The 72,089-nt window shown below is 41.0% G+C and overlaps 1 non-coding gene and 1 pseudogene across 1 annotated transcript; one reads left to right on the top strand and one right to left on the bottom strand.

Moving 5' to 3' along the window:
• Window positions 1-32,336: 32,336 nt before the first annotated feature.
• Window positions 32,337-43,067, top strand: LOC103122094 (regulating synaptic membrane exocytosis protein 1-like; annotated as a pseudogene).
• A 5,993-nt stretch (window positions 43,068-49,060) lies between these two features.
• Window positions 49,061-49,163, bottom strand: LOC132540055 (U6 spliceosomal RNA). Its single transcript, XR_009551329.1, has one exon. It is a non-coding gene; the product is annotated as a U6 spliceosomal RNA (small nuclear RNA).
• Between the last annotated feature and the right edge of the window lie 22,926 nt (window positions 49,164-72,089).

Here is a 72,089-nt window from a genome sequence, read left to right as displayed (position 1 = left end):
CCATATGGTTAAAGATAATATTGTCATTTAAAGTGATGTCCTGACCTTATGATTCAATCCTAGTTGATTTATTTAAGAATAATTTTTGGAACCTATTAGGTACTGAAGGTTTTTTTGGTGAATGAAATGTCTCCAGTGGAGCTTAAATTCCAGTGGGATAAGAGTAACACTAGACAAATAAGAACGTTAAAAAAATGTTGGGTCTTGATGGTGCTATAAACTCAAAATGATAACTCAAGAGGTGGAGAATGCTGGCAAGGCAGAAGTCCTTGTCTTTCTCCTCTGTTTTTCTGTCTCACACCATCTGTGAAAAAGAACAAGGAAAAGAAAAGAAGAGAAAAGAAAAAAATGTCACCAGTGGACTTGCTATGCAAAATCCAAGTGATGAACCCGTTACAAATATATATATATATATATATATATATATATATATATATATATATATATATATATATATACTGTTACAAATATATATACATATCTCCAAAGCTTTACCCGAAGGCATAATGGGCAGAAGAGATACTATTTTATTTAACTCATTCATTCATTTTCCCACAACCAATAGAGCAAGACAGAAACATGATAAAAGAAGTTTTTCATTACTATGTGTACTTATTCTTATATAATGGATGGTTGCATTGTTCCACACTTCGAATGTCACATGGCAGGTCGGTTATGAAGGAAGTCAGCTGGAGTGCTTGAGGAGAGTTTATCTCAAGGGTGAAATCTAGCATTTAAACAACACAATCCAGCTCTGTTGAGACCATTTACCATATGGCCATCTCCCTTTTCTGAAATCTGGTGGGTTTGTCTAATTTTTATATCACTTGGCATTGCTGCTAAATCTCTCATCAGTGTTCATTACTTTCCATGTCCAGACAGCCCTCATTCTTTGCTTAAGTCTCTTATTCCTTCTTCCCTGTGCTATTTGCTGACTTTTTCCTCTTTTCTTGAATTCTTTAAATGTAAGGGCTTCCCGGGCAGGGGTAGATAGCACAATGGTTATGCAGAGACTCTCATGCCTGAGGATCCAAAGTCCCAGGTTCAATCCCCTGCACCACTATAAGCCAGAGCTGAGCAGTGCTCTGGTAAAAATTAAAAAATTAAAAAAGTAAGGGCTTCTCTACACAAGATTCTGCTCCTGACTTTGTGTTTATTCCTTTTTCTTCCTGTACACCTTTTCAGGGTCAGATTATTGTTTGCCTTGGCTTCACCTACCACTTAGATAGGTGGGAGAACTCCCACTTAGATGGGAACTTGCTATTTTCAGATGATCTGTAGGCATTTCTGTGTACCACATCAGACGGATTACTAATGATTTCCACCCAGGCATATGTTTCCCTTCTTGTATGCCGTATCTCACTGAATTCCATCATGCTAGAAGTTTCAGTCAACATCGTTCTTTCCACTTTGTGAAAGGCTTACTTGGGCCCCTGATCATTCTCAACTCCTGGTGGTCCCATCTTTTTATGTTCTCATACAATATATGATTCATAGGTGGTGAAAGGGTATGCTAGAAGTGATGGTGTGTGAATTCTTTGGGCTGATGGTGGTGGTACTTATGGGCTATAGTATAGTTGTTGATATATGGGTATGATTTCTCATCTCCACATGATAGGGGTCTGCAAAATATTCTCACCCACAACTTAGGCATTCTTCCATCATCATGCACCAGGTCCCCAGTCCCCTAGCCATTCTCCCCCTTCCCCATCTTTCCCAGAGTTCTTTGCTTTGGTGCAGCACAAAGTACCCAGCCCATGTTGGGGTGTGTGGAATCTAAGATTAAGTTGGTAAGGTAAAGTGCCCCTTCACCTTACTTAAGATCACTCACTCACCTTGGAGATGCCCACTGCCATGTCATAACAATGCTCAGGCAACTCCAAGGGGAGCTCAATTTGGGAAGAAACAGTCTTTTTGTTAATTAGTATCACGCTGCCAGTCATATAAAGAATCTACCAGAAAGTAGATCCTCTTGTCTCAGTCAAATCCTCAGATGGCTGAAGCCCCTGACACTTTAAAAGAAAATTTTAAAAATATTTATTTATTTTCTCTTTTGTTGCCCTTTATTTATTGTTGTTGTAGTTGTTATTTTTGTTGTTATTGATGTCATCATTGTTTGATAGGACAGAGAGAAATGGAGAGAGAAGGGGAAGACAGAGAGGGGGAGAGAAAGAGACACACCTGCAGACCTGCTTCTCTGCTTGTGAAGCTACTCCTCTGCAAGTGGGGAGCTGGGGGCTCGAAATGGGATCCTTATGCCGATCCTTGTGCTTTGCACCCGCTGCGCTACTGCCACTTTTCTTTAAAAATTTTTTAATTTAATTTATTAAATAAAAATGAGAAAATATCAACAAAACCATAGAATAAGAGGGGTAAAATTCCACACATTTACCACCACCAGAGTTCCATATCCCATTCCTTCCACTGGAAGCTGTTCTTTATTTCTCTAGGAGTATGGACCCAGGGTCATTATGGGATGCAGAAGGTGGGAGGGCTGGCTTCTGTAATTGCTTCTCCACTGAACATGGGCTTTGGCAGGTTGATCCTTACTCCCAGCCTGTCCCTAGCTTTCCCTACTGGGTGGGGCAGGGCACTGGAGAGGTGGTGTTCCAGGGTACATTGGTGAGGTCGTCAGTCTGTGTGTGTGTGTGTGTGTGGTGTTGGTGTTAAAGTAGCATGTGCAACTTGGTGTTTGGAATGTGTAATCTTTTGCTTCCTCCTTTCTTGTGGGACTTGGTTCAGTAGTTCTTGTAAGGTGGGTTGATTGTGGTAAATTCCTTTAGCTCTTGAATATTTGAGAAAACCTTTGCAGGATACAATATTTTTGGCTGGAATTTCCTCTCCTTTAGAACTGTGAGTATGTCATTCCACTCTCTCCTTGCCTCTATAGTTTGTGAAGAGAAATTTGATGAAAATATTATAGCTCTGCCTTTGTAACTTCTTTCCTTTCCCTAGCAGCTAACAAAATTTTTTCCTTGTTGTTTTGATAGTTTTACAATAATGTGCCCTGGCATTGGTTTTTTTGTATTTATAAATCTGGGTGATTGTGCTGCCTCTTGAAAGAGGATTTTCTTTCTTTTTTTAAAGGGTTTTAAAAATATTTATTTATTTATTTTCCCTTTTGTTGCCCTTGTTGTTTTTTATTGTTGTTGTAGTTATTATTGTTGTTGTTATTGATGTTGTCGTTGTTGGATAGGACAGAGAGAAATGGAGAGAGGAGGGGAAGACAGAGAGGGTGAGAGAAAGATAGACACCTGCAGATCTGCTTCACTGCCTGTGAAGTAATGCCCCTGCGGGTGAGGAGCAGAGGCTCAAACCAGGATCCTTATGCTAGTCTTTGCACTTAGCGCCACGTATGCTTAACTAGCTGCACTACTGCCTGACTCCTGAAAGAGGATTTTCTAATGGTTTCCTACGTGAGGGAAGTTATCACCTAAAATTGCTCTGAAAATGGACTCTGGGCCTTTGGCCTTGTCCTCCTCCTCAGATATACCTATCAATTTTATATCCGATCTTTTGATGGAGTCTGCAATTTCACAGAGAGTTGCTTCAGTCTTTCTGAATCATCCCTCTCCCTCATCTTTGAATTGAAAGAGTGGGGGCCATATCGTCTAGATTGGAGATTATTTCTTCTGAATATGTGAGTCTACTTCCTAGACCTTCTACCTGGGCATGAATTGCAGTAGAGTGTCTTTTACTCCCTGGAGTTCTGTTTGAAAATTTTCTTTCATGCTTCCTAACTGCTTAGTGAGTTCTGGCTGAAGTTCTTCTTTCAAGATTTGAAGATTCTTAGTGAACTCTGTTGTAAGTTCCTTTCTTGTGTATTTTAAGTCCATAGTAAAATGCTCTTTTAATTCTTGGAGAGTCCTCATAATGAGCTTTCTGTAGTCTGTCTCTGAGAATCTCTCTTAATCTGTAATCCCTTGGATTTCCTGTTTTGTTTCTATCTGGCTGGTATGGTGTGGTTGGCTGTTGAGTTCTGTTTCTCTGCTTGCATATTTTTTTTTTTGTGCTGGTTATTGATGACCAGCAGGTGGTGCTATTGTGGTCTCTAGGTTTCTCTTGTTTGTATGATCTGTGGTAGGTGAGATGGGGTGGGGGAAGTGGTTTCTTTGGGCTGTTTTGTGGTCACAAATGCCCTGCTTTATGTGGTGTCCTAGCCTTAAATTCAGAAGGTTAAAACCCCCCAGAGTCAAAGATTGAGAGGTCTTAAGCCCCTTTTGCTTTTCTTCTGGTACTAGGAACAATGTTATTTGCTTGTTGCACTTAGAAATCATCAAAATGACACAGCTCAGTGCCTGCACCATCCAGAGCTCTGATTTGACTTCATTGCTCTTCAACCTGCACCCCTTTTCACCTCAACTGCACAGGAGATCCCACCTGAGTCTGTAGAAATTTCAACTGTAGATTATGACTTCAGGTGTGTCTCTTGCATTTGTTTTTTGTTTTGGGAGGAGAAGTGATTTGACCCCAGTTATTCCATGGCCATACCTCCCAGAAGTCTCTGCCCTTGACACTTTGACTGCAACCTTATGAGAGGCCCTGAGCCAGAACCACCAGCTAAGCTGTTCTTGAATAGAAGGGGAGGTGACTCAGTGACTAGAGTGTATCCCTTGAATGAATGATACCCCTAGTTTGATTCCCAGCACTGCATATGATGGAGTGGTGCTTTGGTCTCTCTCTCTTAAAATAAACATATCTAGGGAGCCGGGCCGTAGTGCAGCAGGTTAAGTGCACGTGGTACAAAGTGCAAGGACCAGCATAAGGATCCCATTTCGAGCCCCCAGCTCCCCACCTGCAGGGGAGTCACTTCACAGGCAGTGAAGCAGGTCTACAGGTATCTTTCTCTCCCCCTCTCTGTCTTCCCCTCCTCTCTCCATTTCTCTCTGTCCTATCTAATAATGATAACATCAATGACAACAACAATAATAACTACAACAACAATGAAACAAAGGCAACAAAAGGGAAAATAAGTAAATAAAAAAGAGTGTACCCTCTTGCCAGGAGCCATTTCTCTGCTTGATAGATGATAAGCTTTGAAACAATGGAAGCCCTCGAGACAAGTTTCACTTCCCCTGGGCAGGCCATTTTCCCCTCAGGTAGACCATTTATCAGAAACAGTGACACAACACATAGTTGTGGTAGCAAACATGATTTCATCCATTGTATGTTGCAAGGAACATTCCCCCTTTGAAGATTGCTCCCCCTCCTCCTCCTCCAGCACTTTCCCCCTCCTTCCCCAAAGCCTTATAATGCCTGTGTTCACAATAAAATTTACAGCTTGATCAGAAACTTGACTTGCTGTCATTCTTCGTGTCTCATGTTCCTTCATTTCAGGTTTCATTGGGTTCCTAGCCCCTGTTCACCGCCCTGCTGGTCGGGGCACCCTCTTTGGGGAATTAAAAAAAAACATATGTAGGCTCAGGTAGCTCACTTGGATAGAGTGCCTGTTTTGTCATGCATTTGACCCAGGTTTGAGCTCAGTCCCCACTTTACCTGAGTTGTTGTGGTGGTATCTTTTCCTTGCTCCATACCTCTGTCTCTGGCACTGTCTGTAAATGTCAACTTTCCATGGCAAAGTCCTGTGACAAAAAAAAAATATAGTAACAGATAAGCTGTTTTTTTTTATTATCTTTATTTATTTGATAGAGACAGCCAGCTATCAAGAGGGGAGGGGGAAGAGATAGAGAGGAAGAGAGACAGAGAGACAGCTGCAGCTCTGCTTCACCACTCATGAAGCTTTCCCCCTGCTGGTGGGGACCAGGGACTCGAACCTGGGTCCTTTTGCATTGTAACATGTGCACTCAACCAGATGTGCCACCACCCAGCCCTCTTTTATTTTTTTAAGTTTCTTTTAAAAAATATTTATTTATTTATTTATTTATTTTTTATTCCCTTTTGTTGCCCTTGTTGTTTTATTGTTGTAGTTTTTATTGATCTCATTGTTAGGTAGGGCAGAGAAATGGAGAGAGGAGGGAAAGACAGAGAGGGAGAGAGAAAGAGAGACACCTGCAGATTTACTTCACCTCTTGTGAGGTGACTCCCTGCAGGTGGGGAGCTGGGGGCTTGAACTGGGATCCTTATGCTAGAACAGGTAAGCTGTTCTTAAACTTCTTGACTCATGGAAAACTGTTAATACACACTTATTCTTTTAAATGGATACATGTCACAGTGACTTATTGTGTACTAAAACTCTTATAAACCACATTTTATTAGTTATGATTATGGGCATTGCAGTCTACACACCTCCTAGGTATAATCTGTCTTTTTTCACCTCCACTATTGTTGTTCTAATTTTAGGTCTATCGTCATATTTTTCCCCCTAGGATATTGCAATATCTCTCCATTGCTTTCTTTGCCTATAATTAACTTCTTTTCTGGCCTCTAATCCATCCTTCATATTGCCATCAATTATCTTTCAAAAATATAGATCTGATCATGAAATAACTTCTTTGCCTTGTCAGTCAGGATAGCTTGCAGTAATAAACTAACTCTAAATTATAGTGGCCAGGACAAGAAAAGGTTTCTTTTCTACTCCTTCCAAGTCCACTGCCATTCAGCAGAAGGGTTCTGATCATTATAATTACTCAAAACTGAGCCTGGTAGAATAGCCACTATATTACCATTGCTGGTTACTACTGGAGATGATAGAGAGTATGGCACAACTTATCCAGGCCCTTTCATTTCCATCTGGAAGTGACCCACTTCATTTTTTTAAAATTTAATTTTATTTATAAAAAGGAAACACTTACAGAACCATAGGATAGGAGAGGTACAATTACACACACTTCTCACCAACAGAACTACATATCCCATCCTCTCCCTTGATAGCTTTCCTATTCTTTGACCCTCTGGGAGTATGGATCCAGGGTCATTATGGGGTGCAGAAGGTGGAAGGTCTGGCTTCTGCAATTGCTTCCCCACTACACATGGGTGCTGGCACTCACGTGGAGTGGCTCCAACCAAAGGGTAAGCCACTGACCCTCCCTCACTGGTTCTAGGGACTGCGCGATTCAGAAAGGAGGCCTTGGGGAGTATTCTGGTACAAACACTCATTTATTTGGAGATGGCTACAGGTTTATATAGAGAGTTAAACAAAGAACATTTTTCAAGTATGTCAGAAATTACAGGTTTCTTAAAGGTCAGCTTGCCCCTATGGTAGGGGGCTGGTATGACAAGAATTGATGCAATACATAAAGGTCAAGAAAATTAGCCTCCATGATGCAGGCAAGTTAATTATCCAAAGGCATTTGAGAGAAGCATAGGGGTTAAACCAGTAAGGTGAGGTAGAGGAGAAGAAAAACAAAGCTTGATGTAAATCACAGATATCAAAAGACACAAGAAGATAGGATTTGGGGTTTTCATTCTCTGGTGTTGAGGAGGTGTACAATAGAGTGTGTTCTCCTTTGTGATCAAAAGGTGAAGTGGATGTGTGAACTTTGAGTGAAGCCTAAAGCAGGCAACCATTTGGCCTGCTGAAGCAGGGGGAATTAAGTGTGAGAGGCTTGTAGGCTTTCTGTGAGCTTGAGAGACTAACAAGGAGAAACTGAGTCTGGAAGACTTTTCTCTCTTGGCTCATCTCTCTAAGGAGAGAGGCTAACAAGTGGGGGTGTATTTCCAGACCTCCATCCAAAGGTGGGAGAGCTCCCCTAAGCTCTAACAAGCTTTCACATAGTCCCACATATGGGTGTTGGCAGGTTGATCCATACTCCCAGCCTGCCTCTCTCTTTCCCTAGTGGGATGGGTTTCTGGGAAATCAGAGCTCCAGGACACATTGGTGGGGTCGTCTGTCCAGAGTAGTCTGGTTGGCATCCTGGTAGCATCTGGAACCTGGTGGCTGAAAAGAGAGTTAACATATAAAGCCAAACAAATTGTTGACTAATCACGAACCTAAAGGCTGGAATAGCTCAGATGAAGAGTTGGGGGGGGTGTCTTTGTTTTGTAGAAAGCTAGTAGGCATATTTTAGTTATATTCCAAAGGGCCCTGTGGCTATACTAGTTTCTTTTTCTCCTGAGCCTGAAATCTGATATGCAGGTGGATCCAAGTTATTGTATGGAGAGATGATGTTAAGGCTGGAAAAAGGACCAGAAAGCTGGATCAGGGAAGAGAGTAGCTCCCAGATATGAGAAATGTGTATAAATATTGTTGACTGTAAACTCCATTGATTTGATGTGATTTGGGACCCATATTCAGCTTAGGAGCCTATGTGATGATCTCTGCATCCCTGTAGATCTGAGCTCACATTCTGTGGTCATGAGTAGGAACGTTCCACATTTCATTGGTTAAAACAAGTTGCATGTTTCACTTCTAATGTTTGTGAGCAGATACATTATATCCTATTGTGTATCTGCTTAAAACTGGCTCCCCAACATAATGGACTGCTTTGTGGGCCTCTATAGGACCTGGCCTTCAGTGTGGATCAACAATGGTAGGTAGGGACTGTTTCATTCTTCAAAGGGAGGTTGGATAATAAACTTTACCTACCAGCTGAGAAAGATGGGTCCTGAAATTAGTGCAGCCTAGAATGTTCCTAGCCATGACTACAGAATGTGAGCTCAGACCTACAGGGATATAGAGGTTACATAGAGTGTTGTGATGAATATGGGCCCCAGATAAAATTAATGGGGTTTACAGTTAACAATATCTATATACTTTCCCCATATTTGGGAGCTACTCTCTCCCCTGATCCAGCTTTCTAGTCATTCTTCCAACTATGACACCATCTCCCCAGACAATAACCTGGGTCCACCTGCATGTTAGCTATCAGGCTCAGGCAAAAACTAGTAAAGTCATGGGCCCCTTGGAATATACCTAAAATGGACCTACTAGCTTTTTCCACGATGGAGACCTCCAAATCTTCATCTGCATTATTCTTGCATTTAGGTTCATGATTAGTCAACAATTTGCTCTCCTTTCTATCTTTATTTATTTATTTATTTATTTATTTATTTATTTTTACCAGAGCACTTACTCAGTTCTGGTTTATGGTGGTGCAGGGGATTGAACCAGGGACTTGACAGAGCCTCAGGCATGACAGTGTATTTGCTTAACCATTGTGCTATCTACACCCCCTTTGTATCTTAACTCTTTTTAAGCCACTAGGTTCCAGATGCTACCATGATGCCAACCTGACTTCCCTGGGCAGATGACCCCACCATTGTGTCTTGGAGCCCCACTTCCCCAGAGCCCTGCCTCACTAGGGAAAGAGAGAGAGAGGCTGGGAGTATAGATCGACCTGTCAACTCCCATGTTCAGCAGAGAAGCAATTACAGAAGCTAGACCGTCCATCTTCTATACCCTAGAATGATCCTGGGTCCATAGTCCCAGAGGGATAAAGATTAGGGAAGCTAACCTTAAGACAGAAGGAACCTCATTTCCACAATAGAGCCTATATTTCCCCCAGTCCTGGAACCTTAGGGTTGGGCCCACTTTCCTGCATGCTTCTGTCAATTCACATCAAGTAATATTTCATCCGCTGATCTCGACCGCAACCTTATCAACGCAACGAGTGCCACCTCAGCATGCTTCACTTCAGACTGTGTCCATAGACTTCAGGTGTGGAATGACAACCCTTCAGCTTCATCACTTGGGTGAGACCTTTCCTTTCATAGTATTCTAATTCCATTCCAGGTGGTCCACTTCCTAATAAAGTCCCCAAACCTAGATATAGACCAGGTCCCCTGAGATAGAGCATATGTTCACACGTGTCCATAAACCAGGGAAAAATATATACCTGAAAGCAGAAGTACACAAGAGTCTGCAGTGAGTAACCCCCAACACTGCATCTGCACTATTCCATCCTTTAGGTTCATGATTCTTCAACAATTTGTTTGGCTTTGTATGTTAACTCTCTTTTCAGCCACCAGGTTCTGGATGCCAGCATGATGCCAACCAGACTTCCTTGGACAGACAACCCCACCAATGTGTCCTGGAGCTTCGATTCCCCAGAGACCCACCTTGCTAGAGAAAGAGAGAGGCAGACTGGGAGTATGGATGGACCAGCCAATGCCCATGTTCAGCGGGGAAGCAATTACAGAAGCCAGGCCTTCCACCTTCTGCAACCCACAATGACCCTGGGTCCATGCTCCCAGAGAGATAGAGAATGGGAAAGCTATCAGGGGAGGGGATGGGATACAGAGTTCTGGTAGTGGGAGTTGTGTGGAGTTGTACCCCTCCTATCCTACCATTTTGTTAATATCTCCTTTCTTAAATAATAATAAAAAAAGATTAGGGAAGCTATCAAGGGAGGGGATTGGATATGAAGTTCTGGTGGTGGAAATTGTGTGGAAATGTACCCCTCTTGTCCTATATTCTTTTTAATATTTTCATTCTATTTAAAAAGTTTTTTATTGTATTTATTTATTTATTGGATGGAGATAGCCAGAAATCAAGAGGGAAGTGGGGGATAGAGAGGAAGCCAGACAAAGAGACACCTGCAACAGTACTTCACCACTCGTGAAGCTTTTCCTTTGTAGGTGGGGACTGGGGACTCTAACCTGGGTCCTTGGTCACTGTAACGTGTGAGCTCTACCAGGTATACCACCATCCAGCCCCAATATTTTCATTTTATAAATAGAAAAAAAACATTAAAAAAAATTGGTTCCCCATTGACTTTACACTAAAGTCAAATCCCTTCCCAGAGCATTTGGTGTCCTTTATGATTTGGGCTTAGTACACATTTTCAGCATCATCTACTTCCTACTTCTACAATGCTATATTCCTATATTCCAGTCATACGATACACTCTTATTTCCAGAACACACTTTCTTTCTTCTATCAATATCTCTTTGTACATACATGTTGTAAAATTCTCCTGGCAGACAGATATTCATCTTTCAAGAATCTATTTTTACCCCTTTATTTATGGAATCAGTACAAGATTCCTTAAATAGTTATGTTTTGCTCTTTGATTTCCTTCCACTATGTAAACATCTCCGTTAAAACATTCCTTTCATCATACCACATGGTACAAAACTGCTTGATTTTTTTTTTAATTAAAAAAATTATTTTCCCTTTTGTTGCCCTTGTTGTCTTTTTATTGTGTTGTAGTTATTATTGTTGTTGTTATTGATGTCGTTGTTGTTGGATAGGACAGAGAGAAATGGAGAGAGAAGGGGAAGACAGAGAGTGGGAGAGAAAGATAGGCACCTGAAGACCTGCTTCACCACCTGTGAAGACACTCTCCTATAGGTGGGGAGCCAGGGGCTTGAATTGGGATCCTTATGCTGGTCCTTATGCTTTGTGCCATGTGCACTTAACCCGCTGCGCTACCACCTGACTCCCAAAACTGTTTGATTTTCATGTCTGTGCCTTCTCTTTTCTTGAGCTCCCTTAAGGAAGGAACAGTGATTTACATATGCATGGTTGTGACAAGCACAGAGTCTGACATATCATTTGAGTTTAAGAAGTATTTGTTGATGGTGCCAAGCTGTCTGTGGCGCACCTGATTAAGCACTCACACTGCAGTGTGCTAGGACCCAGGTTCAAGTCCCTGGTCTCCACATGCATGGGAAAATCTTCACTGTTGGTGAAGTAGAGCTGCAGGTATCTGTCTCCCTCTCTATCTCCCCTTCCCCTCTCAATTTCTGCCTCTATCCAACAATAAATAAATTAAAGATAAAAAAAGAAAAAAGTAATCAGAAAATTAAAAAAGGGGAGTCGGGTGGTAGCATAGTGGGTTAAGAGCAGGTGGCCCAAAGTGCAAGGACCGGTATAAGAATTTGAACCCCCGGCTCCCCACCTGCAGGGGAGTCGTTTCACAAGTGGTGAAGCAGCTCTGTAGGCGTCTATCTTTCTCTCCCCCTCTCTGTCCTCCCCTCCTCTCTCAATTTCTCTTTGTCCTGTCCAACACCAATAATAACAACAACAATGACCATAAACAAGGGCAACAAAAGGGAATAAATAAAAAATATTAAAAACAATTAAAAAAGTAATATTTGTTGACAATAATGAAAGACCTCATTATACCTGTGAGAATCTTATACTTTATAAAGTACACAAGCAGTAAGTGTTGGCAAGGATGTGGGGAAAAAGGAACCCTGCTACACCAACGGCAGGAATGTTAATTGGTCCAAACCTTGTGGAAAATAGCCTGGAGAATTCTCAGAACACTAGAAATGGATCTAGTGATTTCTAATGTGATCCAGAAATTTTTCTCCTGGAAATTTTTCTCCCAAAGAAAGCAAACACATATCTAAAGAGACTGATGCACACCTATGTTCATAGCAGAACAACTGTAGCAACCCGAACTTAGAAGCAATCTAGATGTCTAACCACAGGTGAGTGACTAAGAAAGTTGTGATGACTATATGCACAACAAAATACTACTCAGCTGTTAAAAAATAATAAAGCCAACTCCTTTGCTTCATCTTGAATGGATTCCTAAGGAAGCATTTAAGAGAGACAAGTCAAGTAGAGAAAGACAAATGCTGGATAACCTCACTTATGCATGGAACTATAGAACTTTGCCCTCAATGTGGATCAACAATGGTAGAGAATGCTCCATCCTCTGAAGGGAGGCTGGACAACATATTCTATGTTCCACCTGAGGAAGATGGGTCCTGAAATTGGGGCAGCTTGGAACTTTCCTACTCATGACCATAGAATGTGAGCTCAGATCTGCCCCGGCCAGTGGGGCGGTGAACAGGGGCTAGGAACCTCGGGACCTGGAATGACAGGGACAAGAGACACGAAAGAATGACAGCAAGACAGGTTTCTGATCAAGCTGCAAAATTTTATTGTGTTCACAGGCATTATAAGGCTTTGGGGAAGGGGGGAGTGCTGGAGGAGGAGGAGGAGGGGGAGCAATCATCAAAGTGGAATGTTCCTTGCAACATACAATGGCTGAAACCATGTTTGTTACCACAACTATGTGTTGTGTCACTTGATTTCTGATAAATGGTCTACCTGAGGGGAAATGGTCTGCCCAGGGGGAAATGAAAACGTGTCTCGAGGGCTTCCATGGTTTCAAAACTTATCAAGCAGAGAAATGGCTCCTGGCATCTCCTCCTTTCGTTATAATTTAACTGAGTCAGGAAATTGAGGGTGAGGGGAAGAGACCTTAACAGCAGTTTTGGTGGGCATTAACCAGAGGGGAGAAGTATTGACCCAATTCCTACCGTGGGGTGAATGCAAAACCAATCTTCCCGCATCTTATAAGGCTCTTGGTGTCTTTTTGGGGAGGGGAGGCAGAGCCACAGTTTCCAGGGAAACAATTTTTGTTGCTGACACCAACCTCCATGCAAATCAGGTTTGCTTCACGGGGGACTCAGAGGCGGACTATAGGGTCCTCCCCCTGCAGTGCTTTGCCTTGCACCCCTTACTGGTGTCCTTGTCCTGCCAAGGTTGGATGTCTCAATGCATAATTCTGAGTTTTATGCCATCCGAAAAGGAGGTCTGTCATTCTCAGGTTCATCCAGGCCTCTATCAGCCAAATCAAATCTGTGATAATGTATTTGCAAAGGTTTTGATGCCAAGGAGTCAATCTGCCGTTTTATAAAATCAGTAATCTTATTGAAAATAAAGGGTCCTAAGGTAATCATTAACAAAAGACTAATCAAGGGTCCCATAAGGGGCTCTGTAGTGACTCAAGACTATTTGTGGTTGAGTCTATAACCTGTTTTAATTTGTCAGAAAATTCATGGGAGGAATATATAGAGTGTCCTAGCATGCCACCAGCAAGTCTAAGGGAAGCAGTCAGTGGATGTTATGTCCAGGGGAAGAAACACAGCACGTCTGGTCCTCTGGTGGTCGTCAGTGCCAACTGATGAAATTTTTCTTCATAGAGGGTCAGCTGTGGAACAAGCAAAACTAGGAGGCATGGACCAGGTAGAGAAGAATTGACATGAAAATATAGGATGGTGTTGTACCAAAACACAGAGGAGGTGCATACACATTAGAAGAGGTTCCTTGAACATGAGGAATATTTTGAGAAAAGTGAGCAGTCAATAAACATGCAAAGATGAAGTCAGCAGTGGTAGGTCAGCAGAAAGAGAAGACTTGGATAGGCTGGTGTGGTTAGCTGGAGTATATACTGCCACGGTGTCCTTTGTGGTAAGGACTTGCCAACAGGGACTGTGGATTTTGCAAGAGCAATAACGTCATCCACCATAATAAAAGGAAAACAAACATGGACATCCAGTGTTGAAAAAGGAAAAAGAATATGTCTTTATGGCTGGAAGGGTGGGTGGCTTTGTCAATGAGATACAGTAAATGGACAATTCGAATTTTTGTAAATATTAAAAAGGTTTAGTATAGTTACTTCATTGACACTTTAGCCAACTGAATACTGGGGGGTGCATTCCCCTTCTTTTTTTATTAATTGACCGTAAGGGTTTTAGTTTTTCTTGTTTGAGCTGTAGCCCACATAAATTTGGAAAAAATATCAACTGAGAAAAAAAATGTTTTTGTTTACTAAACATGGGCAGGTGAATTACATCAATCTGCCAGAGAGCATTGGCTTTTATCAATGGAGATTAATCTTAAAAGTCTGAATAGCAGGATCTTAATTAAACAATGCAGGAGCCAATAAAGTGCTCTCACTATGGCAGGTAAAGCGTTACAATTTTAAGAGGCTTGAAAAAAAATGAGAGAAAAAATTTTACGATATGAGTGACTTTAGGAGTCATCATACACCCATAAATAAAAAATGAAAAATGTTTAGTTTTAAATCTTACCATATGAGCAGTCAGTTCTTCATGTGCAGATGTACCTATAATTATTTACTTAGGGAGAGAAATTGTACCAACTTAATTGATGATCTAATGGTTAGAATTGGCTTGAGTTTTATGATTTTAGAAGGCTCTTTATTAAAATATACCAATATGTTATAGAAAGTCAATACCTAATGTGTTGACATGATAAAATGTTTACCATTTTTTAGCATTATTTTCAAGTGATCAAACAGTTTAAGCACACTATTATAACTTTAGTTTACTAAGATCTTTATTCATCACAAGGCTATCATGAGTAACCATAGACATAAAACTCTTAATAGATTTTGCTCTTTAGAACTCTAATATGGCAACTTAAAAGGCTAAAATAAAACCTCATAGCTTAAATGTTCAAAATATTAATTTTGTTAAATCAGGATTTGTCAAAACAAATATATCAGACCAGAAGCACCATGTATTACCTTAATTTATCAAGAATAAACCTCTGGCAGTGTCTTAAAACAAACCAGATAATTTTTAAAAGCAGAAAGATATAAAGAGGAACACCAGAGCAAAAGCCTCTGGCATGTAAATAATTAACATAACCATTGTGTTATCTTTTACTAACCCAAGCCAGTTTTGCCTGTTTAGTTGAGAAAGTATTTTAAAACCTTTTTTTTTTGAGTCACTTAAAACAATTTTAAGTAAAACGTTAAACTTTTTTTGTTAGGATCTTTGCTTATCACAAAGCTATCACACCCTTAGGGCAGCTATGAACAAGGGTGGGTACACAACTTAATTTATCTTTTGCTTTGATTTGGATAGGTAACTTAAAAGGCTAAGATAAACCTCATAGCTGAAATGTTCAAAATAAATTTTTACTGTTAACATTTCTTTTAGATGACCATTTTACACTCAATAATTTTGTTGAATCACATCTGCCGAATAAAAATTTTTATCAGGCCAGGAATACCACATTTAACCCTTTTTTCTTGGCAAGGCCACTGCATTACCCAGACTGGGTTATTAGAAAGCCAGTCAAGCATGGAATTTGTTACAAACAGTGGCAGTTGGTATTGGGGTGCTGGTAAGATTTACAATTCTCACAAGAGTGAGAGAGGCATTTTACCATTCCTAGATATCTAAGAAAATCTTTTAACTAATGAATTGATGCTGATATTAGCTATCAGAAGGACGAAACTGTCCTATATTTTACTCTGGTAAAGGTGTGCCAACTCTATGAGTTGGGATCTTTAAAACCACATTTAGCTTAACTAAATCTTATTTAAAACTTAAAACAAACTTTAGTTACTTAGGGGTTAACACACATTAATGAAAACAAGGTACAGACTTAAAACAGACATTCTTGGTGAAAAGAAAAATTTTCCCTTTGAAAAGCGGCTTTTGGATTTCTAACTCACAGCCACTCCACCCCCCCCCCCCAGGGGCGTTTGTGGATTAGGGGATGATTGACTGAAGTCTTTGCCAATCTGTGGAGCAGGAGCTCTGTGCTGTGATTGGCTGTGTGGATGGAACAGGTGGGCTTAGTTTACCGCCACGCACGGAGAAGCTCGGAGAAAAATCTTTGAAAGTTCTTTTTCTGGGCTAAGGTACATTTTACAGTTTTAAAGAAACAATTCATTAAATTTCTATCAAAAGTGTGTACTGGTTCTCTGATTAATAGCTTTTAAGTTAAAGAGAATGTCTTGTTTGATTGATTTTATTCTTTCTCTAAAGAATAACTTGCTAGCCAGATAAGATCTCACTCAGAATTGGTTTAGCGCTTTCTGAGAGTAGAGGAAAAAAAGCTGGATCTTTTTGGCTGGCTAATTTTAAGATAATGCCAAATCAAGAGCCCACAGTTCTTTAACTAATTGTAAATGCTCTCTCTCTCTCTCTCTCTTTTTTTTTTTTTACTAATTTTCTAAGGGAAGCTGTTTTTTGTGCTAGTTGCGGGGGGTCTTAAGGTTGTCAAAGAGGGGTAAATCTTAACTGGAGGGCACTTAGCAGGCAGCCTCAGGGGCTGGGTCTCCTGAATCAGGCATGAGAATAGAGACAGACTCACAAACAGAAGGTGGCTGGGAGTGTCCCTGTAAGACTTTTTCTCCCTCTCTCATGACTCACTGTACATCAGGACAATGTTTATAGACTTTGAGTATATCATTTACTAAATTCCAATAAGAAAAAGCCTGGACTGGAATCTTTTCTGGACCAAAGGTCTCATAAAAATCTCTTAAACAGTTTCCTACTCTAGCCTATCTTTTTTTATCAATAGTCCCCTCTAAGGGAAAACATGGACAAACATCACTCACAAAATAAAAAAAAACTTCTTGAGATCTTTTTGAGATCTTTTTTCTTAACCCTTACTCCTCGTGTCTTGAGGGACTCCTTGAGTCCTTTAATAAACAGATTTTGTTTACTAAATTCCTGTCCCATGGTAGTGCTTACCTCGCCGCTGTGACACTCCTCCAGATGCGACTCATGGCCGGGCAGTTCCGTGGTGATCTATGCGAGCCTTTGCATTACCCCCTAGGCCATAGTGGCTCAGTGAATTCGGATAGGCCTACCCCCTTGATCAGCGGTGTTTTTCCAGCTATGACATTTTCTCTCCAGACAATAACTTGGATTCACCTGCATATCAGATTTCAGGCTCAGGAAAAGCAAAAAACAAAAATAATGATACAGTCATGGGCTCTTTGGAATGTAACTAAGATAGGACTACTAACTATCTACCAAACGGAGCCCCCCCCCCCAATGCTTCATCTGAACTATTCCAGCTTTTAGGTTAATGATTATTCAACAATTTGTTTGGCTTTATATGTTAGCTCTTTTTTCATCCACCAGGTTCCAGATGCTAGCATGATGCCAACCTGACTTCCCGGGGCAGACGACCCCACCAATGTGACCCAGAGCCCTGCTTCCTCTGAGCCCCATCCCACTAGGGAAAGAGAGAGGCAGGCCAGGAGTATGGATTCACCTATCAATGCCCATGTTCAGCGAGGAAGCAATTACAAAAGCCAGACCTTCCACCTTCTGTACCCCATAATGACCCTGGGTTCATGCTCCCAGAGCGATAAAGAATAGGAAAGCTATCAGGGGAAGGAATGGGATACATAGTTCTGGTGGTGGGAAATGTGTGGAGTTGTACCCCTCTTATCCTATGGTTTTTGTCTGTGTTTCCTTTTCTTAAATAAAAATTATAAAAAAAAGAAAAAAAAGAAAAGAAACAAGGACAGAAAGGGAAAATACAAAATGAAATGTGAACTGGGTGTGTTACTGCACCGAAACAAAAGACTCTGGGGAAGGAGATGGAAGGGGTGAAAGGGTGCTGGGGTCCTGGTGTACAATAGTGGAAAAGACATCATTTGGGGGGGGTAGTGAGAGTGATTTGCAGACACTTATCACAGGGAGATGAGAAATTGTACCCATGTGTCAATAACTGTACTGTAACCATGACCAACCGTCCATAAGATGATTTGGAAAAAGAGAAATATTTGTTAACTAGGGTAAAACTTGGACTAGACAAAGTATATTGCTGCAAGGCCAAAACTGTGGGAAGGGTGGGGGAAGGGGACTGAGCGGGTATTGGGGACCCAGTGCACAATGGTGAAGGAAGACCTGGACTATTGATGGGATTGGTTGTGGACGCTTATGATAGAAGGACGAGAGATTGTACCCGTGTGACAATGCCTTGCAAATCATTACTTCCCTTCAATAAAACATAAAAAAGAAATATTTGATGAATGAATACATAAATAGCCTCTCACCACAACCTTTGAAGGTTAATCAGATGCACTCTGCTCTCTGATCCATGAAGTTTAAGGTATTCTTGTCATTTTATTTCATTCCCACCGTATCACTGTTTTTGTCACTTTCTAATAAAAGACTGACTCTGACTTAAAAACCCAAGAACTATGCTCGTCATGCCCCATGAATTTCTTTTTAAAGAATTTCTTGTTAGGTAAACTTAAGTGGCTTTGACTTGAACTCTCACTTTTGAGTCTCAGCTAATTCCAGTCACATTAATTCTGATGTTTATTACACCCTCTCAGCACCAGCCACAGTGCTTGCTTGGTACTGGGGATATGAAGACAGATGACAGTGTATGCTGTGAGTCTTTGTCTTTAAGCTGATCTAGGGATAAACTTACTTTTTCTGCTTTTAAAGAAAGCTCTAGAGGGGGCTGGGCAGTAGCACAGAGGCTTAAGCACACATGGCAAGAAACACAAGGACCAGTGCAAGGATCTCGGTTTGAGCCCTGTCTTCCCACCTGCAGGGGGGTTGCTTCATCGGTTGTGAAGCAGGTCTGCAGGTATCTGTCTTTCTCTCCTCCTCCCTGTCTCCCCCTGCTCTCTACATTTCTCTCTGTTCTACTCAACAACAATAACAGCAGTATCAACAATAACAACAACAAGGGCAACAAAATGGGAAAATGGCCTCCAGGAGCAGCGGATTCATAGTGCAGGCACTAAGCCCCAGCAATAACCCTGGAGGCATAAAGTAAAATAAAATAAAATAAAATAGTGCCATATAAAATTACTCTAAAAATACTTTAGTGGGGAGAGGGAGCCCATCTTCCCAAGACCTATTAACATTCAAACTGCTTCTTGGGAACTTAAGTCACTTAAGCTGATTAATACCCAAGGACATCAGAATAAATGATATTTTAGGGCAGGAATCTGGGATACAGAATGGATACACTTGTTGAGCCAGAGTTGCTCAGGAAGGATACTAGGAGTGGAGTGATATCTTGGTGGGGACAGGGAGGAGATGGTACACTGAAGTAGCCATCAAAATTAGTGATGGGCTGGTGAAATAGCTCACTTGGATAGCGTGAAGCTTTGTCATGTGTGCCACCCAGATTTAAGCCTGGCCCCACCACATGAATGGAATTTTATTAATTATAAAATCTTTAAAAAATTATTTATTATTGGATGGAGACAGAGAGAAATTGGGAGGGGAAAGGGAGGTAGAGAGGTAGAGAGACAGAGAGACACCTGCAGCTCTGCTTCACCACTTGTAAAGCTTTCCCTCTGCAGGTATGGACCAGGGACTTAAGCCTGGGTCCTAGCGCACTGTAGTATTTGAGTGCTTAACCAGGTGTGCCAACACCTGGCCTCTGAAAGAAATTTCAGTGCTGTGGTCTCTTTCATGATCTCTCTGCCTCTCTTTCTCTATTAAAACAGTTAATAGTGACAACATGTATGATTTTTTTGGGCATCTCAGTCAGTTCTCTGCTGTTTGCTATTCATTTCCCCCGTGTAAATTAACTTCTATTTTCATCTAGAAAGGTTTTTTTTTTTTTTCTTTCAGTTGTAGTATATGTCTCAAATGACAGAAGTTTTTTTTATTAATGGGGAAAAACAGTTCTTCAAAGGCATTTCTTTACCTATTTTTCCTTTTCACTTTAAGTTCCTATTTCCTCATTGTCTTTTTTTTTTTAAAGACTAATTTATCAATAACAGAGGAGAAAGAGAACCAGAGCATTGTTCTGGCCCATACAATGCCAAGGATTTGAAGTCAGGACCTCATGATTATAGGTTTAGTGCACTAGACACTGTCATCTCCTAGGGCTGTTTTCTTTTTGTATTTAGCAATAATCTTATTACATCTTTTCACCTTATCACTTTGACTATCTTATTGTTGACATTAAAGAATATTGTCTAAGAACCTTGGTGTAAAACCCATTTTAGTTATTGTGAATTAAGAAAGACTTTTTTTTTCTGCCTCTAGGGTTATTGCAGAGGTTCAGTGCCTGCACTATGAATCCACTGCTCCTGGAGGCTATTTTTCCCCCCCCCATTTTATCAGATAAGACAGGGAGAAATTGAGAGGGAAGAGGAAGATAGAGAGGGGAAGAGAAAGATAGGCATCTGTAGACCTGCTTCACTGCCTGTGAAGTGATCTCCTTTCAGGTGGGGAGTTGGGCTCAAACAGGGACCCTTGTGCGGGTCCTTGTACTTTGGTGTGCTTAACCCATTGCGCTGCTGGCCAACCCCCAAGATAATTTTTTAAAATAATTTATTTGTTTATTCATGAGAAATTATAGGAGAGAGAAAGAACCAAACATTACTCTGGTACATGTGTCGCTGGGGATTGAACTCAGGACCTCGTGCTTTAGAGTCCAAAGCCTTATCCACTGTTCCACCTCTGGGACCAAGATATATATATATTTCCCTGAATGGAATTAGTTTTAAGATATACGTCTAGGACCTCTACTTCTTCTTCTTCTTCTTCTTCTTCTTCTTCTTCTTCTTCTTCTTTTTGCAATCATGATTGTAAATGAGTGCTTTTTTTTGATCAAGGTAATGGAATCCACTTTATAATGCCTATTATCAGAATCATCTCCTCATCCTCCTCTTCCATCTTCTTCTTCTTCTTCTTCTTCTTCTTCTTCTTCTTCTTCTTCTTCTTCTTCTTCTTCTTCTTCTTCTTCTTCTTCTTCTTCTTCTTCTTTTCCTTCTTCTCCTCCTCTTCCTCCTCCTCCTCCTCTTCCTCCTCCTCCTCCTCCTCCTTCTCCTCCTCCTCCTTCTTCTTTTATGAGAAGGAGACACTGACAAAACCATATGATAAGAGGGGTACAACTCCACACAATTCTCACCACCAGAATGCTATATCCCATCCCCTCCCTTGATAGCTTTCCTATTCTTTGACTCTCTGGGAATATGGACCCAAGGTCATTGTGGGATGCAGAAGGTGGAAGGTTTGGCTTCTGTAATTGCTTTCCTGCTGAGCATGGGCATTGACTGGTAGATCCATACTCCCAGCCTGCCTCTCTCTTTCCCTAGTGGGGCGGGGTTCTGGGGAATCAGAGCTCCAGGACACACTGTTGGGGTTGTCTGTCCAGAGAAGTCAGGTTGGCATCATGCTAGCATCTGGAACCTGGTGGATGAAAAGAGAGTTAACATATAAAGCCAAACAAATTGTTGACTAATCTACAAAACAGAGGCCCTCCTCCCCCAACTCTCCATCTGCACTATTCCAGTCTTTAGGACCTCTACTTCTTACGTCCAACACTCTCCACAAATCGTCTTGCAGGAATGTTCCTAGGACTAGTGTATTTCAGGATGAAAGGCACTGGCCAGAAGCTCATGATGTGAGATGTGACTTATTCCACCCCTGCTTTGCTATCCTCAGTGTTTGCTACATTTTCAGGCTGGCAGACAAATGGCTGGAAGTATTTCAGGCTAGGATTACATTGGAAAAGGGCCACCCGGAGAGTCTTTATTATAACTAAGAGGAAGTCTCCAATGAACTCCTCCTTACATCTCATTAATCACCCTGGGGTTCTTCTTCCATACCTGAACCAACCACTCCTGAGTGGGATTACCCTCAACTGGAGTCATATTCCTAGGAGGCCCTTTGGCTGTGTTCTACTTGGCCAAAATTATGGCTCTGCTATATATAGGAAGACAGAATGGATGTTTGGTTGGCAAACAGCAGAATACTCTGTCAAACCAGCAAAAATTCAGTGTGATACAGATGACAGAAAGTCTTTTTTAAAATTTCTTTATTGGGGAATTAAACAGAAGGATGAATATGGGATGATCTCACTCTCAGGCAGAAGTTGAAAAACAAGATTAGAAATGAAAACACAAGTAGAACCTGAAATGGAATTGGCATATCACACCAAAGTAAAAGACTCTGGGGTGGGTGGATGGGGAGAATACAGGTCCATGAAGGATGATAGATGACATAGTGGGGGTTGTATTGTTGAATGGGAAACTGGGGAATGTTATGCATGTACAAACTATTGTATTTAAACTATTTTGTATTAAAAAATTCTTTATTGGGAATTAATGCTTTACATTTGACAGTAAATACAATAGTTTGTACGTGCATAACATTTCCCAGTTTCCCATATAACAATACAACCCCCACTAGGTCCTCTGTCATCCTTTTTGGACCTTCATTCTCCCCCCTCCACACACACACCCCAGAGTCTTTTACTTTGGTGCAATACGTCAATTCCAGTTCAGGTTCTACTTGTGTTTTCTCTTCTGATCTTGTTTTTCAACTTCTGCCAGAGAGTGAGATCATCCCATATTCATCCTTCTGTTTCTGACTTATTTCACTTAACATGATTTTTTCAAGGTCCATCCAATATTGGCTGTAAATTTTTTTAAAATGTGAAGCTTTTTATCTTATTTTTAAATTTTTTTGTTATTGGATAGTGACAGAGAGAAATTGAGAGAGAAGGGGAAGATAGAGAAGAAGAGAGACAGAGAGATACCTGCAGACCTGCCTCACCGCCTGTGAAGCATTCTCCTGCAGGTGGGGAGCCGGGGGGCTTGAACAGGGATCCTAACCAGTCCTTGAGCTTTGCACCAGGTGCACTTAACCCCTTGTGCTACTGCCCCACTCCAGTAAGTCACCATTTTTTATAGCTGAGTAGTATTCCATTGTGAATATAGACCACAACTTGCTCAGCCACTCATCTGTTGTTGGACACCTGGGTAGTTTTCAGGTTTTTTTTTTCCATAATACTTTTTAAAAAATATTTATTTATTTTACCTTTTGTTGCCCTTGTTTTTTTATTGTTGTTGTAGTTATTATTGTTGTTGTTGTCATCGTTGTTGGATAGGACAGAGAGAAATGGAAAGAGATGGGGAAGACAGAGGGGAAGAGAAAGATAGACACCTGCACACCTGCTTCACCACCTGTGAAGCGACTCCCCTGGAAGTGGGGAGCCGGGGGCTCCAACCGGGATCCTTGTGCTGGTCCTTGCGCTTCACGCCACGTGTGCTTAACTGCTGCGCTACCACCCAACCCCATTTTTATTTATTTATTATTGGATAGAGACAGGGAGAAATTCAGAGGGGAAAGAGAGGTAGAGAGAGAGAGAGAGAGAGAGAGAGAGACACCTGCAGACCTGCTTTACCACTCATGAAGCTTTCCCCCTGCAATTGAGGAGTAGGGACTCGAGCCAGGGTCCTTGCACATTGTAACATGTGAGCTCAACCAGGTGTGCCACCACCTGGCCCCTATAAGGAAAATTTTTGAGATGGAGGTGTTAGCAAGTGCCTTATTAAGTGCTTGATGAGTGACTGTGGCAATTCAATACTCAATGCTTCCATTTTAAAGTGACATTTTCAGGGCCAACAAGACAGCACACCTAGATAGTGCATCATCAGCCTTGTAATATACATGATCTATGTTCACGCCATTTATACAGGGAGAAACTTCAGTAATGTGGCATCTATCTTTCCCTAGCAAAAACAAAACAAAACAAAACAAAAAAACAAACAAACGGTTGGAGCTGAGCAGTGAAGCCTCAGTGACTACATTAAAAAAGGGGGGGTTAGCGGTAGCAGCGTGTTCAGCGCACATGGTGCACAGTGCAAGCACGGGAGTAAAGATCCCAGTTCAAGCCCCTTACTCCCCACTTGGAGGGGTGTGGCTTCATGGGCAATAAAGCCCGTTTGCAGGTGTCTTATCTTTCTCTCTCCCTTCTCTGTCTTCCTGTGCTCTCTCAATTTCTCTCAGTCCTATCCAACAACAATGACAGCAGTAACAACAATAATAATAACAAGGGCAACAAAAGGGAAAAATAGCCTTCAGGAGCAGTGGATTTGTAGGGCAGGCACAGAGCTCCAGCAATAACCCTGGGGGAAAAATAGTGATACTTTTCATATTCCTATCCAAAAGGGAAAAAGTACACATTGTGTAAATAGGCTTTTCTCAAAACTATTCTCATTCACTTTTTCACGTCTTGGAATGTGTGAAAAACTGTGAAGTTGTGCTTGGAGGGAGTCATGGACACTTTGTGGCCACTTCCTCACTCCTCCCATCCTTTCACTCACAAGTTCTTGCCTGCTATGCCCCACTGACCCTGTTTGCTCCCACCCTAACCCCAGGCACACAGGGGCATTTTGTTAGTCTGGGGACACTATGAAGACAGTGGAACACTTCAATCACTGTGGTGGCAGAGGGAAATTATTGAGGAGGAAGGGTTTTCCAAAGTCCTCATGTCAATCTAGAAGAAAGAGTAGACATCTTCCAGGTGAGCAAAGCAGGGAATGATGGCCGAAGAAGAAAAAGCATCTGCGAAAGCATAGAGTTTGGTCCCTCTGGGTGAAACAGAAGTCAGAGAGCAGCAGGACAGAATGGGGGAGTGGGGAGATTTCTGAATCTGGAGAGAAATGTCTAACTCAGCAGATGGATTATTTAGTAACAAAACAGCAGATAATACTCATGTCTGCATGCGGTTCAAAGTTGCTGAAAAGAAACGCTTTCAACTATCAGTTTAGATGAGCTGTGCTCTTCCTCCCATCCACTGCTGTGAAGAATCAAGAATCTGCAGGTCTTCCCCACTACTCTCAAGAAAGCGTGTGGTCTGGATCCAATTCTACCTATTATGCTCATCCTGTTGGTTTCTACTGCAAATGTGAATCAATGAGAAATCCAATGTGACTAAATACCGCAGGCTGTATGATGTAGCAAAAGGCTAATTTACTTTTGATCTACTACTTATGTGTAAAGATCTGACTCAGAGTATCCTGTTTTCTCTCCAGGGACGAAAGGCAGCTAAGTTGATGAAACACTGAGTATTATACAACAGAACTTGGACTCCTTTCTTCTCTCTTCTTTTCTAACTCTTTGCTCTAAACATCTGTTTACCCCTGTGGAAACCTAAACTATCAGAAGACCAGCAATATAGCAACCCTATAGAACCATATCTAACTATGAAACTTCAACACATAGGGAGTACTCTCCTACTCACTGTGGCTTCCTTAACCACTCTGATCATTCTTTCTTCTTCTTTTTTTAGCTTTTCTACATTATTTTTCTACATTATATTTTATATATATTATATTTTCTACATTATTGGGACTAACACTATAGTTGTTGACACATACTTACATGCAGTCAAAACAGCCTACAGAATCATTTATAAGGAGTCAGGCGATAGCACAGCAGGTTGAGGTGGTTAAGCAGGTTAAGGCAAAGCGCAAGGACCGATGAAAGGATCCTGGTTCGAGCCCTTGCCTCTCCACCTGCAGGGGAGTTGCTTAACAGGCAGTGGAGCAGGTCTGCAGGTGTCTATCTGTCTCTCCCCCCTCTCTGTCTTTCCCTCCTCTCTCCATTTCTCTCTGTCCTGTCCAACAACGATGACTTCAATAACAACAACAATAATATTACAACAATAAAAAAAAAACAAGGAAAAAAAAAGACTTAAAAATGAAAAAAAAAAAAAGAACTTTGGCTCCTTAAGGAGTTGACAATCAGCTTCTACTGGAGTAAATACTTATTCCTAGCTGATGGGTTTCCTGTGCAAAGGGATTTTGGTGGAATTCTAGAACAGACTTGGGAATAAAATAGTCCTCAGAATCTTTTTTTTTTAATAATTTATTTCTTTATTGGGGAATTAATGCTTTACATTCAACAGTAAATACAATAGTTTGTACATGCATAACATTCCCTGTTGGGTAGTATGCCACCTCCCCCTGGCTTCTGCTTAACCATATGCCTATATAGGGATTTACTGATCCAAAGTGGTTCAGTGATAGGATTCTCGCCTGTTCCGCCCCCTCCTTGTCACACTCTGATTTTCACCAGTCACTTTTCTCTCCACCCTCTCTATATCACATCCTGTTTCCACCCTACTTGGAGAGTATAAAAACAGCTGCTCTTCTGATTAAAGACACTTGGAAATTGCTTTCCGGCTCCGAGAGTTCCAGAGTGTATCTCCTGCGGAAGTTGGTGCAGCACGAGTTCCTGATCCCTCTCTCACACAGCAGCCTAGATCAGCTCCAGTTGAGTTCTCTCCAACCCAGAGAGCACTAGCTCGGGAAGAAGTACCCTCAGGCTATCCCGGCATCTGGCGCCCGGAACAGGGACCCGTAAGCAGCAGATTTACAAGAAGACATCTTAGATAAGTACACACCTTTTGGGTATCTGCAATATTGTGTTAAGGCACTGTGATTTTTTTCTTTCTTATTGTTTTCCTGAGATCTCTCCACCATGGAAAATCTTTTCCAAATCCTGCATTCTTTTTCCAGTATACAATTTTTATATATCTGGGACATTTTTCTTGGGGCTGCACCTTATATCCTGTTGATCATCATAGCAGCTTTTAAGGGATATATAGGGCAACCTCTCAAAAGGCTTAAGGACCTAGAGGCTGAGGTCCAAGAGATAAAGGAAGTAATCATAGAACTTAACCAGCACCTTAAAAACAAGAAGAAGCAAAGGCCTGTTGTGATCCTGACCCACCCTAATTCCTCTGCATCTTGCCCTGAGGCCCCTATTTTGGCATCTTGCCCTGAGGCCCCTATTTTGGCAGACACGTGTCCGAATTCTCCTTTGGACTCCACAGCCACTTCTTCGGCCACCCCCATTTTGGCAGAAACGTGTCCGGAACCTCCTGCTGCCTCCACGGCTGCTTCTTCACCCACCCCTGTTTTGATAGACACATGTCCAAATTCTCCTGTAGCCTCCAAAACCACTTCTTCGGCCACTTGTCCAGAAGCTTCCACTTCGATGACTCCTCCTACCGCTACACACTTATCAGAGCAAGTCCACACATTTCCGGTCAATGTTGCCCCCAATAGACAAAAACCTCAGGCCTGGTATCCATATTCCGCCACAGACCTGAAGGAACTACGCCAGGCTATCAAAGATGACGGTATTCATGCCCCATGGACCAGGTCCATTTTACAAGGCCTGCTTCAGAACCTTAATACCCCTCAAGATTGGAGAGATGTGACTCATGCTACGCTCCCAGGCCCCCTCTTCCTGCAATGGGAGGCATTCTTTCGCGATGAATGTTTACAACAATTGCGGAAAAATATTCAAAATCAGCCAGAGGGTAATTTTGATGCATTGTTTGGAACAGGCCAATTAGCAACAGGGATTCAACAGGCGGAAGCCAAGTTTCCAGCGGGGTATTTTGATCAAGTACGCCTGTGTGCATTAAAAGCATGGGAGCGATTAACACCACCCATGGGAGCAGCCTCAGCACCCATTCTCTCCCTGCAACAAGAACCTGATGAATTCCTCGCTAAATTCATTGCCAGGGTCCAGTCGAGTTTGGAAAGGAAGATTTATAATCCTGACGCTCGTTTTCTCCTTCTGCTATCCATAGTCTGGGATGGAATGCTTCCGCATTTTCGACAGGCCTGTATCACTCTTAAAAACGAACACCCAGATACTTGGATTCTAGCTACACAGGATCTCAGATCAAGCTCTTTTCAAGGACCTATGTTACAGGCCTATGCAGCTACCTTACATAAGCAAAAAGGAGCTTGCTTTCAGTGCGGTCGCCAAGGGCATTGGCGTAACCAATGTCCAGAAAATAGACCGCGACCCCGCCTCCAGTCAGGGCGACCCCACCTTCAGTCAGGGCGACCCCACCTCCAATCAGGGCAACCCCGCCTCTAGACAGGGAATCAGAGACCACGAATGCCTTGTCCCAGATGCCAGAAAGGATTTCACTGGAGGAGAGATTGTTGGTCAAGGTTCCATAGGAATGGCACGCCTCTGCCAAATGTAAACAGGGATTTAAACTAGGTATGGGGCTTCCCTTAGCCCCGCCCCCAAGAGGGAAGGAAGCAGGTCGCCTGCTTGGTGCTGTGCCCTTCTTCCACAAACAGAAGCCCAGCTTGGGACCCAATCCGTCGCTATACCCACCACGCCAAGTAACAATAACAGAGGGTGAGCAGAAGGAGGAACCCGCGGTATGTGGGAACTTCCAGCATAGAAATAACCGGCTGGAGCAAGAGAACAGCTCGAATTCGGAGCCTGAGATTTTATGGACCACCCCTGTTTTAGAAAGGGGTCACCCAACTATGACAGTAAAGATTGGTAATATTCCTTTTAAGTGTTTGACTGACACGGGAGCAGATAAGACAATATTAAGACAAGCAGAGGTTCCCCAGAGTTGGGAACTCCTCCCAGGACCACGCTTACATGGTGTTGGAGGATTGACTCAGGCATTCCACACACGAGATTCCCTTGTGTGGGAAGATCCAGAAGGGACTACCGGACGCTTTCAGCCTTTAATAGCTGATATAAGCACCAATTTATTGGGAAGAGACTTGCTGGAATCTTTAGATGTAGTGATATCCTCAGACACCTCTGCAGGACACCACACTCACTCCTGTGAGAGTGCTAGACCCAACCAGCACCCCCAATACTAACTGCCACTGTTTGTAACAGAACTCCCCGCTTAGATTGGCTTTCTAATGAGCCTGTCTGGGTGGAACAGTGGCCTTTGCCTAGGGAGAAGCTAGAAATTTTAAAAAAACTCGTCCAAGAGCAGTTATCTTTGGGACACATTCGTCATTCTCGGAACCCATGGAATACTCCAGTCTTTGTAATTAAAAAGCGCTCAGGAAAATGGCGCCTCCTCCAAGATCTTCGTGCAGTTAATAAAACCATGCAGGTTTGGGGCTCCCCGCAAAGGGGCTTGCCTCTTGCTTCCGCAATTCCCACAGGAATTCCAATCATAGCTATTGATATACAGATTGTTTTTTCTCTATTTCCTTACACCCACAAGATTGTAAACATTTTGCTTTCTCTGTTCCTTCTATTAATAATGCCAGCCCTGCCGATAGATTTGAATGGGTGGTACTGCCCCAGGGCATGGCTAATAGTCCTACTATTTGTCAAGAGGTTGTTAAATCTGCCCTTTTTCCATATATTCATAAGGGCCTTAAGGTTTTTCATTATATGGATGACGTGTTAATATGGGGAGAATTAGATACATATCTCTCCGCCCTACGTGATTTTCTAATCCCTGCCTTAAAGAGAAGTGGACTTAATGTAGCTCCTGAGAAGATACAGCTAATCCCTCCAATATCTTTCTTAGGCTCAGAGATTTCCCTAATGCAGATTCGTCCTTTAAAACCTTGTGTTACTTTTCCTTCTAATCTCACTCTTGCTTCTTTACAAAGTTTTCTTGGAAATTTGAATTGGCTTAGGCAGTATCTTTATCTGCCTACGAGCTGCCTGCAACCACTGTTCGATCTGTTAAAAGGAAACAAACAGCCCTTCTCAAAGCGTATGTTAACCCCCGAAGCATCCTTGGCTCTGGAAAAAGTTAACCAGGCTCTCCAGGACATGCACCTCGTTCGGTTCTCCCCCTCCTCTCCAGTAAATCTTCTAATCTTTAACTCCACCCCCACGGTAGTGGGGGCATTGTGGCAGAAACATGGCGTTCTCGAATGGCTTCATACGCCAGTAGGTGGAGCTCCAAGACTCCTTACCAAGATTGATGCCTTAGCATTTATGGTTCGCCAAGGAAGAAACAGATCGGTTCAGGTCTTAGGAAGGGAACCAGATTCAATCATTCTTCCCTTTTCTCTCACAGATACAGAATGGCTCATGCTTCTCATTGGGTGCATAGATATTAATAATTGTTAAGTCCTCTTGATTGACTGATCCTCTGAGCATTAAGTAGTGTCCATTCCTATCTTTTTAAATCTTATCTATTTTAAAGTCTATCATGTAAGATATGAGAATAGCTGTTCCTGCCCTTTTTTGTGGGCCATTGGCTTGTATGATAATTTTCCATCCTTTCACTTTAAGTCTGTGTTTGTCTTGTTGAGTTAGGTGAGTTTCCTGTAGACAACATATTGTTGGGTTGTGTTTTCTGATCCATCTTCCTACTCTGTGTCTTTTAATAGGTGAATTCAGGTAATTGACATTTATTGATATCAAAGATTGAAGATATTTTAACGCCATTCTTGTAGAGTTTTAGAGTGTTTTGATATATGTCCTATTTGTGGTGGTCTGGTTGTTTATAGGAGACCTTTCAGAAGTTCTTTCAGGGCAGGCTTGGTGATGGTTGCTTCCTTCAACTGTTGCTTGTCTGAGAAGGTTTTGATGCTTCCATCTAGTCTGAATGACAGTCTAGCAGGATATAGTATTCTTGGCTGAAAGCCTTTCTCATTGAGCACTTGATAGATATCTTTCCATTCTCTTCTGGCCTGTAGTGTTTGTATGGAGAAGTCTGCTGCTAATCTTATGGGTTTTCCTTTGTAGGTGACTCTTCGTTTTTCTCTTGCAGCCTTGAGGATCCTTTCTTTATCCTTATTCCTTTCCAATCTAAGTATGACATGTCTTGGTGTCTTTAGGTCTGGGTTAATTCTGTTTGGGACCCTCTGGGCTTCTTGAATCTTTATGTCTTTGGTGTTGTCTAGACTAGAGAAATTTTCAGCTATTATGGCCTGGAGAATGCTTTCTTCCTCCCCTTCTCTTTCTTCCTCTGGTAAGCCAATAATGCATATATTGTTTCTTTTGAAGTCATCCCATAGGACTCTGTTGTTGTTTTCAGCATCTCTTAATCTCTTTTTGAGATCTCTTACTTCTTTTTTAGTTGTCTCTAATTCATCCTCAATCTTGCTAATTCTGTCTTCAGCCTCATAGATTCTATTCTCTCTGCCCTCTACTGCTTTCTGGAGTTCATCTATTTTGTTGCCCTGCTCTGATACTGTTTTAGCTTGTTCAGCTAGTTGCCTTCTTAGCTCAGCGATTTCAGCTTTCAGCTCTCTAATAACCATGAGATAATTAGAATTTTCTTCCATATTCTCATTTGTTGTTCCTGCATTTCTGATTACAATTTTTTCAAATTCTTTACTCACTCCTGTTATTATTTCCTTAGCTAATGTTTGGATGTTGAACTCGTTGTTTTGTACTTCACCCTCTGGAGGACTTTTAGCTGGACTCTTGTCCTGGTTCGAGTCTCCAATATTTTTTCTTGTTATTTTAACCATTTTATTTATGTTAACAGTTTTTTCAATCCCTGAGTTGGAGCTCAGTGGTGTAAAAGCCTCTTTTTTTTTCTTCCCTGTAGGCTATGGCAGCCTGAGGGCTTTTAAACTATCAATAGGCTTCTTAGCTTAATCACTGACTCCTGACCAAGAGAGAAAGCAGGGTGTGGCAGAGATAATCTAGTGGTTATGCAAAGAGACTTTCACAGCCCCTCAGCTATGCCACCGAGGTATAGGTCTTCTCCTGAGTTTCCCGGTTAGATCTCTGTCCCCTGGTGTCCCTCCCTGTTGCTGCTCCAGATTCTGAGGGTAGTAGCAATGGAGACTCAGAGTTGCACTTAGTGAGTCTCTGGGGAGTCCTTTCCTCCCTTCAGCTGTCCCCTTGTTGTGGAGCAGACTGGAGGTGGTGTCTCCACTGATAAACTGTTGAACTGTTAGCAGCCACTTAATCTCTCCTTAGGCCCCTCTCTCCTCTCTGTCACCAGCCATGCCTGTTTGTACTCACGGGTGATTTACTGGGTTCCTGTGGTCATTCTAGTCCTGTCTTGTTTTGGTCCGGGTGGTCTCCTTTGGCATTCCTAGTTGATCCGGGAGAGGAGAGGAGAGAAAGCGATCTGCTGCTTGTAGCTCCGCCTCCGGAAGTCGAATCCAGTCCTCAGAATCTTGACAAATTTCAACATACTTGTGATCACAAGTACTCTGAGATATTTATTTATTCTCTTTTGTTTGCCCTTGTTGTTTTATTGTTGTAGTTATTATTGTTGTCTTTGTTGGATAGGACAGAGTGAAATGGAGAGAGGAAGGGAAGATAGAGAGGGGGAGAGAAAGATAGACACCTGCAGACCTGCTTCACCTCCTGTGAAACAAACCCCCTGTAGGTAGGGAGCTGGGGGCTCGAACCAGGATCCTTAAGCCTGTCCTCGAGCTTTGCGCCATGTGCGCTTAACCCACTATGCTACCATCAGACTCCCTGGATGTGTTATTCTCAACAAGAGAACCACCATGCCCAAAGAATCAGGTGCATTACTAGGTCTGAAAGTTGTTGGAGGAAAAATGACTGACTTAGGACGCCTTGGTGCCTTCATCACCAGAGTAAAGAAGGGTAGCTTTGCGGATGTAGTTGGATATCTAAGAGCAGAGGATGAAGTTCTAGAATGGAATGGTAAACCCCTGCCGGGAGCTACAAATGAAGAAGTTTACATTATTTTTGAGTCAAAATCAGAACCTCAAGTTGAAATTATTGTTTCAAGGCCTATTGGTGACATTCCAAGGATTCCTGAGAGCTCCCACCTTCCACTGGAGTCTAGTTCAAGTTCCTTTGAATCTCAGAAGATAGAAAGACCTATTTCAGTTATTTCTCCAACCAGTCCTGGAGCTCTAAAAGATGCCCCACAAGTCTTACCTGGACAACTTTCTGTAAAACTTTGGTATGATAAAGTGGGGCACCAGCTGATTGTAAACATTCTGCAAGCAACTGACCTACCCTCTAGAATAGATGGACGTTCTAGGAATCCTGTGTAAAAATGTATTTTCTTCCAGATAGAAGTGATAAAAGTAAAAGGAGGACCAAAAACAGTAAGGAAAGTACTAGAGCCAAAATGGAATCAAACTTTTGTCTATTCACATGTACATCGTAGAGATTTTAGAGAGCGAATATTAGAGATAACTGTGTGGGATCAACCAAGAGTGCAAGAAGAAGAAAGTGAATTTCTTCGAGAGATCCTCATAGACTGGAGACAGCACTTTTAGATGATGAACCACATTGGTATAAACTTCAGACACATGATGAATCTTCATTACCTCTGCCTCACCCATCACCTTTCATGCCAAGGCGACATATTCATGGAGAAAGCTCTAGCAAAAAACTGCAAATAGGCTATAGGTCTAGTGCCAGAGAAAGTAAATCTACAACCTTAACTGTGCCAGAACAGCAAAGAATAACTCATCACCACTCACGTTCAGTATCTCCTCATCATGGCGATGATCAGGGAAAGCCGTGTTTACATTTACCAAATGTGCCATTATAGAGGAGTTCAGATGAAATTCATCCAATGAGAAGGTCACGTTCTCCAACCAGACACCACGATGCTTCCCGAAGTCCAAGTGATTACAGATCCAGAGATTACAGATCCAGAGATCCACTGTCACAAGACAGTGAGCTTCTTACGATTCCCAGAGCAAAACGAGGATGAAGTGCAGAATGCCTACATACTACCAGGCACTCCAGAGAGCCTGAAAGATCTAGCATCCAGAAACAGACTAGGAAAGGGACTGCATGTGATGCAGAAAGAATGCACTGACAAGGCAGCCCAACCCAGTCTCCTTCTGCAGATGCAGCCTTTAGCAATAGAAGAGGAAGACAACTCCCACAAGTGCCAGTGAGAAGCGGCAGTATAGAACAAGGTATCCATCAGATAAAGAGAGATCTTTGTCCGTTATTTTTGGATTTGAGACACACTTCTTTTTACCTTTCTTTTTTATTCAATGAACAGGTTTGAGTATATGTATTTTTTGTGATCCTAAGAGCTTATTTCATAGAACTTGACTCCGAAATGGTTCATATCATATATACTGTTGTTGCTGAATAAGTGAGTGAATGAATTTTGAATGGTCAATCATAAGAATATAATTCTATATGCACCTTTACACAAGGGGAGAAAGGAAGAAAATAATATTTTTAAATTCTATTAATATATGGTATTTTCTGTGCTAAATTAGGACATACTTAACCTCATTTTAAAATCGTTTGTAATTAAATACTTGACCATATTGAAGCCTTTATTCATATTGTTAATTTATACAGAATCTTTGCAATATCTTATTTTTATGTGTTTGATAATGATTTAGAGCAAAAATTTTAAAGGTTATTTTTGGTAATCTTTATTAAAGTTTCACTTAGTCAAAAAAATTGTGCTGCTATGAACATGGGTATACACAAATCTTTTTGGATGGTTATATTTGACTCCTTAGGATATATCCCCAGGAGAAGAATTGTAGGGTCATAGGGAAGGTCCATTTCTATCCTTCAGAGTGTTCTTCAGACTCTTCTCCACAAAGGTTGGACCAATTTACATTCCCACTAGCAGTGCAGGAAGGTTCCTTTGTCCCCACAAGCTCTCTAACATTGGTTGTTATTATCATTTCTGATTTATGGCATTCTCAAAGGAGTGAAGTGGCATCTCATTATTGTCTTTGTTTGCATTTCTATGACAATCAGTGACTTGGAAAGTTTTCTCATATGTTTGTTGGCCTTTTGGATCTCTTCCGTGCTGAATATTCTGTTCAGGTCCTCTTCCCAGTTTTGGATGGGGTGATTTGCTTTTTTCTTGTTGAGTTTGGAGAGCTCTTTATATATTTTGGTTATTAGCCTCTTGTCTGATGTATGGCATGTAAAGATCTTATCCTATTCTGTAGGGGTCTCTTTGTTTTGGTGGTGGTTTCTTTTGCTGTGCAGAAGCTTTTTAATTTGATATAGACTTGTGAAATCTTTTTTTTATATTTATTTTATTTATTTTTTCCCTTTTGTTGCCCTTGTTGTTTTATTGTTGTAGTTATTATTGTTGTTGTTGTTGTTGTTGGATAGGACAGAGAGAAATGGAGAGAGGGAGGGGAAGACAGAGAGGAGGAGAGAAAGATAGACACCTGCAGACCTGCTTCACCGCCTGTGAAGCGACTCCCCTGCAGGTGGGGAGCCGGGGTTCGAACCGGGATCCTTATGCCGGTCTTTGTGCTTTGCGCCACCTGCGCTTAGCCCACTGTACTACAGCCCGACTCCCAGACTTGTGAAATCTTATCAGATGTGTATATGTACAGTGAAGACTATGTTTCCATAGCAGAGCAGAGAAACATTGATTTTTTTCTCTCTTAAACTCTCTTTGTTAATTGCTAGCTTGAGGAGTTCCTGGGGTCCATGTTGGACTGTTGTTCCTGACATTGTCTCTTGGAAGCCCTCTGCTTTGATGGACTTAATGGGACAGGGGGAGTTATGGTATGCATGGTGATAGCCACAGAGTGCTGGGGTCTGCTCTGACTCTCTCTAGGTATCCAAAGGTTGCTGATCCTTGAACCAGAGTTTTAAAATTGACAAACAACCTCGCACCAATTTCTTTTCCAGAGTGAAAGTGCCTAAATAAAGTGTGAAATCTTTAAGAGATGATGACACTTGAATAGATTTTAAAACTATGTTCCAAAGGCTTTCTTTCATTGGCCTCATTTGTTTTTAGCTACAGAGAGGTGGCTGGTATAGATTCATGGACCTGTTTTGCTCAAGCTCTGAATATAGAAAAGTGTTTAAGCACAACTTGGATGCTAATGAGTGCAAATTTCAACAATTCTGCCATTTCCCCCCAGCGAAACCTTGATCTAAAAGAATTATACAAAGCCATGCTTTCTCTTTAAACATAAGAGATTTCTCATGGAAAGGGAGAGACTTCAGAATGTGCAGCTTTGTGTTATAAAACCCATTTTTAAAAAATCTATTTTAATGTATGCTTTGAACACTCTGGGGTATGGGAAGAAGAGGAGAATGTAAAATTTGAGTTATGAACTAAATGGATCTGGGGAATAACTGTAAGGCATAATAGGATGTAAGGTGATAAGAGATTGTATCAGTACTAAGATAGTGCTCCTGATTAAGAGCTCAAATGTAATGGCCAGGACACCTGAAACAGCTGAATGAAAATAGAATCCCCAGAAGAATCTTTGCAAATAAAATAGGGCAGAAGACCTCATGGTTGAGAATTCAATGCTTTATTCACTGCATCAACCTCCTAGATCACTCCACTCTTTTCTTTCTTTCCCTCCCTCCTTCCCTCCCTTTCTTTCTTTCTTTCTTTCTTTCTTTCTTTCTTTCTTTCTTTCTCTTTTTCCCCTCTTCTCCCATCCTTGCCTGCCATTCTTCCCTTCTTCCTTTCATTCCTTCTTTCTTTCTGTCCTTTCTTCTTTCCTCCCTCCCTCCCTTCCTCCCTTCCTTCCTGTCTTCCTTCCTTCCTTCCTTCCTTCCTTCCTCCCTCCCTCCCTCCCTCCCTTCCTCCCTCCCTTCCTTCCTTCCTTCCTTCCTTCCTTCCTTCCTTCCTGTCTTCCTTCCTCCCTTCCTTCCTGTCTTCCTTCCTTCCTTCCTTCCTTCCTGTCTTCCTTCCTCCCTCCCTTCCTTCCTTCCTCCCTCCCTCCCTCCCTCCCTTCCTTCCTCCCTCCCTTCCTCCCTCCCTTCCTTCCTTCCTCCCTCCCTCCCTCCTTTCCTTCCTTCCTTCCTTCCTTCCTTCCTGTCTTCCTTCCTCCCTTCCTCCCTGTCTTCCTTCCTTCCTTCCTCCTTTCCTTCCTTCCTTCCTGTCTTCCTTCCTTCCTTCCTCCCTCCCTTCCTCCCTTCCTTCCTTCCTTCCTGTCTTCCTTCCTTCCTCCCTCCCTTCCTTCCTTCCTTCCTTCCTGTCTTCCTTCCTTCCTTCCTCCCTCCCTTCCTTCCTGTCTTCCTTCCTTCCTCCCTCCCTTCCTTCCTTCCTTCCTCCCTTCCTTCCTTCCTCCCTCCCTTCCTTCCTTCCTTCCTGTCTTCCTTCCTCCCTTCCTTCCTTCCTTCCTTCCTTCCTGTCTTCCTTCCTCCCTTCCTTCCTTCCTTCCTTCCTGTCTTCCTTCCTTCCTTCCTGTCTTCCTTCCTTCCTTCCTTCCTGTCTTCCTCCCTTCCTTCCTTCCTTCCTTCCTTCCTGTCTTCCTTCCTCCCTTCCTTCCTTCCTTCCTTCCTGTCTTCCTGTCTTCCTTCCTTCCTTCCTTCCTTCCTTCCTTCCTTCCTTCCTGTCTTCCTTCCTTCCTTCCTGTCTTCCTTCCTTCCTTCCTTCCTTCCTTCCTTCCTTCCTTCCTTCCTTCCTTCCTTCCTTCCTTTCCGTTTGAGGAACCTAGGCCTTGGCCTTGCACTTTTTTTTTTTTTTGCTTTTGAGTCTTTTTTCCATTCATCTAGAGACATAGAAAGAGTACAAGGGGGGAGTTGGGCTGTAGTACAGCGGGCTAAGCGCAGGTGGCGCAAAGCACAAGGACCGGCATAAGGATTCCGGTTCGAACCCCGGCTCCCCACCTACAGGGGAGTCGCTTCACAGGCGGTGAAGCAGGTCTGCAGGTGTCTGTCTTTCTCTCCTCCTCTCTGTTTTCCCCTCCCTCTCTCCATTTCTCTCTGTCCTATCCAACAACAACAACAACAATAATAAATACAACAATAAAACAACAAGGGCAACAAAAGGGAAAATAAATACAATAAATATAAAAAAAAAATTAAAAAAAAAAAGAAAGAGTACAAGGTGGTCCAGGAGGTGGCGCAGTGGATTAAGTGCTTGACTCTCAAGGGTGAGGTCCTGAGTTCAAGGCCGGCAGCACATGTACCAGTGTATCTGGTTCTTTCTCTCTCTCCTCCTCTCTTTCTCATCAATAAATAAATAAAATCTAAAAAAAAGAAAGAGTACAAGATATACATAAAGAGAGAGTAGAAGAGACACATATCTGATACCAGGGTTAGGACCCGGCCCAGACACCTGGCAAAGCAGATGCCCTACTAAGTAAGCTAATCTTCTAGTCTGGTTTTGCAATTCTTTTTTTTTTTAATTTTTAAAAAATATTTTATTTTATTTATTTATTCCCTTTTGTTGCCCTTGTTGTTTTATTGTTGTAGTTATTATTGTTGTTGTCGTCGTTGTTGGATAGGACAGAGAGAAACGGAGAGAGGAGGGGAAGACAGAGAGGGGGAGAGAAAGACAGACACCTGCAGACCTGCTTCACCGCCTGTGAAGGGACCTGCCTGCAGGTGGGGAGCCGGGGGCTGGAATCGGGATCCTGACGCCGGTCCTTGAGCTTAGCGTCACCTGCGCTTAACCCGCTGCGCTACAGCCCGACTCCCTAATTTTGCAATTCTTAACTGCTGGCATATGGACAGTCAGCATGAAGCTAGTAACTTTTCAAAATATTGCTTCTATAAGTCATACATATACACACAACCTAGGTGACATATATATTTATATTAATATAAAACATGCCTTTTTTATTAAAAATTATTCTTGCTAGGATCAGAAACTGACATAAAGGTAATAGAAAATATGACTTTAAAATTGTATGTATTTATTTGACAGAGATCAGGAAGGAAGGGGAGATAGAGAGTGAGAAGGCTCCCAGAGAGAGAGAGGACGAAAAGGGGAGATATATTTAGATTTAGTAATAGGGTTATGTGTGGCTTAGAGGGGCAGAGAGGATTGGGCAAGAATCCTGGAAGAAAAAGGGGGCAATTAGGTACAAATGTAGACAGATAGTTGTAGGGATGATAGCTAACTTATCTGTAGCCTTGGAAGAATCGCGGTGGTTTATAATGAAAAGACTTGGGATTCAGCACTCTGGTGGTGAGAACAACGTGGAATTATACCCCTGTTGACATGTGATTTTGTAAATCAATATTAAATTGCTGATAAAAATTAAAAAAAAAAGAAAGAGGGTGAAAGGGTGATACCTGTAGCCCTGCTCCACCGCTCATGAAGCTTTCTCTTGCATGGGGACTGGGGCTTGAACTCTCATCTTTGTACTTGGTAATTTGTGAGCTAAACTTGGTATGTCACTGCTCAGTTCCCTGACAAATACGATACACACTTCATGGGGGAAATAATTATGCAATGCCATTTGACAAGGTGATTCTGCTTGCTCCAAAGAACAACAACATTATCTGTGGCAGAATATCCCAGTCACTACCCACTGCTGCCTTTGCAGAAGACAGGGAGGCAGGGGAGGTTTTGAACTCTGGAGAAGTCATGAGGCTTTCCAATCCCTTCTAATGGGTCTCTGAGCAACATCTCAACTTTTATGAAGAGCAGTTTTGAAGGTTTATGATGTTCACAGATAATGTACTGGGAAAGCCAAGAATGGCAAATGCTATTATCATCATTCTATTAACTGGAACATTTTGTTAAGTACCATGGGCATAATGAGATTTTCAGAATCACCCAGGCTGGCTCAGTACAAGTTTAGGATGAAGTCCATTTTGTTGTAATCCAATTCTCTGAAAATTGGTAGTTTAAGAAGGGTTCAGGTTTATTAATTCTACAACTTATTAACCAGAATGGCAGCTTTTAGATTTTCTTTTCAACAGAGCAATAGTTCATTCTTTGAATCAGGACTTGTGTGGCATTTAGTAGGTCAAGGAAGTAAAAATTGAACTGCTGTGGAAAAGTGTTGATGGAGAGACCTCTAAGCTCAGTGCTACTTCTTTTAGTTCTATATTTACTTACCAGAGCATTATTCAGCTCAGTCTGGGGGAGTGGGTGGTTTTGAGGTGTGGCTGAAGGAGTGAATTGAACCTTTGACCTCAGATCTCAGAGCCTCAGGCATAAAAGTCTTTTTGCATAACTATTATGTTTGGTGCTTAACCTGGGAACTACTTTTTCCTCCCAGTTATACCCTCCTACTGTCATCTTGCACCAGGCCCTCAGACTTCAGTGAGTGCAGCTATAAAACCACAGAATGTTAGTGTTTTCATGAAAACCCTTAGTTCCATTTGCCCTATTATTACCTCTAGATTCCTGATTATGAACGAATTTATTCTGTTTTTTATATTTAAATGCTTTTCAGTCACCAACTTTCAGATGCTACCATGATGCCAACCGGACTTCCCTAGACAGACAACCTCACCAACGTGTCCTGGAGCTCCACCTCCCCAGAGCCCTGCCCCACTAGGGAAAGAGAGACAGACTGGGATTATGGATCAACCTGTCAATATCCATATCCAGTGGAGAAGTAATTATAGAAGCCATATGTGTCCATAAAGATCTTTGATCCGTACTCCCAGAGGGGTAAAGAATAAGGACATCATCTCCCCAGACAATAACTTGGATTCACCTGCATGTCAGATTTCAGGCTCAGGGAAAAAAAAAAACTAGTATAGCCAAAGGCCCTTTAGAATATAACTAAAATATGCCTACTAGCTATCTACAAAATGGAGAACCCCCCCCAACTCTTCATCTGCACTACTCCAGCCTTTAGGTTCATGATTAATCAACAACTTGTTTGGTTTTATATGCTTTTTGTTTTTTATATTTATTTATTTTCCCTTTTATTGCCTTTTTAATTGTTGTTGTAGTTATTATGTTGTTGTTATTGATGTCATCGTTAGGACAGAGAGAAATAGAGAGAGAAGGAGAAGAGAAAGATAGACACCGGCAGACCTGCTTCACTGCCTGTGAAGCGACTCCCCTGCAGGTGGGGAGCCGGGGTTCGAACCGGGATTCTTATGCCTGTCCTTGCTCTTTGGGCGACGTGCGCTTAACTCACCGTGCTACCACTGGACTCCCTTGGCTTTATATGTTAACTCTCTTTTCAGCCACCACGCTCCAGATGCTAGCATGATGCCAACCAGACTTCCCTGGACAGACAACCCCACCAATGTGTCCTGGAACTCTGATTCCCCAGAACCCCACCCCACTAGGGAAAGAGAGAGGCACACTGGGAGTATGAATCGACCTTTGAATGCCCATGTTCAGCAGGGGAGCAACTACAGAAGCCAGACCTTCCACCTTCTGCATCCTACAATGACTTTGGGTCCATACTCCCAGAGGGTTAAAGAATAGGAAAGCTATCAAGGGATGGGATGGGATACAGAGTTCTGGTGGTGGGAGTTGTGTGGAGTTGTACCCCTCTTATCCTATAGTTTTGTCAATGCTTCCTTTTTATAAATAAAAAAAAGATTTTTTCCCCCATAACCACTATGCTATCTCCCCATTTGAAGCTTACATATTGCTTATCACATATAGTATATTGTTATGGTGGGGGAGAGAGAAAGGGTATCTCCCTTCACTGGGAAAGATTTGAAGGTCCTTAGGCCCTTTCCCTCTCCTAAACCTCTTCATTTACATGCTTTTTTAAAGAAAAATTTTATTAGTGATTTAATAATGATTAGTAAGATTGTAAGATAGCAGGATTATAATTACATACAGTTCCCACCATCATATTTACACTTTTCTTTGGACTATGAAAACTGAGAGTGAGATCACACTGCTTGATGGAATGCCACGTAAATTAAAATATAAAATTAAGCCAACTCCCCAGTTGTAACACACTGCAGGTCAACTGTATATCTGAACTACCCAGAAGGAAAATGCTTTAACATGGTCACATCAGACTGCTTCTAAATTCTCAGATTCATTTGGCATGACCAATTTCTTTTCCTCTCTTTTTTCCCCAATTAAAGTCAGCCATTTCAACATTCCTCCAGGTTTGCTTTACCTGTTTACAAGATTTCAGAGGAGGGCAGTACGGGATCATGGTGAATGGCCTAGCATGCTTGGAGTTGGACAGAGCCAAGTTCCAATTCCCAACCCTATCATTTAGTAATTTTTAGGTCCACAATATAAGCTTCTCACCCTGTGGAGCTGAGATTAAAAGTACTTGTGTCAGAGCATGGTTGTGAGGACTAAAGGAGATGATGAACTTAAACACCCATCCCAATGCTTGGCACTTTTTATTCCTATGATTTTAGTTTGTGGGCTCTAACACAGTTATTTGAAAAGATCACAGCTGCCCACTGGACTCACAGTGGGGGTGCTTCAGAGACTGAGTTACAGTTGTCCAGAATGATTAAATCAGAGCTTTTAGGTTGGGCTGCAGGTATCAGTAATTCAAAAGGTTATGTTGGCAATTCTAATATTCAGCGAGGATGCACAACAACAGGACTAAAATGTGCAACTGTGGGGAGAAGCCCCTTGGTAAAGGGAGGGGGTGGGGGCAAGTAGAAGTTTGGGGGACCCACAGGAATACTCTGTCTCTCCCTGGCCTCAGCCTCTGTGTTTCTCTGTAGAAACAGGTTGGAGAAAAAAAAAAAAAAGAAGGTGATGGTGAGGGGAGAGAGGAACAGATTTCTGGGAGATGGTTGGAGATATAGGAACCTAACAGGAGAACTGAAACATGTGTGGTCCTTTTCTATTTTCAAATTGCTTTCCCATAATTAACTTGTTCAATCCACTCAACCACCCTGTGAAATACATAGGACACATAGTCTACCCAGTAAAAGACGGGGGGAATTAAGCTGCAAACATATCAGAGTCTTTGTACACAATCAGTAGTCCACACAAAATTTACAACTAATTGAAGGTATTGGTCACTATTTAGTTTTTAGTCTTCTTATTTAGCCCCTCTACGGGGAAGCTGCTCCATACCTACTCTTTTGAAAGTTGTTTTTTAAATGATTGATTTAATTATTATGAAAGAGGGAGAGAGAGTGAGAGTGAGCAAACGTGAGAGAGATCTAAAGCACTGCTCAGCTCTGGCGTACAATGGTGCTAGGGCTTGAATTTGTGACTCCGGAGCCTCAGTCATGCAAGTTGGTGCTTTAATAGGCTGAAATATCTCCCTAGTCACCAATTTGTTTTTAACTGATGAGAGGAGGTACCAAGAACCTCCTGGTTTTGAATGCAAAGGTGTGTGTGTGTTTTGTTTATTCCACAAATGATGTGAGCAGGATCCAAGAAGATTCCAGGGGATATAGATGCTATAATGTTACACTCTGTCCTGAACAGCTTGTCTTGCTCTTAGAGCTTTGAAGAGAACTCAGCTGACATAGTCAGGAGAATTCAGCTGTGTCAACCGCTAGTTTTCATGCTACTTTTGTGTCTGAGTTCCCAGAAATTGGATAAAGTTTGTGATGGGGAAGCAAATGTATTCTATTACGTGATGGATTTTGGGCTACTGTGTTGACTATTCCAGGAACAGCTGATCTGAGAAAATATGATGTACTCAGTGTCCCACATGATTTCTTAGAAGAACCTGTTCCAAAGTAAACTGTGGTCTAGAGAACAGCAAAAATTTTGTTCACACACATAAGCACCCGGTCTCTCTCTCTCTCTAGGGACAAGAAGCAAGAACAGGATCCCACTCTTTGGTTCTCTGTGACCAACTATTTAATTAATAATCTTGCACTGCTCAGTTAGCCCATCCTATCTGACTTCCCTATCCTTAGGGATCTTTTGAAACCTTAAATGTCGGAAGCACAGGATGAGTTTACAGGAATTGCCTAATGAGGCAATTGCATCATGATTTGTGGTCTCACAACTGGTTATGGAATTGATCAGGATTCAAAGGAGCAAGTGGCCAGAGTATCAGGATGTGGGTTGGTCTTAAAAACAAGGGTATATTTTCATTCAGACATAGTCTTCTGGGAATTAGCTTATTTTATACTGTGGAAGAGACCATTAAGGTGGTTTTTTTCTTCTTCTTTTTATTATTGTTATTTTGGTTTCTAATGTGGTTTGGGTTAGCAATTTATTCTGACATATAAAATTACACACGAAGTATTCCAGAACTGGAAAGAGTGAAAGGAGAGCTACTTTTTATCATGCTTCAGTCATGGCTACTGAGAGAAACATTGCCAAGAAAGCCTCTGTGTTCCCTCTATAATGATTCTCCCCATCCCCCAAGATCTCAAAAACGAAGAAATGTCAGGTTCCCATTTTGCTCTCCAGAACTTGGTCAAGGGTAACAATTATCATAACTCTGACAAGCTGAAACCAGAAAAGATGAGTGCAGAAAGGTAAGTCAAGACCACAGACAGTCATCTGCATTCTTCTTCTCAATGTGATAGCCTGTTCCTATCACTAGTCCTGGCTGTCACCTTATTTATGTTTTTCTAGTTAGCTCCTTCCCATCTATTGTGGGTTAATTTTTGTCTTCTCAAAATGATGTGTTGTAGTCAGGGAACCCTGGGATTCCCACAAAGATATGATGGGCCTAGGCCTCTAACAGATCCCCCTCTACAATATCACTGGTCATCTCCATCAGGAACAACATCATAAACCCTCTTGTGGGTCCTCTACAGGACCTTGCCCTCAATGTAATACAACAGTGGTAGAAACTGCCCCACTCTCCAAAGGAAGACTAGGTCAGCCTACTCTGCTACTCGAGGAAGACTGGTCCTTAATGAATGCAACTTAGAATGTTCCCAGCTGTGACCATGGAATGTGAGCTCAGACTTACAGGGACTCAGAGGTGACACAGGCTCCTGTGCTAATTATGACTAGACATGGACTCTAGGTCAGATCAATGGGGTTTATGTACTTTTCCCATATTTGGGAGCTTCTGTGTGCCCTGACCCAGTTTTTTACTCCTATTCCTAACTTTGACACCATCTTCCCAGATCATATTTTTATCCCACCTGCATGTTATCTGTGGGGCTCAAGAAAAAATTAGTGAAGTCACAGGTCCCTTGGAATATACCTAAAATAGATTTCCTACCTTTCCAATATGATGACACCAAATTCCATCTGTTATATTCTTACCTTTAGATTCCTGACTACTATACAATTAGTTCTGTTTTATATCTTAATATTTTTTAGCCACCATGTTGCAGATACTACCATGACACCAACCTGACTTCCCTGGGCAGACAACCTCACTAGTATGTCCCAGAACCCCACCTCCACAAAGCCCTACCCCACTAGGGAAAGATAGAAACAGGCTGGAAGTATGAATCAAACTGTTAACACCCATGTACAGCAGAGAGGCAATTACAGAAACCAGACTTCTCATCTTCTACACCCCATGATGATCCTTGTTCCATACTCCTAGAGGGTTTAATAAAGAATAGGGAAACTTCCAAAGGGGGGATGGGATATGGACCTCTGGTGGTGGGAATTGTATAGATTTGTACCCCTCTCACCCCACAATCTTGTATATCACTAATTAAATTAAATTAAATTAAATCACTAATAAAAATGGTGTGTTGAACTCCTAACTCCCACTGCCTATCAGGAGTTACAGATGTAATTAGTTGAGATGAGTTTCCACTGGGGTACAGTGAAGCCTGAGTCCAGTACAACTAGTATCCAGTTAAGAAGGGCATAAGAGACACACAAGGGAGTCAGGCAGTAGCGCAGCAGGTTAAGCGCACGTGGTGCAAAGCGCAAGGACCAGCATAAGGATCCTGGTTTGAGCCCCCGGCTCCCCACCTCCAGGGGAGTTGCTTCACAAATGGTCAAGCAGGTCTGCAGGTGTCTCTCTTTCTCTTCCCCTCTCTGTCTTCCCCTCCTCTATCTCCAGTTCTCTCTGTCCTATCCAACAATGATGACATCAATAACAACAATAGTAACTACAACAATAAAACAACAAGGACAACAAAAAGGGAATAAAGAAATATTAAAAAAAAGAGACACACAGGGAGAGTACCATACAACAATAGAGGCAAAGTCTGGAGTGACTCACTTGTAAAGCACAGAGCACCAAGAATTGACAGTCACCACCAGAAAGGAGGAGGAATTCAGGAAAGATTCATTGTTGACAACTTAAGTTTGGACTTCCGTCTAGTAGTTCTAGCCTCCAGAACCATAAGAAGAAACAAATTTAAGTTGTTTTTTAAATTTTTTTTTGGGAGTGGGTTAATGGTTTACAGTTTTTGACACAGGTATAATTTCTCATCTTCCTGTGAAAGTTCTCTGTAGAACAATCTCACCCACAGATTGAGTCCTTTTACACAGCTTGCTTTGTGGTATTTTGTTAGGGCAGTCCTGGGAAAATACTATGCCACCCATGTAGTACAGTTATAGTGTCACTGTTTAGAGAAGCCTTCCAGAACATCCCATAATTCAGGGGACATGCAATATGGCCTTTTAGCACCTCTACTTTTTCCTTCACAACATTTTATGTACTCGTAACTTCTGCTAACTTTGTCTTTTCTATTAAGCTATAAATACTGTGAAGACAAGGACAATATCCCTAGGACCCTCTGTATCAAGGGTTGTGCCTGACAGCAGCACTTACTCTCTAAATTTTATTAAAGAAACTAATGAATAGGAAGTTGGGTGGTGGTTAAGCCTGTTGAATGCACATTACAATGTGTGAGGACCTGGATTCAAGCCCCTGTCCCCATCTGCAGGGGGAAAGCATCACGAGTAGAGAAGCAGTACTGCAGGAGTTTCTCTTTCTCTCTTAGTATCTCTCCCTTCCTTTTTTGATTTCTCTGTGTCTATCCAATAAATAAATAAATAAATACAAAAAATAAATCCTAAAAAATTAAAAAAAGAATCCAATGAACAATGAATACATTTTGTTATAAAAGTTTATTTCTAACTTTCCAAAATCATCCAATAGTTGACATTTGATGAACAGAGAGATCTTCTTGACTTTACAGGAGGGTGTGGTGATGTGCGTACACCATAGTGGGTGTGAAATCATACTTCTAAAACCTTACAATTTATACCACTCTGTTAAATTATTATTATTTTTTAAAACCAGAGCACTGCTCAGCTCTGGTTTATGGTGGTGTGGAGGACTGAACTTGGGATTTTGAAGCCTCAGGCATGAGAGTCTCTTTGTATAACCATTATGCTATGTACCCCTGCCCCTGTTAATTACTAATAAAATAAAAAAGAAATTTTATGGAAGCTCACTTTGTTTTTGAAAGGTTTAAATCCAACCTTTTCTTATGTAGTCATAATGTTTTTCTTCAAAGAACTGAAAAAAAAACACATTTGGGTTCTTTTTTTTATAGAAGTAGTTCTTAAGAAGCAGATAGTGTGAAGAAAAAAAAAAAACACCTTAATTTGGTCAAAGTCTCCTTCCTCTCTAACATATAATTTTGAATATATTTTTCTTGATGGATTCACTACTTAAGGGAGTAGCAGGGCCATTAACTGAATATGAAATGAGTCAATAAGTTGTTGTAAGTATTTTCCTTGCCTTTCCCTAAATGCCTTTCATTTTCTTTCAAAACTGGGAGTATAGATTATAAAGTGTCTTTTCAAAGTTCCCTATTCCCTTTTGGCCACATATAACAGTTACAGAGAACACTGAGAAGAATGAAAATATGAAACTATAAAGTGTTATGTGGAATTAAGTGTGTCTCTGCACCTCTTTGATATTTAATCCAAACTTGTTTTAAAAATATCATTCTAACTTTTATTCTGGAATTTTCTTGAGTTTGCAGGAAAAGCAATTTAATTGCTGTATGGTTACATCTGTTTTTGGAGGAAAAAAAACAGATATTCTATCTGTGTGATTTCTGTAAGATTTTGGACATCCTAGAGGATAAAAATCTATCCATATTGGAGAAATTTGATGAGCAGTCCCTGAAGAAGTAGGAGAGAGTTTTGCAATGTCATTTAGCTAAAGGAAGTGCTATGAGTCAGGAGTTTGGTGACATATCTGAGTTCCCACTGATGATACTCAGCTAGTTAGTTTTTCATTTTCTTGATTCTCAGTTTCTTCACCTGTAAAATGAAATTACCATTTTGAATTTCTGCTAAGAAGATGACTTTGACCTATAAGATGTACAAAATGCTTGATTGCATATTAAGTACACAATAAATATGAATCAAGACTGAAGTTAGTTAGACATATAATACACTTATGTAACACACTATCACAAAATACTTTGGAACACATCCTATTCTTTAAGATTTAGAAGAATCTACTGAATGAACTGAGTTAGACACTGTACAAACTACAATTGTTGGTGGTAAAGAACTTAAGGACTAGAAGGAAAGATAAACAAGAAAGGTAATTTCAGTAGTGCAGTGATAAAGGAACTGATAAAGAATAATCATAGTTGAGAGATGTTTGGTGAGTTTTTTTTAATTGGGGGGGATTAATGGTTTACATAAAATATAGTTGTTGGTTTATGTGTAAAATTTCTCTATTTTCTGCAAAACACTCTCATCCCCAGCTTATGTCCTCCTCCACCATCACGCACCAAGACCGGAAAACTCTCCTTTCTCCCAGAGTCCTTTACTTTGGTGCAGTACAGCAAACTGAGTCCAACTTCTATTTTTTGTTGCCCCTTTCTATTCTTATTTGGCAACTCTGTCCATGAGTGAGACCATCCCATATTCATCCTTCTTTTTCTTGAATAACTCACTTAACATGATTTCTTCAAGCTCCATCCAAGATGAAGTGAGTTCATCATTGTTAATAGGTGAGCAGTATCCCATTGTGTAAATATACTACAACTTGCTCAACCACTCATCTGTTGTTGGACACCTGGGTTGCCTCTAGGTTGTAGCTGTTACACATTATGCTTCTATGAACATAGATATACACAGATCTTTTTGGATGGGTGTTTTGGTTCCTTAGGATATATCTTCAGGAGAGAAATTGCAGGGTCATAGGGTAGGTCCATTTCTAGCCTTCTGAGAGTTCTCCAGACTGCTCTTCATAGAGGTTGGACCAATCCACATTTCCACTAGCAGTGAAAGAAGGTTCATTTGTTCCCAAAACCTCTCCATCATTTGTGCTGCTATCCTTTCATTTTGTTGCCCTTGTTGTTGTAGTTATTATTGTTGATGTTGTCATTGTTAGATAGGACAGAGAGAAATAGAGAAAGGAGGGGAAGACAGAGAGGGAGAGAAAGATAGACACCTGCAGACCTGCTTCACCGCTTGTGAAGTGACTCTCCTGTAGGTGGGGAGCTGGGGGGCTGGAACGGGGATCCTTACACCAGTCCTTGTGTTTTGTGCCACCTACGCTTAACCCACTGTGCTACCGCCCACTCCCTGGATCTCACTTTTGTGTTTGGTGAAATTTAGTGATTCAGCTTCATTCATCTGCATGTTTCAACTCAGTTTTTCCAATTTTTTTTTTTGTTGAAGAGACTCTCCTTCCCCCATTTACTAGTTTGGGCCTGCTTATCAAAAATTAGGTGTCCGTAAGTGTAGGGGATTATTTCTGCACTCTCAATTCTATTCCATTGGTCATTGTGTCTAAAAAATATGGAAAATTTGATGAAATTGCATGTATTATTTTTTGCAGTGGTCATGCTAATCTCTGCATCATTCCAATTTTAGTATAATATGCTGCTGAAGTAAATATGAGTCTTTTTTTTAATTGCCTGGGTTTCACTGCTCCAGGTGAATTATATATATATATATATATATATATATATATAGAGAGAGAGAGAGAGAGAGAGAGACAAAGAGAGAGAGAGAGGGAGTAAGAGAAAGAGGCACAACATTACAGCACTGAAACTTTCTTCAGTGAAGTTGGAAAGTGGTTCCAACTTGAGTTACACACATGATAAAACAGGTGTACTTATCCAGATGAGTTATTTTCAGCTCCATTTGGTAAGTCTTATTATGTTCCATACAATTTAAACTGTACTTTATAGGTGTCTTACCTCACTGAATATCACCAACACACAAGGCAGTAGTAATGAGCTAAGGCACTGGTCTACATTCTCACAGATAGTGAAGGGTGAGCACGGACCTGAAATCTAACTATAAATTAGAGTCTAAGTTTTGATTGCTGTACTTGGCAGTCACTTCATAGGTGTTCTAGTTTTATTATTGCATAGCACATCGCCTCAAATGTAGTGACGTGAAACAACCACCATTTTACTATATTCACAGATCTTTATGGGTCATGAATCTCCAACAGGGTTTACCTCTGCTCTGCGGTGTCTGGTCCTCAGGTGGGCAGGCTGAAAGGCCTGAAGTTTCACAGCTGGGGACTGGAAGTCTAAATTACTTACATGTCCCATGGCTGATGCTGGCTGTAGACAGAGAACTCAGCTGGGACTGTTAACCAAAACACCCACATGTGGTCTCTGTGTGGGTGCTTGAATTCCCTCACAGCATGGTGTCTGGGTTTCAAAAGCGAGCATGCCAGAGAGAACAAGCTGCAGCTGCACAACTTTTTGTGATCTACTCTGGACATTATGGTGTCACTTACAAGCCCCACCCAACATGAGATGCAGAAGAGGCAATATAAACACCCTTCTCAAGATCACAGCTGTGTGTTGACTATTATTTTTATAACCATTTATCTATATCTACATCTATATCTACATCTGTATATACATACATATATATGCCTATTTTTTATACTCATGTCTTCTCCTTTCTAAGTCATATCCACCTACTATATCTGGATAACCTTCCTTTTTAAATTTTTTTTATCATATTTCTCTTTGGGTCCTGATAAAGTTGGAGTTCAGCCCCTTCTGATCATCTTCCCCTAAAATTTCTATCTCTGGGAGTATGGACCAAAATTCTTTATGGGGTTCAGAAAGTGGAAGGTCTGGCTTCTTTAATTACTTCTCAATAGGACATGGATGTTGGTGGGTCAATCCATAACCCCAGCTTGTTTCTAAGGAAACTTAGTGGGGTAGGGCTCTGGAGAGGTGATGTTCTAAGACATATTTGTGAGGTCATCTGCCCAGGCATTTCAGGATGAAACCATAGTAGCGCATCCACAACTTGGTAGCTGAAATGTGGTAAAATATAAAACAGGACAAAATGCTTAATAAACAGGAACCAAAAAGTAAGGACAGAGGGGATCAGAATAGAGACCTCAGGGTAGAAAAATCTAGGAAGTCTATTTTATATATGTTCCTAGTGTCTCATGACTTTGGTAATTTTTGCTTGAGATTGATGGCTAACAATCTAAAAATATTGTCTGGGAAGATGTAGTCAGAGTTGAGAATAGGGCTAGAAAGCTGAATTGGGTCAGAGAGTAACTCCCAAACTTAAAGAAAAAATATAAATACAATTAAATGTCTGCCACATCGATTTGACCCAGATCCCATATAAATTCATAGTTAGCACAGGAGCCTGTATAACTTCTGAGTATAATCCTGTCAATCTGTATTGACAGTCCCTTTTCACAGTTGGGATGATACATTCTAGGCTGCACTCATTTCTGGATCATTCTTCTTCCAGTGGTAGAGTAGGAGGACACAGCCTCCCTTCAGAGAGTTACCACTGGTAGTTCATAGTGATGGTATGGTCCTGAAGAAGCCCACAGGAGGATTTAAAAAGATGTTCCTGATGGAAGTGACCAGTGATGGTGGAGAGAGGGGTTTATTGAAGGTGTAGGCCCATTGAGTCTATGGGGGAATTCAAAGATTCCCTGACTAGCGCCTCATGTGATGGGGTGGCCTGGCAGTGACCAAAAAGGCCATCATTAAATGAATCAGTCTCTTGCTCTTTTTCAGCTTTACCTGACATGTTTAGGGTTTCTCCCAGTTGTTAAAGTGTTAGTGTCATTTGTTGTATCCAAATTGTTGTATTATATTTATGGGGTCCAGTCTCAAGTTAGGGAGGAAATACACCAAATATTCAGGATTTTAGTGGGGTCTAAGTTAACCTTGAGTTTTGTTGCATTTATTTGTTTGATGATTCTAATAAAGGTTGTCAGAGAAACAATAATTGTTCTTTAGTTGATGAAGACATAAAATTTTCATCTTTTCTTCATCATTTTAATGATGTCTGGAACTGAGAAATAACTATCATTTGGGAAGACCTGAAGACCTGGAGTGACTTTATAGCTGAAAGCTAGAGCATTCGGGGGCTCATTCACTGACATCCCTGGTAGTTGATGCCATCTAATCTCTGGGGCCTCAGCTGAGATTATCTGCCAGACATATCTATAAAACACATGAGTTTGCCTTGTGATTGTTTGAGTTTCATGTTAGGGTTCCAAGAGTGAGTTTTATGAAAATTTGAGAAGGAACTATTCCATTTTTTAAATTTTTTAATTTCTTTATTGAAGGACTGATGTTTTACAGTTGACAGTAAATACAATGGTTTGTACATGCATAACATTTCTCAGTTTTCCCCATAACAATACAACCCCTACTAGGTCCTCTGCCATCATGTCCCAGGACCTAAACTCTCCCCCTTCACCCATGCACCCCAGAGTCTATTACTTTGGTGCAATATATCAACTCCATTCCAAGTTCTGCTGAGTGTTTTCTCTTCTGATCTTGTTTTTCAACTTCAGCCTGTGAGTGACATCGTTCCATAGTCATCTTTCTATTTCTGACTTATCTCAATTAACATGATTTCTTCAAGCTCCATCCAAGATGGGCTGAAAATGGTGAAATCATCATTTTTAATACCTGAGTAGTATTCCATTGTGTATATATACCACAACTTGCTCAGCCACTCATCTGTTGTTGGACACCTGGGTTGCTTCCAGGTTTTGGCTATTACAAATTGTGCTGCTATGAACATAGGTATACACAAATCTTTTTGGATAGGTATATTTGGTTCCTTAGGATATATCCCCAGGAGAGGAATTGCAGGATCATAGGGTAGGTCCATTTCTTTTCTTTTTTTTTAATATTTATTTTATTTATTCCCTTTTGTTGCCCTTGTTGTTTTATTGTTGTAGTTATTAATGATGTTGTCGTTGGATAGGACAGAGAGAAATGGAGAGAGGAGGGGAAGATAGAGAGGAGGAGAGAAAGATAGACACCTGCAGACCTGCTTCACCACTTGTGAAGCGACTCCCCTGCAGGTGAGGAGCTGGGGTTCGAACCAGGATCCTTATGCCGGTCCTTGTGCTTTGCGCCACCTGCGCTTAACCCGATGCGCTACAGCCCGACTCCCGGGTAGGTCCATTTCTAACCTTCTAAGTGTTCTCTAGACTGTTCTCCACAGAGGCTGGACCAATTTACATTCCCACTAGCAGAGCAGGAAGGTTCCTTTGTCTCCACAACATCTCTAGCATTTGTTGCTGCTATTTTTTCTAATGTATGACATTCTCACAGGAGTGAAGTAATATCTCATTGTTGTCTTTATTTGCATTTCTCTGACAATCAATGACTTAGTGCATTTTTTCATGTTTCACAGCCTTTTGGATATCTCTCTGGTGAATATTCTGTTCATATTTTCTCCCCATTTTTGGATGGAGTTATTGTTTTCTTATTGAGTTTGGAGAGCTCTTTATATATTTTGGTTATTAACCACTTGTCTGATGTAAAGATCTTCTCTCATTCTGTGAGGGGTCTCTTGGTTTGTTATAGTTTCTTTTGCTGTGCAAAAGATTTTTTTAAATTTATTTTTTATTTAAGAAGGAATAAATTAACAAAACCATAGGGTAGAAGGGTTACAACTCCACACAGTTCCCACCACCCACTCTCCATATCCCATCCCCTCCCCTGATAGCTTTCCCATTCTCTATCCTTCTGGGAGCATGGACCCAGGGTTGTTGTGGGTTGCAGAAGGTGGAAGGTCTGGCTTCTGTAATTGCTTCCCAGCTGAACATGGACGTTGACTGGTCGGTCCATACTCCAAGTCTGCCTCTCTCTTTCCTAGTAGGGTGGGGCTCTGGGGAGGCGGAGCTCCAGGACACATTGGTGGGGTCTTCAGTCCAGGGAAGCCTGGCTGGCATCATGCTAGCATCTGGAACCTGGTGGCTGAAAAGAGAGTTAACATACAAAGTCAAACAAATTGTTGAGCAATCATGGACCCAAAGGTTGGAATAGTGGAGAGGAAGTGTTGGGGGGCTACTCACTGCAAACTCTAGTGTACTTCTGCTTTCAGGTATATATTTTGCAGTAGTTTATGGATACGTGTGAATATATGCTCTCTCTCACAGAACCTGGTGTATATCTAGGGTTTGGGACTTTGTTAGAAAGTAATCCACCTGGGATGGAATTAGAGAATGCTATGAAAAGAAAGGTCTTACCTGAGTAATGAAGCTGAAGGGTTGTCATCCCACACCTGAAGTCTCTGGACACAGTCTGAGCTGAAGCATGTTGAGGTGGCAATCATTGCATTGATTAGGTTGCGATTGGCTGATGCAATATTATTTGATATGGATTGGGAGAGGCATGTGGGAAAGTGGGCCCTATCCTAAGGTTCCAGGACTGGGGAAATATAGGCTCTCTAGTGGAGATGTGAGGTTCCTGCTGTCTTAGGGTTCAAAAAGACAATGGATAGTTAATGTTATCATCACATTATTTGTTAATTGGGTTAACTTTGAAAAGTCCTTTTGTTAGGGTTTGCTGTATAGTACCCAGTATCTTGTAAAATAGCTGTGCCACTGGTTGCCTCTGATCTACTTGGTCTGGGCTTTTGAGAGAGTCTGCATATCAAATACACAGCCTATATATTAAGAAGACTCAGTCTGTGTTTTAAAAACTTCGATACATACAATTAATTTTTCCCCTCCCATATTAATTAAGTAGTGATTTATATGACTACACTTTACTAGGAGTGTACATAAACACCATTCCCACCACCAAAAGACTGTGTCCCATCCCATCCACCCACCCCCACCCCCCACCCCCCACCTGCCCAGGAAGCTGCATGTCTACCCTTCACCACAGGGTTTTTACTTTGGTGCCCTACTTTCAATTTAGTCAGATCCTGCTTTTAGTTTCCCTTTCAGATCTTCTTTCTCAACTTCTGTTGATGAGTGGGATCATTCCATACTCATCTTTATCTTTCCGACTTAGCTCACTTAACATAATTCCTTCTAGCTCTGTCCAAGATGGGTCAGAGAAGGTGGGTTCATTGTTCTTGATAGCTGCATAGTATTCCATTGTGTATATATACCACAGCTTTCTCAGCCACTCATCTGGTGTTGGGCACCTGGGTTGCTTCCAGGTTTTAGCTATTATGAATTGTGCTGCTATGAACATAGGAGTACACACCTCTTTTTGGTTGGGTGTTATGGAGTCCTTGGGGTATAACCCCAGGAGAGGAATTACTGGATCATATGGAAGGTCCATGTCTAGCCTTCTGAGGGTTTTCCAGACTGCTCTCCACAGAGGCTGGACCAATTTACATTCCCACCAGCAGTGTAAAAGGGTTCCTCTGTCCCCACAACCTCTCCAGCATTTGTTGTTGCTGTCCTTTTTGATGTATGCCATTCTTACAGGAGTGAGGTGGTATCTTAGTGTTGTCTTAATTTGCATTTCTCTGACAATCAGTGACCTAGAGCAGTTTTTCATATGTTTGTTAGCCTTTTAGATCTCCTCTGAGGTGAATGTTTTGTTCATATCCTGTGCCCATTTTTGGATGGGGTCATTTGCTTTTTTGGTGCTAAGTTTTCTGAGCTCTTTATATATTTTGGTGATTAGTTTCTTGTCTGATGTATGGCATGTGAAGATCTTCTCCCATTCTGTGAGGGGTCTCTTTGTTTAATAGTTTCTTTGGATGTGCAGAAGCTTTTCAATTTGATGTAGTCCCATTGGTTTGTTTCTGCTTTAGTCTTTCTTGCAATTGAGTTTATTTCATCAAAGATGTCCTTGAGGTGTAGGTGGGAAAGTGTTTTACTAATGTTTTCTTCTAAGTATTTGATTATTTCTGGTCTAACATCCAGGTCTTTGATCCATTTGGAGTTGATTTTTTGTTTCTGGTGAGATAAAGTGGTTCAATTTCATTCTTCTGCATGTTACAACCCAGTTTTCCCAGCACCATTTATTGAAGAGAGCCTCCTTCTTCCATTTAATGCTTTGGGCCCCCTTATCAAAGATTAGATGTCCACAGGTGTGGGGGCAAAAGATTTTTAATCTGCTGTGCTACCACCTGGCCCCCTGTGCAGAAGCTTTATAATTTGTTGTAGTCTAATTGGTTTAGTTTGTTTTAATCTTCTTTTTATTTTTTAATTTTTTTAAATTTTTTAATTTTTTATTTTTTTCATCCAAGAGGATTTTATTATTTTTTTTCCTCCACTGTTATTACTGGGCTTGATGCCTGCACCATGAATCCACGCTCCTGGAGGCCATTTTTCCCCCTTTTTGTTGCCATCTCATTGTGGTTATTATTACCATTGTTGAGTTGCTTTGTTGTTGGATAGGACAGAGAGAAATGGAGAGAGGAGGGGAAGACAGAGAGAGAGGGGGAGAGAAAGATAGACACCTGCAGACCTGCTTCACTGCTTATGAAGCGACTCCCCTGCAGGTGGGGAGCCGGGGGCTTGAACCGGGATCCTTACGCCGGTCCCTGCGCTTTGCGCCACGTGCGCTTAACCCACTGTGCCACCGAATTGGATCCATTTCATTGAAGATGTTTTTAAAATTTATACAGAAAGAGTTAATATTTTCCTCTATGTATCTGGTAGTTTCTGGCCTAACATACAAGTTTTTGATCTACTTGGAATTTACTTTTGTGTTTGGTGAAATATAATGGTACAATTTCATTCTTCTGCATATTTCAACCCAATTTTTCCAACGCTATTTGTTGAAGAGACTCTGCTTTCCCCATTTAATAGTCTGGGCACCCTTGTCAAAGATTAGATGTCCATAGGTGTAGGAGATTACTTCTAAGCTCTCAATTCTATTACACTGGTCAGTGTGTCTATTCTTGTTCCAGTACCAAGCAGTTCTAATTACAATGGCCCTATAATAGAATTTGAGATCTGGGAGTGTGATGCCTCCAGTTCTGTTCTTTCTAAGCAAGATTGTTTTGGCAATTCTAGGTCTTTTCTGGTTCCAGATAAACATTTGTAGCATTTGTTTCTATTCTCCCAAAAAATGTGTTTGGGATCTTGATGGGGATAGCATTAAGTATGTATATGGCTCTGGGTAGTATATTCATTTTGATGATATTAATTCTTCCAACCCATGAACATGGAATATCTTTCAACTTCTTTGTTTCCTTTTCTATTTCCTTGAGTAGTGACTCATAATTTTCAGTATACAAATCTTTCTAGATATTTTATTGTTTTTGTTGCTATAGTAAAAGGAATTGACTTCTGGATTTCTTTTTCTTCCAACTTAGTGTTTGGATAAAGGAATGCCACTGACTTTTGTATGTTAATTTTGTAGCCTGGCACTTTGCTGTATTGTCTGATAATTTCCAAAAGCTTCTTGCTGGATTTTAAAAAGGTTTTTCTATGTATACTATCATATCATCTGCAAATAGAGAGAGTTTGACTTCTTCTCTTCCAATCTGTATCTCTTTAATTCTTTGCTCCAGCCTGATTGCTATGGCAAGATCTTCCAACACTATGTTGAATAGTAATGGTGATAGTGGGCAGCCCCGGAACTATTATATTTTTAAAATTCAGCTCTTCAAGTCACAATATGTCTTTTGCTGCAATCATAAGCAAGCTTCAGTTCAGAGAGAATGAATATAGACTCTCTCTGAATGGAATAAATGTTAAAGTTATTAAAGATCGGTGTATGGGAGATATTATTGCAATCATCTTTGGAAAATAAAATCTGCTTTGATCCAGAATTATGGTATCATAAAGAACTAAAATATCTGAGGATTCCAGAAAATCTATCAGAGAGAGAGCTGCCTTGGTTTGAATTTTTTTTTTTAGCATTTAAAAAATAGTTGATTTTTAAAAATTTTACAGTTAAAACACAGTAGTTTGTACATGTGTAACATTTCTCAATTTTCCACATAATAATCCAACTACCACTAGGTCCTCCTTTGCCATTGTGTTTCAGGATCTAAACACTCCCTCCCTCCAGAATCATTTACTTTAGTGCAAGACACTTTGTAGATAAGTACACACGCAAAGCATACCTCATTTTTCTGTTCCATCTCCACCTTAGCTTGGTGAAATATTTATTTTTTTATGTTTAGCTTTATTTTTATGAACAATGTTACAAGTCGCATAGTTCAAAAGATGAGAAAGTGTCAGTAGGTTTACCATGAAAGTTGGTCTTCCATCCTTGTCTCTGTCCTCTTTCCTCGTAGGTAACCACAGTCTGTTTCTTGTATATTGTTCTAGAGTTTCTTTCTGTATAGGTAAACAAAAACAAATAAAAATTTTCCTTCCTTCCTCACTGCTCTTGCTCTCTGCCTCTTTAAGTCTTCATTATTATATATCATGCAATGTGCTATATTTATTCTTTTTTCATCTAACTATATATTTTGGAGAGTTATCTATCATTATAACTTTACATTGTGAGTACCTGTATGCATGTATGCAAGTATTATAGAGATTTAAGAGATTTCTTAAAAACTCATGTCATGGGAAGTAATAGACAGAGTTTAGTTATTGGGATTAGGACCAATGTTTGAAACTCAATTTTTACATTAAAAACCATAATTATACTATATAGGACAAATTCCTTGATCTCTACTGTCTGTCTTCTTCCTTGAAAGTATAGATGGTTGTGTCACTGTTACTTGTGCTGAGATCACTAGCAAATAAAAAGCTAGATATAAGAATCTTATTATATCACCTGAGGTTGGAACAATAGTGCTTTCTCTTCAGTGTTTCAACAAGCATCCTAGTCTGGTGCCAGAGGATTTAGGGTTTCCCTCTTTAATAGGCCCCATTTTTTTTTAATGTGAGGCACTTTGTAAATCAAGTTTTATAACTCCTTGAATAAATCACAATTTCTGATAAACATCAGCACTTCTCCTAAAATTTCTAGTTGCATAGTTAGTTGATGGTATTTAAAGAGAACAGTGAAAAAATTACCAAAACTTTGGCTGAAACTATATGATAACTCAGATATGTTGGTCACCTTGACAGAGTTAGACTTTTAGTCTGAGTTCTTTAGGCTTTCTTGTACTCATGTTTATGGATATGTGATTTCATAGTTTCCTTTTAGTAAGGATGAAATATAGTTCCCTGTCTCTTGACTTTGCACTGGGTGTGTGATTTGCCCTGGTCAATAGAAAGAGACATGTTAGTACATTAGTTCCTCATTTTACTTTTTTATATTTATTTATTTATCTTCTCTTTTGTTGCCCTTGTTTTTTTTATTGTTGTTGTAGTTCTTATTGTAGTTGTTATTTATGTTGTTGTTAGATAGGACAGAGAGAAATGGAGAGAGGAGGGGAAGACGGGGAGGGGGGGAGAGAAAGACAGACACCTGCAGACCTGCTTCATTGCCTGTGAAGCGACTCCTCTGCAGGTGGGGAGCCGGGGAGCTCGAACCGGGATCCTTGAGCTGGTCTTTGCGCTTTGCACCATGTGCGCTTAATCCACTGCACTACTGCCCAACTTCCTAGTTCCTCATTTTAAAGAGATCTAGTGTGTTTCCATTTTTCTTTTCTTTTTCTCTTTCCTTCCTCTCTCTCTCTCTTTCTTTCTCTCTTTCTTTCTTTTCTTTTTCTTTTCTTTTCTTTTTTTTTTTTTACATTCAGTCATGAATGAGAAGAATGTGTCTTAACTGATCTTTGTGTTCTAGTAGTTTGACAATAGAATTCTGGAGTGGAGCCAACACAGCTGAACCATTCCAGTGAAACCACCCAAATAGGGTTTAACTTAGACCAGTGAACTTCTTGACAACCCACAGATGTGTAAATTAAGCAAATGGTTTATGTTAACCATGAAGACAACTGCACTTCATCAGATGCTAAGAAATGGTTGAAAACTCACAGGAAATTAAAAAAAGAAAAAAAAAAAAAAGCCACAGCTAGTTCAGTACTGATTTATCATGCATTTCCATGTGAAGTGTAAGGGGACAGGGAGAGTATGAAAATGAATGGTTTGATGTGTTTACAATGCAGTCCACCAGAGATGAGGAAGGGATATAAAAGCAGCCTGCAAATATCTGAAGGTCAAATATTGGAAGTGGAGTAAATAGTTCTTTTTTGTTGGATGTATTAATGGTTTACCATAAGTACCGTTGTTAGTACATATGTAAAATTTCTGTTTTCTGCAAAACACTCTCACCCCCAGCCTAGGTCCTCCTCCACCATCATACACCAGGATCTGACAGTCTTCTTCCCACTCCACCCCTAGAGTCCTTTAGTTTGGTGCAATACACAAAAACCACTCCAATTCCTACTTTGTTTCCCGTTTCTATTCTTATTTCTCAACTTCTGTCCATGAATGAGATCAACTCATATTCATACTTCTTATTGGTTTATCTGATTTAGTATGATTCCTTTCAGTTCTATCCAAAATGAGGTGAATTATTATTATTGTTATTGTTATTTTGCCTCCAGGGTTATCACTAGGGCTCGGTGCCTGCACCACAAGTCCACTGCTCCTGGAGACTATTTTTTTCCCTTTTGTTGCCCTTGTTGTTTTATTGTTGTAGTTATTATTATTGTCATCATTGTTGGATAGGACAGAGAGAAATGGAGAGAGGAGGGGAAGACAGAGAGGGGGAGAGAAAGATAGACACCTGTAGACTTGCTTCACCGCTTGTGAAGTGACCCCTCTGCAGGTGGGGAGCTGGGGGCTTGAACTGGGATCCTTCAGCCCTTCCTTGCGCTTTATGCCATGTGTGCTTAACCTGCTGCGCTACTGCCCAACCCTTCCCTTGTTTTTTATTGCCACCAGATTTATCACTGGGGCTTGGTGCCAGCATTATGAACCCATCACTCTTCCAGTGACTATTTTTTACTCTTTCTATTTTATTGGATAGGACAGAGAGAAAATTAGAGGGGCGGGGGAGATAGAAAGGTAGAGAGATAGAGTATGTTATCCAGCATCCCTTCAGAGGATGGAATATTATCTACCGTTGTTGATCCACATTGAGGACAAGATCATATGGTGTCCCACAAAGGGGTCTATTATGTCTTTCCTGATGGAGATGACTAGTGACGAAGCAGAGCGGGATCTATTCGAGGTTCTAGACCCATCATGTCTGTGTGGGAATCTCAGGACTCCCCAACTAGGGCCCCAGCTGATGGAGTGGCCTGATTGTGACTAAAGAGTCATCATTAAAGTATGCCAGTCTCTTGCCCTTATTCAGTTTTTGTAGTCCTTACTTTGGTAAGGTTAGCTTTGCCACCTGAGGAGATGGGTCCTGAAATTTGGGCAGCTTGGAATGTTCCTACTCATGACCACAGAATGTGAGCTCAGACCTATAGGGATGCAGAGGTCACATAGGCTCCTAAACTGAATGTGGGCCCCAGATCACATCAATGGGGTATAGAGTCAACAATATTTATACACCTTTCCCATATTTGGGAGCTATTCTCTTCCCTGATCCAGCTTTCTAGCCCCTTTTCCAGCCATGACATCATCTCCCCAGACAATAATTTGAGTCCACTTGCATATCAGATGTGAGGCTCAGGAAAAAACTAGTATAGTCATGGGCCCTTTGGAATATAACTAAAATACTCCTACTAGCTTTCTTCAAAATGGAGACCCCAAATCTTTACCTGTAATATTTCAGTCTTTAGGTTCATGATTAGTCAACAATTTGTTTGGCTTTATGTGTTAACTCTTTTTTTAGCCACCAGGTTCCAGATGCTACCATGATGTCAACCAGACTTCCCTGAACAGACAATTCCACCAATGTGTCCTGGAGCCCTGCCTCCTCAGAGCCCTGCCCCACTAGGGAAAGACAGAGACAGGCTAGGAGTATGGATCAACCTATCAATGCCCATGTTCAGCAGGGAAGCAATTACAGAAGCCAAACCTTTCACCTTCTGCACCCCATAATGATCCTGGGTCCATACTCCCAGAGGGATAAAGAATAGAGAAGCTATCAGGGGAGGGGATGGGATACGGAGTTCTGGTGGTGGGAATTGTGTGGAGTTGTACCCCTTTTATCCTGTGGTTTTGTTAGTGTTTCCTTTTATAAATAAAAATTAAAAAAAAAGAGAGGTAGAGAGAAAGTCACCCGCAGACATGCATAACTCCTTGTAAAGTGTCTCTTCTACAGGTAGGGAGTGGGAACTTGAACCTGGGTCCTTGTGCACGGTGAGGTGTGAGCTTAACTAGGTGTACCACCACCAAGCCAGAAGTGGGGTAAATAATATACTGACCTCTAAGAGGAAACACCTAGGAAAAATAATACATCGATGTAGTATCAACAAAAACTTAGGTTGGGGCAAGAAAAATATCTCCATCATAAGATTGTGTTTCTTTTGTTCTGAATAAGCATTAGGGAACTCCTCTGCCCCATACACACACACTTTTACTTTGACATTTTAAAATTTAGCAGGACAAAGGAATAGGAACTCACTGTGGAAATAACCTTTGGCCAACTGGATAGAAGCTCTTAAATTAACAAGCCAATAAAATTGAGCTTAACCATCTTATTAGACAGGTGCACATATATGTGTGCACAGTGATCTTCCTGCTGGTAAATTATATCACTCTGAGTTTTAGGCGGCTCACAAAAGGAAATAAACTCTTGACCAAGAGCATTCTCTTTAAACATTAGACATAAGGTACAAGCAGTTTGACAAGAAGATTAGATTAATGGACTGTGGGTCAGAAGAGATTTGGAGTAATGTCAGCCTGGTCTTATTAAACATGACCCAGACTGGGGACTATCACTAGAGACTTGAGGGTCAATCCAGTAGAGACATCATTGTTAAGTGTTTGATCAAGTTAGAAAATACTTTGTTGAAAGGGCTTTCTCTTTCTCTCTCCCTCTCTCTCTCTCTTTTAATATGTAAAAACAAGAGCAAACTTTTCAGGAGAAAGTAATTCCAAAAGAAGTTCCTGTTCCCTGGATAAATACAGGCTTTCTATGCTCCAAACAGCCATTCCAATTTCTTCAGGAAGTACATTTTATTCTAAAAGACTTATTTGGCAGTTTTTTTTTTTTTTTTTTTTTTTTTTTTTTTTTGTGGTTTGGAGAGTCCAATAGTCTGTTGATTATATAGGAGTGGATTTTTATGGGAGTACCTTTTAGGTTCTCTTTATACGAGTTCACAGGAGGATGGACGAGTTCAAAGGAGGATGGAATTACACAATGTACCTTCTTATTATTAGCTGTGAAGGAAATGTTCAGTCTTTCCTTTGAACAGGAGCTATGACTGCACTTATAATTTGTCTTGGTATTGGCAATAATTGAGCTCATAATGCTCTAACATCATTTGAATTGGCTTTTGCTGCTTTTCTCACAAGTGAATTCCTCCCAGCATCTGGAAATAGATAACTTGGGAGATTGGTCACAACCTCATCAAGATTGCTTGAATTAAAGAATTTATATCTTCCTGCCTGCTTTCTGTGATCTTGCTTATGATTAAATGCCTTGACTTTACTAGGCTAATTCAAAGAAATAGAGCATTTAGGGAGTCGGGCTGTAGTGCAGCGGGTTAAGCGCAGGTGGCGCAAAGCACAAGGACAGGCATAAGGATCCCGGTATGAACCCCAGCTCCCCACCTGCAGGGGAGTCGCTTCACAGGCGGTGAAGCAGGTCTGCAGGTGTCTATCTTTCTCTCCTCCTCTCTGTCTTCCCCTCCTCTCTCCATTTCTCTCTGTCCTATCCAACAACTACAACAACATTCTCACAGGAGTGAAGTGATATCTCATTGTTGTCTTTATTTGCATTTCTCTGACAACCAGAGACTTGGAACATTTTTTCATGTGTTTCTCGGCCTTTTGGATCTCTTCTGTGGTGAATATTCTATCTATGTCCTCTCCCCATTTTTGGATGGGGTTATTTGTTGTTGAGATTTGCAAGTTCTTTACATATTCTGGTTATTAGCCTCTTGTCTGATGTATGGCATGTAAAGATCTTCTCCCATTCTGTGAGGGGTCTCTTGGTTTGGGTAGTAGTTTCTTTAGCTGTGCAGAAGATTTTTAATTTGATGTAGTCCGATAGGTTTATGCTTGCCTTAGTCTTCTTTGTAATTGGATTCATTTCATTGAAGATGTCTTTAAAATTTATGCAGAAAAGAGTTCTGCCAATATTTTCCTCTAAGTATCTGATAGTTTGTGGTCTAACATCCAAGTTCTTGATCCACTTGGAATTTACTTTTGTATTTGGTGAAATATAGTGGTTCAGTTTCATTCTTCTGCATGTTTCAACCCATTGTTTCCAACATCATTTGTTGAAGAGACTCTGTTTACCTATTTAATAATCTGGGCACCTTTGTTAAAGATTAGATGTCCATAGGTGTGGGGCCTTACTTCTGGGCTCTCAATTTTATTCCACTGGTCAGTGTGTCTATTCATGTTCCAGTACCAAGCAGTTTTGATGACAATGGCCCTATAATACAATTTGAGATCTGGGAGTGTGATGCCTCCAGTTCTGTTCTTTCTTCTCAAGATTGTTTTGGCAATTCTAGGTCTTTTCTGGTTCCAGATAAACATTTGTAGCATTTGTTTTATTTTCCAAAAAAAAGTGCTTGGGATCTTGATGGGGATAGCATTAAATTTGTATATGGCTCTGGTGAGTATATTCATTTTGATGATGTTAATTCTTCCAATCCATGAACATGGAATATCTTTCCACTTCTTTCGGGGAGCACCTCTCCTGCTGGTTTTACCTGGCAGGCTTTTCTAAAGTCCATGTCCTTCCTTCTATGGCAGTCATGATTTCTCTTCAGTAGAAGGCTGCTAGCTCCTCTCCTAGAGGTAGCAGACTGAAGATATTTGGGACTTAGATGTTTTCTTGCTTATTTTTGTTTTCTTTTCCCCCTAGAACACTGCTCTGTTCTGGCTTATAGTAGTATGGGGGGAGGGGATTGAACCTGGGACCTCAGAATCTCAGACATTAGAGTTTATTTGTGTGACCATTATACTATGTCCCTTATCAGCTCTACGTTTTCTCTAGAAGTAGGGCTTTCTTTTTTCTTCCTATGTCTTGGGATTCCCAGGATTATAGCTCTCCCTCCACTGGGGAGCATGGAATGGAGAACTACCCCTTTATCACACGGTGATACAAGTTGCTGTTTCTCTGGCTTCCTCCCTCCCTCCCTTCTTTCCTTCCTTCCTTCTTTCCTTCCTCCCTTCCTTCCTTCCTTCCTTCCTTCCTTCCTTCCTTCCTTCATCTCTTTCTCCCTTCCTACCTACCTACCTTCCTTCTTTCCTTTCTTTCTTTCTTTCTTTCTTTCTTTCTTTCTTTCTCTCTTCCTTTCCTTCCTCCTCTTTCTTCACCAGGGCTATTATGGGGACTCAGTGTCTTCATGATAACACCATTCTTAGGACCACTTTTTCTTTTTCTTTCTTTTTTGTTGTATGCTTTACATTGGGTTCTAGTTCTCCCCCGCCAAGAGAATTAGATCAGTCCTGTTAGTTTCGTGGGCCCGCTTGGCCCCGCCCCTAGGAAACCCGCCAGAGTTTCAGAGTGACAGAGTAAGAGAGAGTTCCACAGTTGAAGAGTTTCAGAGTTCCAGAGTTGAAGAGTTGCAGAGTTCGAGAGTTGAAGAGTTGCAGAGTTCGAGAGTTGAAGAGTTGCAGAGTTCGAGAGTTGAAGAGTTGCAGAGTTCGAGAGTTGAAGAGTTGCAGAGTTCGAGAGTTCCTGAGTTCCAGAGTTCGAGAGTTCCTGAGTTCCAGAGTTAGAGAGAGTGCTTGTGAGAGGGGTTCCTGAGTTCCAGAGTAAGAGAGAGTGCTTGCGCCGCTGCAAAGAGACAGCAGAGTTCTGTTTGGTCATTAGTTTGGTTTAGTTTATGAATCGTTGTTCCTGAATAAAGAAATACAGCTTCCCTGCCCAGCCGTTGTCTCCGCGTCTCTGTTACCCGCCCGTGAAGCTAGCCCGGCTGGCAAGAGCCTCAGAAATTTTAACAACACTTTTTGATAGAAGGTGAAAGACAGAGGAAGGGAGATGGAAATAGAGATAGAAAGGAGAGACACCTGCAACACTGTCCCACTGCTTTTAAAGCCTCTCCCCTTCAGGTGGGAAATGGGGGCTTGACCCCCAGTCTCTGTGCATGGTAAACGGTACATTCTTATCTTGGCTTAGATTCACTCTATTTGGTTGCAGCGAGACTTCAGGTCTCTTGTGTGTTCAAAAACGGTATCATTTTTCATTTTATCCATATAGTTTTCATGTTGGAGGGGGAGTGAAGTTCTCAGTTCAACTTTTTCATTCTAGAAATAGGACAAATACATGAAGGGCACTCACGTGTATACTGCTGTTTAAGGCATTTTATGTGAATGCCTGCCTGTTAGACAACTTTCCCCCCCTTAGTTCATCAACTTGTAAATTTCCCCACATCTACTAAAGTGGGCCACAGGCCCTTTGAGGGCCACAAATGGGTAATTAGCCTTCTCTTATTTCTCCCAGAGTGTTCTATGCAGTGGGCTCACTGTGCTGTTGTTGGCTAAAAAAATATAAACTTTCTAATCGAATTTAAAACAGTTTCTTTTAATTCTACTCTTACTTAGCAAAGCTGGGGAAACTAGTACTCACCCTGTATTGCACTGAATAGTGTTTGTATCCATGCAAAACCTGTAGCTATGTGATTTTATCTGGAAATAGGACCAAGTTCAGATGAGGTCATTTGGGTCAGAGTGTATCTTCAATTCAATCTGACTGGTGTCCTTTTGGGAGGGTAATTTTAGTATTTATTTTATTTATATATAAAAATAAAATAAAATTAATATATAAATAAAATAAAATAAGTAATATATATATATATATAGAGAGAGAGAGAGAGAGAGAAAGGGAGAGAGAGAGCAGGAGGGAGATAGAGAGCGAGAGAGAGGGAGGGAATTGAACCTGGGACCTCAGAGCCTCGGCATGAAAGTGTTTTGCTTAACCTTATTCCATCTTCCCGACCCTTATTATTAATTAAAAAATGTGATTAAGGAGTAATATTTTGTATAGTCTCACACTTTTTTTTAAAAAATAAGAGTCTTTTAATCTGCACTTGTTTAACAATTTGAAATGTTAATTTTCAGTTTATAGTCACTGGATTTGCTAGAGTTCTTTTAAGTCTAAGCTCTTCTATATTCTTCCTTAAATTATTTATTGGATAGAGGCAGAGAGAAATCAAGATGGGCAGGGACCAGGTGGTGGCACACCTGGTTAAGCTCACATATTACTGTGTGCAAGGACCCAGATTCAAAGCCCATTGTCCCCACCTGTAGGGTGAAAGCTTCAGGAGTGGTGAAGCAGGCTTGCAGGTGTCTCTCTGTCTCTTTCCCTCTATTTCCCTGTCCCCTCTCGATTTCTCTCTGTCTCTATCCAATAATATATAAATTAAATAAATAAAATTTAAGTGAAATGAAGAAGGGAGGAGGTAGGAAGGGAGAGAGAAAGAGAGACACCTGCAGCTCTGTTTTACCACTCGCAAAGCTTCCTCCATGCTCCTAGTGTGGACTAGGGGCTTGAACCTGGGTCCTTGCCCATTGTAACATGTGTGCTTAACCACGTGCACCACCATCCAGCCCTGTTAAGAGCCTTTCTTATTGTTTGTTTGTTTTTTTCATTGGTGGGATTAATGGTTTACAGTCAACAATAAAATTACAAAAAATAAAGTAACAAAAAATAAAGTACAGTAGTTTGTACATGTATAACATTTCTCAGTTTTCCGTATAACAATTCAACCCCCTCTAGGTCCTCTGTTATTATGTTCCAGGACCTGAACCTTCCCCCCAACCCAAGTCCTTCACTTTGGTGCAGTGCACCAAACTCAGTCCAAGAGTGATTTGTGGTTTTTTTTTTTTTTTATTTTCAACTTGTTTTTTAAGTTTATTATGGATGATTTAGTAGTGATCGGCAAGATTGTGGGATAAGAGGGATACAATTCATACAATTCCCACAACCATCGTGCCATATCCCATCCCCTCCATTGGAAACTTCTCTATTCATTATCCCTCTGGGAGTATGGACCCAGTATCATTTTGGGGTGCAGAAGGTTGGAGGTCTTGCTTCTGTAATTGTTTTTCCACTGGACACGGACATTGGCAGATGGATCCATATGGCCAGCCTTTTTTCTACCTTTCCCTAGTGGGGTAGGGTTCTGGGGAAGTGGGTTCCTGGACAAATTGGTGAGGTTGTCTGCCCAGGGAAGTCAGACTGGTGTCATGGTAGTGTTTTTCAACTTCTGTCTATGAGTGAACTCATCTCATATTCATTCTTCTTTTTTAAAATTTTTAAATTTCTTTACTGGGGAATGAATATTTTACATTCAACAGTACATACAATAGTTTGTACATGCATAACATTTCTCAGTTTTCCATATAATACAACCTCCACTAGGTCCTCTGTCATCCTTTTTGGACCTACATTCTCCCCCACACCCACCCCAGAGTCTTTTACTTTGGTATAACATGCCAATTCCAGTTCAGGTTGTGTTTTCTCTTCTGATCTTGTTTTTCAACTTCTGCCTGTGAATGAGATAATCCCATAGTCATCCTTCTGTTTTTGACTTATCTCACTTAACATGATTCCTTCAAGCTCCATCCAAGATGGCGTGAAGAAGGTTAATTCACTATTTTTAATAGATAGGTAGTATTCCATTATGTATATAGATCACAACTTCCTTAGTCACTCATCTGTTGTTGGACACCTGGGTTGCTTCCAGGTTTTGGCTATTACAAATTGTGCTGCTGTTAACATAGGTATATACAAATCTTTTTGGATGGTTATGTTTGGTTCCTTAGGATATATCCCCAGGAGAGGAATTGCAAGGTTATAGGGAAGGTCCACTTCTAGCCTTCTGAAAGTTCTCCAGACTGTTCTCCACAGAGATGGACCAATTTACATTCCCACTAGCAGTGCAGGAAGGTTCCTTTGTCTTCACAACCTCTCCAGCTTTTGTTGCTTTTGCTGTTTTTGATGTATGACATTCTCACAGGGATGAGATAGTATTTCATTGTTGTTTTTATTTGCATTTCTCTGACAATCAGTGACCCTGAGCAATTTTTCATAAGTTTTCAAACTTTTGGAAGAGTTTAAAGCGTAGAGGCATTACCTCTTTGAAGTTTTTGTAGAATTCATTTGTAAAACTATCTGGTCTAGTACTTTTATTCTTGGGAAGAACATAAGTCTCTCTCTCTGTTGCCCCCACATTTCCGTCAGTTGGGGTGCCACTGTATCTCAAGTGTACCAACCTTCTTTCCATCAGTGGTTCTCATTACATTATCATTACATAACATCTCCATATGTCAGAGTTATATATATATATATGACATTTTTTAAAGCAGGATTATGGAAATAGATTGATCTCTCTGTCCCCCAAAGGGGTTCTGAGGATCCACAGGAGGATCCAGGGCACTTTGCTAACTGTTGCTTTAGAACATTACCATCTACACAGCCAGAGGACCCTGTTTTTGCCTGATGGGAAGTACAATCTCCTGTTTCCCTTAAGGCACTCTCTTTTAACTCCCTAGGGTCAAAAAAAGAGTAAGAAAATAATCAGATTTTCTAAGAGGGAAGACACCTTCAGGGTTAGTCAAAATCTATTTAATCCTTGGGCCTGGACAATGGTACACTCAGTAGAGTGCACATGTTATTATGTGGAAAAACCTAAGTTAAAGTCCCTGGTCCCCACTTCAGGTGGATGGGTGGGGAGAAACTCCATGAGCAATGAAGTAGTGTTATACATCTTTCTCTCTCTTTCTCCCTCCCTCTCTTTCTCTATCAGCTATGGGGAGTAGTGGAGTGGTAGTACAGGCACTGACCCTCAGTCATAACCTTAGTGGCAAAAATAAAATGAAATCAAGAATACACTAGGCCCAAAATAAAGAGGAAAATTGATTGAAAAGAGGATTGTTGAAAGTGAAATGTACTTGGAGAAAAGTGTCCAAATGCTGTTTATCAACTGCCTGGTGGGTGGGATATCAAAATGTCTAGTTTGCTCTGCTTCCTGGCAAATATTATATGATTTTAGCTACATTTATCACACTTCTCTTAAATTCATGAGATCGGCTCACTTCCCAGAGGGTCAGTTTGCTAGTTTATTTCTTTACAATTTTGCTTTGGGAGAGCAGGGGTAGAAAATATCCGTATGTCTTTTTGCATAAGGATAAACAGATATCACATATCATTAGTGTCTAATAGCCAAGATCTATATAAGCTCAGTCCAGGGTGATATATATATATATATATATATATATATATATATATATATATATATATATATATATATAAAATATTTCGTTATCTTTCTCCCATCATCTTCCCTCTACTATAACATCATCAGTCAATCAAATTGCTCTTGGAGTTCGTTATGTTACCATGGTAATGCCTTGCTGCACAGTTAAAAATAAAACTTCTGTCTTCCCTTTGAAATTTGGAGAGGGTAAGAACCTAATTGCCTGGCAGGCCTCACCATGGGAAAACTGATACCTCGGCAAAAGCAGTCCAGCCACTTTGTACTGAGAGTGAAGATGAAAAGTAACCACTGAGCTCTGTCTCCGGTTCCCAGGACACTACCTATGAAAAAGTGAGTCTGCTTCTTGCAGAGCTTACATTGGTGTGTTTCATCTTCACAGACTCACTGGAGGCTTCTCAGTTCTTAGGCTCAGGGTCCTTGACGACATTTTTTTTTCCCTGTAGTTTGCCAAATCTATGGGGAAGAAGGGGCTGGGGGATCAATGCAGAAGACATATTGAGAGACATATTACTTAACTGCTCTCTTGGACACTTTAATGTTGTTTTCTGTAAAGATGGTGCCTTCGCTTGAGTTCCCCCCAGAGACAGACCTTCAGACAAAGATTCAGAAGCAAGTAGTTGAGAGGTATGTGGAGAGAATCCCGTTTGGTGGTGGTGGGGGGATGCCAGATGGAAAGTACTGAGGAGAAAAACCAAGATACTATGGATGTGTCATTTACTCAACCATCACTGTGGTTTGTGTAGAGAAAGTCTGAGGAAAACACTCGCTTCTGAGTTATGCTACCTAAAGAAGGAGTGAATTGGGGTATCTACACACCGATTCTCCAGGGTCTTTGATTGAAATTTGCTTCTAAGTTCTTTTTTCCAGTACTCCTTCTGCATGGGGTTCTATAGCCTTTGGGTACTATGAAATGCCTGTTGGCACAGAGATTCAAATGCCTAAAGTCAAAGTCTATGGATAAGAGATAAGGCTGTGGTACTGATAGAGTCAGATGTTCAGATTGGGGATATATATATGATATATATATATATGTATAGTGTGTGTGTATTAAAGAAATTTGATAGAAGCTAGTTTATATTAACCTAACCTCAATAATAGCAAGTGAAACATAAAAGAACAAAGGTAGTTTTAGAAATTGTTTCATTGTCTTAGCTTATCTACTTTAAAAAAATACTTATTTATTTTCCCTTTTGTTGCCCTTGTTGTTTAATATTATTGTGGTTATTGATGTTGTTGTTGTTGGATAAGACAGAGAGACAGAGAGGGGGAGAGAAAGATAGACACCTGCAGATCTGCTTCACCGCCTGTGAAGCGACTCCCCTGCAGGTGGGGAGCTGGGGGCTCGAACTGGGATCCTTATGCCGGTCCTTGTGCTTTGAGCCACATGCGCTTAATCCACTGCACCTCCGCCCGACTCCCAGCTTGTCTACTTTTTAAGCACTATTCCTGTAAGATGCTACATCTTTATTATCATAAAATGACTTGTTTACTCACCAACCAAGCTTTCACAACTGTTACTTCAAAATCATGCATTTAATCCTCAAATAACTTGTTATCATATCCTCATGAGCCACCATCCTTAAGTATTTTTTGTCTTCTGATTCTGTTTCATTGAAACTGTCCCACAGATGACTCCTGGGCACAATGTCTTAGGACAAAGTGACTGAAGTAACCAAAGCAAGTTTCCCCCAATAGGGCTAGCAAATCACATATTTTCAGGTACCTACTGTATGTCAGACACTGTCCACCAAATGATGTCTAGGTCATTTCATTTAAAGCTCATATCCACACCTTATGGGAGGCTCTACAATAACCCCATTTTAAAAGTGAAGAAATGAAGGCACAGAAACTTGATAAACTTCCACACCTAGCAGACTTGGGAGCCAGGATTCAAACTCAAGCTATCTAATTCCAAAAACTCCTCTCTAGTTCATAACTCCATAACCTTCTTTCTTCCACTAGTTCTTCCTGACCAAACTTGATGTTTTGGGTTGACATCTTTGACTCTCAGATGGACTATCCTAACAAGTCTTGCATTAACTAGGACTAATCTAGCTGTAGCCAACCTCCCCAGCTGGCCTTGGTCATGAGGTGATCCTGAAGAGCAGGTATTCAGAGAATATCAAATATTTATTACTTAGGTCTAGACAGCCTCCTCTCATACCCATTACTTCACTTTCCTCAACCACTCTGTCTATTAAACTAACTAAACAAAAGAAAGTAAGATGTATCTACCAATCTCTTCTGACAGGATCAGAATTATTGTCACCCCTTGATAATATTTAGAAGAAACACTGTATAGAATTTATTATTCTTAATAGTTAAGTAGTTAAGTAGTCTATTATATATATATATATATATATATATATATATATAAATATAACAA

The sequence above is a fragment of the Erinaceus europaeus genome, chromosome 8, assembly GCF_950295315.1.
Source record: "Erinaceus europaeus chromosome 8, mEriEur2.1, whole genome shotgun sequence".
In the NCBI taxonomy this organism is placed as follows: domain Eukaryota; kingdom Metazoa; phylum Chordata; class Mammalia; order Eulipotyphla; family Erinaceidae; genus Erinaceus; species Erinaceus europaeus.
This window is presented reverse-complemented; position numbering and strand designations above follow the sequence as displayed.